This window comes from Akebia trifoliata, chromosome 11 (assembly GCF_017979445.1).
Source record: "Akebia trifoliata isolate Shusen 1 chromosome 11, ASM1797944v1, whole genome shotgun sequence".
NCBI lineage: Eukaryota > Viridiplantae > Streptophyta > Magnoliopsida > Ranunculales > Lardizabalaceae > Akebia > Akebia trifoliata.
The window spans coordinates 22522078-22594166 of NC_141385.1; the positions used below are offsets into that span (position 1 = coordinate 22522078).

The 72089-nt window shown below is 35.7% G+C and overlaps 2 protein-coding genes and 1 long non-coding RNA gene across 5 annotated transcripts in view; 2 read left to right on the forward strand and 1 right to left on the reverse strand.

Moving 5' to 3' along the window:
* Positions 1-13870: 13870 nt before the first annotated feature.
* LOC147391136 (translocon-associated protein subunit alpha-like) lies at positions 13871-41298 on the forward strand. Its single transcript, XM_086459013.1, has 4 exons — positions 13871-14003; positions 40084-40160; positions 40317-40523; positions 40698-41298. The coding sequence occupies exons 1-4, from the start codon at positions 13871-13873 to the stop codon at positions 40734-40736; spliced, it is 456 nt and encodes a 151-aa protein (XP_086315139.1). The 3' UTR covers positions 40737-41298.
* Positions 41299-41726: 428 nt separating this feature from the next.
* LOC147391137 (uncharacterized) lies at positions 41727-44756 on the reverse strand. Of its 2 annotated transcripts, XR_015183249.1 has the most exons (5): positions 44415-44756; positions 43401-43490; positions 42897-42978; positions 42558-42621; positions 41727-42258 (listed from the first exon to the last, which is right to left on the reverse strand). It is a non-coding gene; the product is annotated as an uncharacterized LOC147391137 (long non-coding RNA). The 2 variants fall into 2 exon arrangements; XR_015183248.1 differs by lacking the exon at positions 42558-42621.
* A 27297-nt stretch (positions 44757-72053) lies between these two features.
* Positions 72054-72089, forward strand: part of LOC147391138 (autophagy-related protein 8f-like) — a 5987-nt gene continuing 5951 nt past the window's right edge. The window contains exon 1 of one of the 2 annotated variants that reach the window (XM_086459321.1): positions 72054-72089. This exon is cut by the window's right edge and continues 132 nt beyond it. The gene's annotated coding sequence lies outside the window, so the exon portion shown is untranslated. The other variant, XM_086459320.1, reaches the window with a different exon arrangement.

The following is a 72089-nucleotide window of genomic DNA, read 5'->3' on the forward strand; positions in this document are numbered from 1 at the left end:
CTCACTTCCCAATCATTTTTTTTACACATGTCATCATCCCCTTAACCCTCCTAGAATTCAATCAACTAACTCATTACACAACTCATTCTCCTAATCTAAACACCACTCCCCTTTAACTTACCTAACACTTAATCAACAAACCACTCCCTTACACTCCCATTCTTTTAAACCAAACACCCATCATCTCACCTCACCAAACACTCCACCCAAATGGATTGGGTAGGATCCAAACCATTTGGGTCAAAAAACTATCCATTTACCCTCATTATACAACTACCCACATCCCAACTCCAAATTGAAATTACCAGCTTTGACACGATGGTGACCTAGAGGGGGGGTGAATAGGACTAATTTAAAATTCTACTGAATGTGAATGTTGGGATGTGAATAAATTTTAATGTCAGGGAGCATCCACTAAAACATTCATGTAACAAGATATTCATGCAAGATATGATCAGTCATGATATGCATCCAAATTGACATAAAGATAAGAGAATCTGAGACAAAATATGATACACACGATTTATAGTGGTTCAGCACCCGTGCCTACATCCACTCCCAAGAGAACCCAAATTGATGGTTCTTTGGTATCCACTAATACTGAGGTTTTTGGTTCACCTTAAACCGCACACAGAATTTTTCGGGTTAATTCCGCAACCCTACGATTGAATGGACCACATCTACTCAAAATCCTTGAGTTTTATACTTAGGAAACTCAGTAACCTTTGTCACTCAACTTGAGTCTGCAACTCAATCAAGTGCTTAATTTTGAAGAAGAAATCAAGTGAACTATTACAAGTGTATTTTCAGAATTTAAGATACGAACAATCAAACTCACAGTTATGACAATTGAAGTGAGTGTGTTGTTCTTCGGTTCTTCATTACTCCCTTCAACAATGGCTTCTTGCCTCGCTCGATGTTAGACTGCAACTCTCGAAGGGTGGAGTAAGTAGAGCTTGATCAACTAAGACGTGATGGTTTGGTATGCATGATTTTGATTACCCTTCACGACTCTTCTTCCTTCGTTAAGCCTTTTGAAGTATGCTTATTGGCTTGGGCTGAACTTCGAAGTTGTTGATCAAAAACAGAAGAGGCCTAGTGCTTTTCTTTTAAAGGAAGATCTCTTAACGGCTTTTTGTCGGTGGCACCTGAATTCCAACGGTGGCACCGACCAATCATAATGGTCGAAAATCTTACCGTTTCGCGTTTTCGGCAGCATTGACGGTGGAACCTCCAAGCTTAATCGGTGGGACCGATGAGTACTTTTTCGGTGGAACCGCCCAGAGTATGTTTCTGCCACAGAATGAAAACTCCTTCATTAGTTCTGGCGGTGGATGACGGTGGGACCGATAAAGTGTTATTCGGTGGGACCGATAAAGTGTTATTCGGTGGGACCGATAAAGTGTTATTCGGTGGAACCGTTGCCTAAAATATCGGTGGGACCGGCAGGATTGTTCTGCTGCCACCGATAGAAAGTATCCCATGTTACTTTTTCGGTGGATAATCGGTGGAACCGTCAAGATCTTCATCGGTGGGATCGATGAATATTCTATCGGTGGGACCGACATATTAGAGCTCCTGCCACCGATAGAAGATATCTCAAAATATTCGGTCGGTGGCTGGCGGTGGATCCTTTACTCCTGCCGACAGCCTCTGATCCCCTTGAGATATACCTGTTCTGATGCTCCACGGGAGATGATGTCCCTTGACCTTGATTGGTTTTGATATATTTTGGATTTGTCGTTGAGTTATGAATACACAACAATGTTTCTAGTAGTTACATCATGACATCACACGACTATCCTTGTAATTGACAACACATGGTACTAACACAAATTACATATCTCATGTCATTCTCTACTTTTCCAATACTTCACCACATTATATCCCTAAAGTAACCTCCAAAAATTCTCTACTTTCCTCATTTCATCTACTAAAAAAAATTACTATTCTCACAATTTTACTAAGGACTCAAGAAGAAGAAATGAAGGAACAAAGGAAGACAAAGAAGACCCAAGTCTCAAGGTAAAATTGAGGATATCATTGTACTCTCCCTTTTCTCCCCTCTCCATTTTCCTCTTCTACCTCCCCTCTCACTTCTTTAATTTTTCTTTTAGAAAACTTTTAAGATGTGATGCTCCCCCTCCCCTATCTCTAGTAGATCGAATTTTGGTTAGGTTGAAAGTATAGGAGTTGTAACCACTTTCAAAACAAAATCGATTTTAAACCTTTCAAATCGTTTTGAGACAATCGATATTCGGGTCCTTCTCAATTCATGAGAATGAACCCATAACCATAGCCAACACTTTTCAAAAATACTTATAGTTCTCAAGGCTAATTGTTTATAAGGATCATCTTCTTCAATAAGATGATCCTATAATCCAAGCCGAAAGCAAAACCCTTATTAGGATACAAGTCGTCAACATGTGACACTTTTATTTTATTTACATTTTCATCCAAAATGATCGAGTTACTTTTGAGGTTACCATCATTTGATAGAAAGAGAGGGGTGCCTAAGACCTTCCCCTTTCTCTAATCAAGTTGTTTACCTAGATCTTAGGTGAATCGGTGCTTTATCCGTACGAGAACCACTAAATGCCAAAATGACAAATTTTCTAAAAGTGTACATCAGGTGACCATTCACACACTTTAAAAAAATGAATGGTGATAACTCCAATCCTTTGTAAAAGTGATCTTTGAAAATCCAAAATCATGCGTCTACAGCTGGCGACTCCACTGAGAAACATGTGTTCAACCCTCGTGTCAACTTGGTCATTGTTAAAAATAATTATATATTTTTATTTAGTTTGTTAACATTGTTTGTATTTGTTGTTTATGTTCTTCTTTTTTTTATTTATGCACGGCATGTTGTAATATTTGCTTACATTCGTTCTTTCATTCATACTTGTAAGGTGGTCGATGAAAAGAAGAAAAAAATAAATGAAAAAAAATGCACAAACCACCCTACCCCCAATATATCTACTATTGATGCCTAGTAATTCTACGGCTTGAGACTTGAGATCGTCATTTCAAGTGTCGGGGATGAACACATCAAATTTGATCATCAACCAACAATGTGTGTACTTCGGTATGCATCGAGGTTTGAAGATCGGGTAACTATAAACCCACCTATTAGCTACATGCATGTGCCAAATTAGACAAATCTAGGACACGAGTTTCCAAGAATATATCGGCCCCTGGAACAAAGTTGTATTTGTTTAGCCACTTTTGGGCCTTGAAGCCAAATATGTAAGCCCACGAATGCAACCTTGTATAGACTAGGATTTCATTTCTTTGTTTTTCCTTTCTCCTTAGGTAAAAGGGGGAAGATGTACTTGATGCATCATGTAAAAAAAATAGTGAAGGACCTTCAAAACAAGGGCCAAGAAACCAATTTCTGTGAATTGTAGAAACTAGATTTCTTTCTGGTTCATGCTCATAACACGGATAAACAAAAATGTGCCATATCCGTGCTTGAAGCAGGGATAAAACAATGAATGTCTCATCCGTGCTTAAAGCACGGATAAGAAAATGATGGTTCTATCCGTGCTCCAAACACGGACTAATATGAATCTGGAACAACAAATAAGCACAAGCAAGATTTGCGAAACTCCCAATCATTGTTTAACATTGATGGCACCCTTAATGGGAATCCTAAATGTTGAAAAACTAGACAAAATGGATCCTTCTAACCAATGATTTAAAAAAACAGTATTTACTCGTTAATGAGTTAAATCGAAATAGTTTAAAACTTTGGGCTCAAACGGGCCCACTACGTTTCTTATAACCACGAGGGGTTATCTAACTAACCAAATTGACCCCGAGATCCGAGGATAAGTGGAATCTAATAACCTCAAGATTCCTATCAACCATTTAAAAAAAATAATAATAATAAAAGAAAAAAATGTGTGGATTTTCTCAAATCAAACTAGGTCCACAACCCGTATCAACTCCGAATCAGGTCCACGACCCGTATCTATCTCAAATCGGGTCCACAACCCGTATCCATCTAAATCGGGTCCATGACCCATATCCATCCAAACCAGGTCCGCAACCCATATCCATTTTGAATTGGGTCCACGACCTGTATCCATCCGAATCGGGTCCACGACCCATATCCATCCAAACTGGGTCGAGGACCCATATCTATCCAAATTAGGTCCATGACCCATATCCATTTTGAATCAGATCCACAATCCAATTGACCCAAACCGGGTCCACAATCCAACTTCGACCCAAACCAAGTCCAAGATCCATATGTGACCCAACAAGGTCAACAATAGGTCGCTCAAACCAAATGAACTCAATCATTTTCCAATAAAATATATTTAAAAAAAATATAAAAAAATTCAAAGGCGCCAATTGCAGTTCTTGATCAAAGTCGGTGCCTAAGAACGATCTTGCCGTGTTGATACGAGGAGAATAAACTACATCTATTCAAGAAAATGAGGTGATTTAAGAGTACCCTTGTTAAAGCATTGTGCGCAACTTCTTCCCTAGGGATCAGACTTGCCAACCTTGGTCTTAGAGAATTGAATTGGAGGTTAACAAAAAAGTGTGTGTTCTTCCAACTAGACTTCTCAAAAATTTTATTTTACAAAATGTCTTCCAACTTCGTGTTGATGCTAGCCATGTGCTGATGTTACCCCTTGTTTTCAAAATAATACCAACTCCGTGTTGATGCCAACTCCTTCATGATAAAATCCCTTTTTCAAAACTATGCCAACTAAGTATTGATGCTAGCTTCGTGGTGATGAAATCTATTTTTCAAAATGTTTTACCAACTCCGTGTTGATGCCAGCTCTGTGCTGATGTAATCCTTTGTCAAAATTTTACCAAATCCATGTTGATGCTAGCTCCATGCTGATCTAATTATTTTTAAAAATATGCAATTCAGCTTTTTGCTAATGCTAACTCCATGTTGATGTCAACTTTGCATTGATGCAATTATTTTCAAAAATACAAGATCTAACTCCGTGCTGATGCCAACTCCGTGTTAATTCCACCTCTGTGTTGAGAAAATTATTTAAAAAAAATGCAATCCAGCTCCTTATTGATGCCAACTCGGTGTTGATGCCAGCTTCATGCTGATTCTGACTCCATGCCGATACTAGCCCCGAGCTGATGTAACTCGCTTTCTCAAAAATACACAATCCAGCTTCGTGCTGATGCCAACTCCATGTTGATACTAGCTCCGTGCCGAAGAATCTTTTTTCTTTAAAACTTATTTATTTTATAATAAATAACTTGACCCGACCTAATAAAACATCATGCATTTTCCTTTTTTGCAAATAAGATAGTAATGCTTGGTCTTCTGTACACACATGTGGCCAAATGAAATAAATATAAAAAATCAGAGGAGCCTCCGTATTTTCTCAAATCCTTAACCACCACCATGAATACCTCTGAAGCACCACAGCCTGCAGTGACCAAAACATCAAATATTGATACAAGGATCACAACATTATTGAAAACTACTTAGCGGCAAGAAAAGATGTTAAGTGTTGTATTAGCTAATGCCAACTTCATACAAGCCCAAACGATATAGCACAAAACATCAGGATCAAATCAAGATCTTTTCGAACAACCTCCACAAGGGCCATAGACCACCCTGCCACCCATAGTTCCAGGATACCAAGGGCCCCCGTTCTACATTATGTGGAATTGACCACCCCCTGTGTTCATTCCTAATGACGAGTGTGAGTATAGGGTCACAGAAGCCAAGAGTATGACAGATGAAAAGATGGCCCAACAAATCGAATCTCTTCAAAAAGAAATGAGGAGAATCAAAGGACTCAACACCATGAGAGGAACTCAATTTAAGGACCTCTACTGTTTTCATAATGCACAACTGTCGACCAAGTTCAAGTGTCTAGAATTTGAGAAATATAATGGAGTAGGGTGTCCTCTATCGCATCTAAAGTTGTACTGCGGATCAATGTGCCAGTATGGTGAAGATGACAGACTACTGGTCCAACTATTTCAAGGAAGTCTAATGGGGCTAACCCTTAAATGGTTCTCAAAACTAGATCATACGCTCATCAAAAATTGGAAAGACCTAGCAGAAATGTTCTGGCACAATTACCAGTTTAATATAGATGTGGGGTTAGATAGGAATGACATGGCTAAGATGACATGAAAACAAAGGAAAACAGTGAAAGAGTACGCCCAGAGGTGGTGAGAGTCTACTTCACAAGTAAGGCCTGCAATTATTGAACAAAAGATGAACACCACGTTTATCTCAACATTAGGGTACGTTTTTTATACTCATCTGGTGGGACACACTATAGGCACCTTTCCAAATCTGGTATAAGTAGTAGATCGGGTCAAAGACGGGATTCGTACCGGTCTGATATTTGACTTTACAAGCCTAGGGGCAGCAGTAGGGATACCTCCATAGAGGAAGCCGGCACCTGCGGAAAAGAAAAGAGAAGAAACACATTAAAAATGTACAACTGAACCAACCATTCTTCATCCCGGTACCAACACCGAGACCACAAGCTTCGTCGATCTCACGGGCTCCGACGCCTCTACCAACCTAGACCCCTGCACTTCAGAACCCATTTCGAGCAAACCCTCCGCCAATTGCACAGCAAACACCACAATATGGGCAGAACCAACAAACACGGCCTAATAGAGTCAACAATGTGTTCATCAGATTGCTAATGATACTATCAGAATTACTCTCGATCTTGCTCAGGAGAGAATATCTCACGAAACAACCACCTAATCCATAAGCTACAAAAGGACCAGGGTACAACCCTAGCTTGTTTTGTGAATTCCATATGGGTGTACCGAGGCACTCTACAGATTAATGTTGGCAACTCAAACATCAGGTACAGAACTTGATAGATAAAAAGGATCTCATATTAGATGGACCAGTGAATCCCACTCAACAGTAGAACATCAATCAAAACCCCCTACCTACTCACAATGGAGGGGGAAGGGGGAAGCGGGAATGCAATAAATGTCATTCTCAGAGAACTAGACTTTAATCCATCAACTTTAATAGCTCCTATCGGGTCGAAGATCAGAATCCACCTAACGAAAGAACCAGAGACATCAACAGTTAATGTTATTACCCAATATATGACAACTCTTCGTCAAGATTCTTGATTGCCACTCAGAATAACTTATCTCACCATCCATCCTACTTATCAAATTCTCAATACTGCTACCCGTCCACCTCTCATTATACCTTATACATTGCCAAATCCCTAAAATACGACTCGACCCCCCTTCATATACCTTACACTTCATCCTCACAACCACCACTCATCATTCCTTATACTCCATCAATCCCCCAAGCAGCTCATCCCATCACCACAACATCCAAATCACAACTACCATGCCTTATCCCCAACGTAAAACCCGATCTACCCCCAATGACCATACTTTCACCAAAACCATTCTCATATAGCTCTAACCAAGCAGTGTTATAGAGCTACAAGACAACTATCATCACATCAATAGGGGTCCAGACAATGAAGAAGGCAATGGTGGCTGACATTGGCCACATGAAAAAATTAAGGAGATGACAAAGGGTGCTAGTTAAAGGGATAAGAATCGAAAAGAAAAAATAGCAAAGGGGTCAGTAGATGAAGAGAAAATGAAAGCAAAAGGAAATGGCAAAATGGATGAGGGTGACAAGAAAGAGGAAAAGGTGAAAGTGTCAGATAAGGAAGTGGCGAACTTCATTAAGCTTATTCACAAGAGTGAGCATAATATAGTGGACTAATTGAACAAACACCACCTCAGATCAACATTTTGAGTCTTCTATAAAAATCAGAGGAACACCAAAAAGTACTATTGAGAATTCTAGGAAAATCACATGTACCTATGATCACTTCGTTAGCACAGTTGGAATAGACAGTTGGTCAGATCATGGCTCCCAATCCTATTATTTTCACCAAAAATGAATTCATGCTAGAGGGGCGGGGGCACGTCGAAACGTTAAATATCATGGTCATGTGCAAGGGCATGATAGTTGTTAGAGTGTTAATTGACAATGGCTTAGCCCTCAATGTCTGTCCTTTCGAAACCTTTCGGTAACTCAACGTTGACTGGTTGCATGTCAAACCCAACAATAAGGTTGTCTGAAGTTTTGATAGTTCAAGAAGGGATTCCTTGGGAGAAGTGCACTTATCTATAACAATAGGCCCTTGCACATTTGAGGTAACATTCGAAATCATGGAAATCCCGACAACATTCAACCTACTGCTAAGAAGACCATGGATCCACATTGTAAGGGCAGTACCTTCCTCTTTGCACCAAAGAGTTAAATTTATCATAGGGCAGAGGATGATGTCTGTCTTAGTAGATAACCTAATCCTGATAGGAAGAGCTCTAGACGTTCATTTTATTGACATAGAACTGACGAAGGACAATGTATTGTACCATTCCTACCAATTCGCTATCGTTAATAACGTCGAGAAGGGAAAGAAGAAGGTAAAAATAGAACTATCAAGGGAAAATATGATGATTGGATGGGTATTGAAGAAAACAAGTTACCAACCTAGACAGGGGTTAGGGCTGGAAGGAAAAGGGAAAGCCACTTTGGTGGTAGCAAAGAAACACACCCTTTACTTCTACTTGGGGTTCAGACCTACAAAAAAGGATATATCGGATATGAACGACAAAAAGAGAAAACTCCGGTTAGTCAGAAAATAAAATTAGAAATCAAATGTCTAGGATTTGGGCAAAGTTTCTCATATCAACGTTAGCTTTTAAAAATGTCAAGCCAGACTCGACAGCTTATCAAAATCACTGCCACCAAGGTCAGTCAAAAAGTTGAGAACAGTAAGTTTCAAACCCAAGTGCATTCAAGAAGACACGGTTGTTGATTCCCGACTATCCCTCGTGGAAGGCATTGATGTCATGTTCAATGGGGATTCCAATGACAAAAGAGCCCGCAAAAGCAAAAGTTACTGCAAGCAAAGAGAATAAATCACATTTTTCCCATCACCATCGACTGGGCATCAGTCATCATCCCACCAAGCTTGGGAGCAACCATACCCTACCCTAATAGTAGTCAACCGGAGGTAATAATCATCTTCGAACTACCAAAGGAATCACCTTCCCATCTTATCTAACCCATCAAAGAAGGGGAAGTTTTGAACAACTGGGAAGAATTCCCTTTAACCCTAGAGGCTGTTGAGGTTTCCAAAAAAAACGTCGATAGAAAATCTAATTTGCTCGAGGAGCACAACAAGCCCTCGTCCTTGGGGAAAAATTGTTTTGAGGGCTCCCTATCCTTACTAATGAATTTGCATGATTCTTCTTCTTATTTCAGATATCCAGAAAACTACAAAAAAATAAATATTTCTCAAAAATTAAAAAAATTAAAAATATCTCAAAAAACAAAAAACTCAAAACCCTTTCAAAATCATAAAAAATAGATATTTTTCAAAAACCAAAAGAAGATTTTTTAAGGGATTTATCTCGATCAAATGAGTACTCAGATAAAATAGAGTTTATAAAGGATGAGTATGATTTTGATCTCGAACTTGACTTTGACCTCATGAGAATCGAAGAAAAGTCTGAGGATGAAATGGGATACCCGCTTAAAGAAATAAAAAACTAGGTAGAACGTCACAAGAAAGGTGTTTAGTCAAACATTGAGGATATAGACTGGATCAATCTTGGTACCAAAGATGATCCACGAATCGTCAAGATTGGAGCCTTACTAACATAACAGAAAAATTAAGAAATGATCGAACTCTTACAAAATTATCAAGATTTCTTTGCATGGTCATACAGAGATATTCTTGGGTTAGACATAGATCTTGTCATTCACAAACTACCAATCGCTCCCGAAATAAAGTCGATCAAGCAAAAACTGAGAAGATTAAAGTCAGAATGGACCCTCAAGATCAAGGATGAGGTCATGAAATAGTTCCAAGCCAGATTCCTTGTAGTTTTTACGTACCCCGAGTGGCTAGCTAACGTTGTCCCAATACCCAAGAAAGATGGGAAGGTATGCATGTGTGTTGACTATCAGAATTTGAACAAAACCCGTCTTAAGGATGACTTCCCACAACCACACATAGACACTCTAGTCGATAGCACAGCAGGACATGGCATGTTCTCGTTCATGGACGGCTTCTCAGGCTATAACCAGATAAAATGACAAAAGAAAACCAGAAAAAGACCGCATTCATTACACCCTAGGGCATTTTCCACTACAAAGTCATGTCATTCAGGTTAAAGAACGTAGGGGCGACATATCAACGTGCAATGATAGCATTATTCCATGATATGATCCATAAAGAAATTGAGGTTTATGTAGACGACATGATCACAAAGTCTGGTATAAAAGAAGACAACCCGATAAATCTTAAGAAGTTGTTTGACAGGTTAAGAAAGTAAAGTTTGAGGCTCAACCCAATAAAATGTGTATTCGGGACAACATCGGCTAAACTAATTGGATTTATAACCAATAGAAGAAGTATCGAGATATATTCGACAAAGACCAAATATATCCTCGAAATGAAGGTACCTATTTTAGAAAGGGATGTTCGAGCATTCTTGGGGAGAATACAGTATATCGATCGATTAATTGCTCAACTCACACCTATCTGTGAGCCAGTCTTCAAGTTGTTAAGAAAGGATACGCCAAATAAGTGGAACAATGACTGTGAGGAAGCTTTCGACAAGATCAAGTAATATCTACTCAATCCACCAGTCTTAATCCCTCTTACTCCAGGGCAACCTCTGCTAATGTATATCTCAGTGCAAGAAACGTCAATGGGGTGTGTACTAGGGCAATATGATGAATCGGGATGAAAAGTGAAAGCGTCATCGATTCGCAGGGTGTGCAGATCCGCTTTTGATTTTTGAGGTCTGGGAATTGTCACCTAGTTATTATGGTCTAGGAACCGAGCATCGACTCAAGAAGAATAAAAATAACTAATCTATTTAAAAAAAATACTGAGTCTGGGGATCACGTTATGGGATCGGAAAGTGTTAGGTACCAACCCCGACCAGCAAACGCCGATTTCTACTAATTCCCAAGAATATGACATTGCTAAAGACCTAAAATAAATAAAAAAGATAAAGAAATTATACCTGTGACAATCGCAACGACTTGTTCCCTCAGATATGGTAGAATAGCTTCTCGTATAAATTCTTCTCGTTTTGTTCTATTACCGGATCTGCTTCGGATCTCCAAAATAATGTATCTCCTCCTTTGATCTGAGTTTTTCCTAGTTTTGTGATGAGTTTCTAGGTGGTTTTTGGAGAGTTTTGAGAGTCTTTTTGATAAAAGTTAGAGTTTGGATGATAGATAAGGGGTTAGGGCTTCAAAATCAGGGTTTTAAGAAGGCTAGGGTGGCTTTTTGACCTACTTTTTCTACGATTTTCTTTGACCTACAAAATTATGTTGTGGAGGCATTCTATTTATAGAGTTTTTTGGGTAGAGTTTGTGTTTGATAAGGTTTCTTTTAGGATTTTAATTAGGGTTTTGACTTTAGTCTTATGAGATTGACTTAGTCTTTTTAAATTAGGGTTTTGACTTAAGTCTTATGAGATTGACTTGGTTTCTTTAGATTAGGGTTTTAATTAGGGTTTTGACTTAAGTCTTATGAGATTGACTTAGTTTCTTTAAATTAGATTAAATTAATTTTATTAAGATTTTACTTTACGTTAATTAATATTTTATTTATTAATTAAAAATTTTAAAATTTGAAAAATTATCGTTTTGCCCCCGAAGAGAACTTTTGCGTTTCAAGTCGGTTTTCGATGTTCCAGAATGTTTTGAAATCGATTTTTCTTATGGAATTCAATGGGATTATTGGTTTATATCACTTATGAGATTTTTTGGCATGAAATGATTGTCAACCCTTATGAGGGGCATTTTCATAATTTTGTCGAATTTGGTGAAAAATTGGCGAAATGGTTTATTTGATTTCACTTTGTTATTTTATGGTTCGAATGGATTTTTTAAGCGTAAGGGGGCTTTAAGGATGTTTTGATGTTAGGGTATTTTGGTAATTTGATCATTTTTAAGTGATTTTTATCGTAAAGCTTCTTTTTGTCTACAAGATGATAATTTCTATGTTTTTTGAGTTATATTTTCCTAGCGTAGCGTGGTTTCTACAATTTTGTTAGTTTGAGATACCTCATCTGAATTTGTGAAACATATCTAGTAACAAATAAAGCCTTAGGAAAATCATCCATCATTGGGAACCATCATCTATTACCTTAGCAAGAAGTTTACTGAGTACGAAACGAAATATTTGACACTTAAGAAGACTGGCTGTGCATTAATCTGGGCATTTCAACGACTACGCCCATTATTTGTTTAGTTACTCGACTATGCTTATTGCCATAATAGACCCCCTGAAGTATCTCTTCAAGAAATCAGCGTTAACAGGTCGTACAACGAAATGGTAATTATTGTTATCTGAGTTTGACATCACCTATGTCACTCAAAAGGCTATCAAGAGACAAGTCATCACAGATCACTTAGCCGAGCACCCATTGACTGATTTCGAACCATTGAAAACAAATTTTTCTGACGAAGCCATATTACTCATTGAAGTTGAGGACGATGACGAAAAACCAAGCTAGAAAATGTACTTCAACGGAGTAGTTACCTAGAAAGGGAACGGAATAGGAGCAGTCTTGATCTAGCCAAATGGGTCTCACGTACTAATCACTATCAGATTAAAGTTCCAATGTTCCAATAATGAGGTAGAGTACGAAGCATGCATAGTAGGGTTGAAAGCAACATTAGATATTGAGGTAAATAAAATTTATGTTTTTGGAGATTCAAGCCTAATAGTCTATAAGACTATTGGAGAATAGAAGACTCAAGAGCAAAAATTGATCCCTTACCATGAGTATCTCAAAGAATTAAGCTCAACCTTTAATAGGATTTCATTCACATACATGCCGAGAGCTAAAAATCAATTCGCATATGCACTAGCTACACTAGCTTTCAAAAGATCTAGTCGTCGACCCTAGTAAGATTGAAATTCAAGATAAGCAGGTTTATTGTCTACTTGTCGAAGTAGTAAAGCCCAAAGAAAAACCATGGTACTCAGACACCAAGGCATACCTAAAAAATCGAACCCTCCCATCGGACGCAACACCAAATGATTGAAGGACCATCGGACGCAACACCAAATGATTGAAGGACCATTCAAAAATTGGCAGGTCAATTATTCTTGAGCAATGGTATTCTGTACAAGAAATCTCATCGAGAAGTCCTACTTCGATGAATAGTAAAAACAGAAGTAAAATAACTGATCGAGACTGTGCATGATGAAGTTTGTGGACCCCACATGAATGGTCACATGCTAGCCAAGAAGATCATGAGGATGGGATATTATTGGACAATCATGGAAAATAACTGTTATCAACATGTTCGAAAATGCCATCTATGCCAGATTTATGCCAACAAGATCAATATTTCGCCTTCAGAATTATATAACATGACTATTCCTTGGCCTTTCTCACCTTGGGGTATGGACGTCATCTAGTCGCTATTGATTACTTCACCAAATGGGTATAAGTGGCATCCTATTCCAATGTCACGAAAAACAATGTCTTGAAGTTTGTCAAGAACAACATCATCTTTCAGTATGAGCTTCTCAACGGATTAGTAATTAACAACGCCAAAAACTTCAAGAACAAAGATATGATCAAGATGTGTGAAGACTTCCAGATCACTCATCACAACTCGATACCTTACAAACTCAAGATGAACAGAGTCGCTGAGGCAGCCAATAAGAATATTAAGAGAATTATCGAGAAAATGGCTATTACATACAAGGATTGACACGACATATTGCCTTTTGCACTTCACGCCTATTTAGCCTCGTTCAGGACTTCAACTGGGGCAATGCCTTATTCACTAGTATAAGGAATGGAAGCAGTTTTCCCTATAGTAGTCGAGATTCCCTCACTCCGGATCTTAAAAGAAGCAGAGGTTGATGAAATTGAATGGATTCAAGCTCGGTTCAATCAACTGAATCTGTTAGAGGAGAACCATCTTGCAGGTATTTGCCATAGATAAATTTATCAACAATGAATAGCTCGTGCCTACAATAAAAAATTCAAACCTAGAAATTTCTAGCCAAGAGACCTTGTCTTGAAAAAAATCTTGTAAAGCCAAAAAGACACCTAAGGAAAGTTTCGACCAAATTATGAATGACTATTTATCGTGAAGAATGTAATGATAGGAAGAGCTTTGATTCTTACAGAAATTGACGGACAAGTCTTCTCTCAATCGTTTAATGCTGACATGTCAAGAAATATTATGCCTGAAATCTAATCTTGAGATGACGAAAGGCCATCTTTACTATCCTAAAAATAACTATCCAACCCTAGTCAACCCTTTTTAGCCATTATGTTCATTTCTTAACCTAAGACTGGGGCAAGTCAATATCACAAAACGAAAACAAAAAAGTAAAAAAGTCAAAGCATCAAAGTACTCCTGGCCCTCATGAAGATAAATTGTGAATGATTAAAATACAATTTTTTTTTAAAAAAGTCAAAAAATCGAACATTTAATCTTGAGCTCGACCCAAATCTCCAGCTTAAACAAGTTCGAGAGACGTTGGAAGGAGACATAGATCACATTTTCAAAATAAAAATAGACAAACCTCATGTCTAGCCATTCCAAACGCACCTTAAATTTTTTATATCATTCCACTACTTTTAACTAAGCAAACGTTTCATCCCACTAAAAGTCCTTCCGGATCAAGGAATGTTCGAAGGCATCACGATGACGATGGTGTAGACACCCCATTTTTGCATCCGCCTGATTAATCAACTCGTCAACCTGATTGCAACGGTTCCCAATGATGGATGATTATTCTAATACTTTATTTTGTTACTAGATATGTTTCAAAAATTCAGATGAGGTATCTCGAACTGACAAAACTGTAGAAACCACACTACGCTAGGAAAATATGACCCTAGAAACATAGAAATCATCATCTTGCATACAAAAAGAAGTTTTACAATAAAAATCACTAAAAAATGGCCAAATTACCAAAATACCCCTAACCTTAAAACATCCCTAGAGCCTACATTACGCTTAATAAAACCCATTCAAATACATAAAATAACAAATCGAAACCAAATAAATCATTTCGCCAATTTTCACAAAATTTGACAAAATTATGAAAATACCCCTCATAAAGTTCACGACCATTTCGCACAAAAAAAACTTCATAAATGATAAAAACCAACATTCCTATTGAATTCCTTACGAAAAACAGATTTCAAAACATCTTGAAACATTGAAAAACGACTTCAAACGCAAAAAGTCCTCTCCGATGGCAAAACGATAATTTTACAATTTTAATAATTAAAAATTCTGAAATTAATAAATAAAACATTAAATAATGTAAAGTGAAACATTAATAAAATTAATTTAAAATTTTGAACTAAAAAATTGATCAATCAGGCTCTTAGGCAAAATTGTTGATGGTTGTCAAGATATTTATTCAAGGACCCCTCCATCTGGGGGCCCAAAGAATTAAAGATATAATAAAGAGGGTTCTCCAAAAAATTAAAGTCAATCACGTAAGACTAAAGTCAATCTTAAAGTCAATCAAGTAAGATTAAAGTAAAGATCTTAAAGTCACTCAAGTAAGACTAAAGTCAAGATATTAAAAGTCAACCAAGTAAGACTAAAGTCAATCAAATGAGACTAAAAGTCAAAATCCTAATAGAGTTCTAATTAAATAATAATTCTATTTAAAGCAATCATAATTAAATAATAATTCTATTTAATAGAATTCTAACTAAATAATAACTCTATTTCATAGAATTCTAATTAAATAATAACTCTATTTAATAGAATTCTAACTAAATAATAACTCTTTCTAAAAAAATTATAATTAAACATTAACTCTATCTAAAAGGCACTTAAAAAAATTTATAAATAGGAGCTTCCACACCCTATTTTCATATCAAAGAATAAACCCTAAGAGAAGTAAGTCAAAAAGCTTCCCTAGCCTCCCATAAACCCTAATTTTGAAGTCCCAACTCCCTACCTAACACCCCTACTTCGATTTTAGCTTGAAAAACACCTATAAATCCATAAAAAATCCGAAGAATCCAGATCTAAGAAAGAGATACCTTACCTCGAAGATCAGAAATAAGATCCGGAGACAGAACGAAGCGAGGAGTACAGTACAAGGAGCGATTTTATTAGATCTGAGGAAAAAGAATCATTGCGTTTGAAGGTAAAATTCTTTTATTTTTTTTATCTAAGTCTTTTTATTAGCAATGTAGTTTTATTTGGGATAAGTAAAGACCGGCATTGGCCGAGCGGGTTGGTGCCTAACACCTTCCAACCCCTTAACGTGATCCCCGGACCCATATTTTTGTAGTAGATTAGTTGATTTATCCATTTAGAGTCCAAATTCGGTTCCTAGACCGTAATAACTAGGTGGCGACTCCCAAACCTCAAAGGTTAAAAGCGGATCTGCGTACCCCGCGGATCGAGGACGCTTTCCGTGAGACTCCACTGGGGATTTTTGAGGATCAGACTTGAAAAACCCAAGTATGAGAGCATTGCTAAAATGACCTGGACTGTTTTTATTTCTAGTTATTAGTTTGCTTGTTTATTTTGTTTTGTTTTTATCCTTCTTTTTTTTCATTCAATTATTGATTGTGTTTTTGGATTATGGATATTTTGTTTTTGCATATTATCATTTTTTTTATGGTTTAATCGAAAGTCATTTAGAATGACCCTAAATAATGCGAGATTTCAAAGGAATAGTCTTATTGAGGATGGGATAATGGTTTTTGGTCTATGATTTTTTTTACACATGTAAGTATATTTCGATTCAAAATTTAGGTATGTGCTTAAAAATTTCATAAAATAATTGTTGTTAGGAACAGCAACGTTTTTTTATTTGATGGGCGGTGTGCGATGTATTCCTCGACAACATTTTTTATTTATTTTTTATTTGTTTTTTTTTAATTTTTAATTTTTAATTTTTATCTTTAAAAAAAAAAAAATTGCTGTTAACAACAACAATAGGTTGTTGGGGTGTAACACATAAAAACCGAGCCTTTAAAAATCTAACATTTAAAAAAAAAAAATTATGGGTTCTGTTTACAGCAACATTGGACTGGTGTGTAACAAGCAAAAATCATTTTTTTTAATCCCACATCATCTTCTTAAATGGTTCCACAATTAGTTTCAGCGTTTTTCAATAGAGATCGAATTAATTTCTCAATTCGATCGGTTGAAATCTCGGCCTGATCAGTGTAGAACTCCTAACGAAATCGTCAATTTCTCCTGATTAGAGCTTAGAACCGTTAGCTCCTTTTGAAATCGACCCAAGGTTAAGCTATATCACCAGAGAAAATCGGTTTTTCTTGTTTCCTGTCGAAGAAAAGGCAGAGTTTTAATGGTTCAAATAGGTAGGGAACTGTTAGTTCGAATTAAATGGTTCCACACTTAGTTTCAGCATTTTTCAACAGAGATTGAATTAATCTCTCAGTGTAGAACTCCACATAAAATCGTCAATTTCTCATGATTTAGAGATTAGAGCCGTTCGTTCCTCTCGAAATCGATTTGGGTTTAAACGATCTCATTAAGAAAAAATCGATCTCTCTTCCTCCTGTCGAAGAGAAATTCAAAGTTTGCTGGTTCGGTTTTTTAAATCTCAAAGATTCCAAAATAAGCTAAAAAAAAAAACTGCATGCAAATCAGATCCAATTCATACCTTAGAGAAGCTCGAAAATCATTATTCATGGCGATCCGTTCAGCATCTGTGTTCGACACATTTATTACATTTTCTCTTATTCGATTGAAGCTAAGAAATCTAATGGGTTTCTAATTTAAAATTTGTGATCGGTGTGTTGATTTCTAGTTTTTTTCGAATTATTCTTCCTTGATCTAAAATCATTGGATTGTGTCTACGCGTTTAGAATGGTCATTGATATCTAAATTTTAGCAATCTTGGTTTTGAAACTCAGAGAGATCTCAGTTCTTATCACAGGATTGGTTCAAGAACAACGACTATACTAACCCAATTTTGGAGATTTGTTTCTGAGTCAATAAATAAATAAAAAATTTATTGACACACCAATTTTTTTTTATCCATAGCCTTGCTTTGATTCCAAAATATAGTTGGTGAAGCAATAGAATATTTATTTATTTAATTTTTTTTATAGTATTTTTAGTTTTTTTTTAATAGTTTGTTTAAAAAAAAAAAAACAGTATTTATTGTGATTCTCGCAATTCTAACGTGGACGTGCATATCTAACCATGAATGATTTTACATGTATCACGAGAAAACAAAATCCATGATTATATACGCGTCCCACATTAGATTTGTGAGAATCGCAGCAAATACTCTTTGGTCATATCAGCATTTTTTGTTTTTTTTTCTTTCTTTCTAAAAAAAAATGTAGGTTTTTCTCTTTTTCTCATAGCTGTGGGCAATTAAATATGGTTTTTTTTCTTTCGTGTTGGCACACCAGTTTCTACGTGTAGCACCTCATTAGAATGATGGTTAATTTCTTTTTCCTTCTCAAACATGTAAAAATTGGTGTGGCAACATAAGTGGACAATTTTTTTTTTGTTTTGTCCTTTAATAGTTAGTAATATTTGTTTTTTTTTTAAATACTGAAATAAAATCAATTTGTTTAGTGAATTGTTAATAACATGTTCTATTTTTTGGTCTCTCTTCTATTATAGAATTTTTCTTATATAGAGAAGAGGGGATTCATCACTTCAAATCTCAACAAAGATCATCTTATCTTCAATCTGATACTCATTGAAATCTTAATTTATTTAGGATCACCCAAAATAATCCCTGATTGGACCATAAAACAAAAAAATCTTTTGGATCAAATAATGTGCTTGACTCTTATTATTAATCTATGTGGTGTACCCATTGATTGTCGTAATCTTGATTGATACATATGTGATAATTGCTTATTTTGATCCTAATGTTGATGTGATTGGCTTGATTAAAATTTATATGGTATCAATGTATGATGATATGATCAGGCCCATAGGCCCATGTGTTTGAAAAAGGCCCCAAGCACACCCCACCCTATTTTGCACACACCACATGCACGTTTACTGTTTTGCACGCTTGCACGTTCCATATAGCCAACGTGGCACTAGTGCGTGGCCCGGTCTCTTTGGAGATGCGGCATCATTCATGAAAACCACAACTCCAGTCACGTACCTTAGGGTATATCAAACTGGGGCATCAGTACCGTTTGATCAGGTGACTCTAAAAGGTATATCGATGCACCCAGGCTGGAGCGACCTGAGCCTTTGACCTATTGTAAGCCGCACAGTTACATGTCCTGTTTACCAACGTATTACTAGTACGTGGTCGGTCCCCTTGTGCGATGCCAAACCATTTATGAAAGCTAGAACTCTTGACTCGTACCCATAGGTATATCAAAGATAATCCAAGTACATTAATTGCACTTTTTGGTCAAAACCGGTGCCTAAGCGAGATCCTGCCCCGCTGTACCCTACTGTACGAGGGGGATAGACTACGTCTATTCTAGATGAAAGGTATTTAAGAGGGCCCTTGCTCAGCATCGTGCGCCACCTCTCAACTGGGGATCAAACTGACTGTTTTTTACTTCAGAGAAGTGCGTTGGAGTTTTAGATTATCACCTATACGGTATTTCAAACCAAGTCACCACGTACCATCTGATTAAGTATGCTCAAGAGTATATATGTGTACTTGGGCAAAGGTGGCCAGATAAAAATGCATTGCATATAGTAAGCTTAGAGTCTAGAAACCTCCTCTGTAGGCCACAACTCGAACTTATCGTGGGTATTCCAGGGTTGCTTTATTTAATCCAACCCAATAAACTTAATTGATGAGACATACTGGTCAATATCAAGTTAAACCAATTAGGCCAATTGGTAAATGGATCTTATGGATCAATATATGGATCGGTTGAACTAATTGGCTTAAAAACATTGGATGAAATGATGCAAGTGAAATATTCAAATCCATTGGGTCGAACCGGCCCAAACTCAAATGGGTACATAGTTCCAATCACCTTGCATCTGCCAGTTTAATTCAATGGACTGAATATTTCATACTTAACAAGATCAGTAAATCATTTTTATGTAATATTTCTTAATCAAATATTTCATTGGTTAGAGATTTTGAATCTAGGGGTTAACTTAACCCATGCTATCAAGAGGAAACCTCTATTTATTAAAAGTCTACTCTAGGATCCGTAACTAGTAATCCACCTTTGATGGGATTTTCAGGGTTATCATTGCACTCAAACTCAAGCGTCCACCTCTTAATTGGAGTCGTAAGTCCAGTCAGTTAGAACAAACGTTGGTACCAAGTCAACAGGCAGAAATGGTTTCAGAGTCTGAGCTTACAGAAATTCGTAAGATTTTGGCAGCCTTAGCCAATGATATCAACAGTATAAAGGGCAAAGTAGAAGTCTTAGAACAAATTTCAGAATCGACTAGCAATCCCCTTGACGATCCTAAAGGAAAAAGGGTAAAAGAAAATACAGCGAGACGTGCCCATGAGATCTTCGAACTCGATGGAGACGAAGAGTATGTTGATGAGAATCCAGTGTTAGCCAACAGAATGTCTCAACTGGAGTCAGCTATGAAGAGTATAAAAGGTATCAATAAAATTGCAACAGGCATTGAAGCCCTTAAACCATAATCCTAGAATTCATCTGCTAGAGAAGTTTGTGATGCCTGAAATGGACAAGTTCAGTGGGGTAAGTTGTGCAAAAATTGTATGTTACTAACATGCGCACTATGGGGCTCAGCGATGAACAAATGACATTGTTATTTCAGCGAACTCTATCCGAGTCAGCTCTACGATGGTTGATGTCTCAAGACCCAACTATAGTAGGTACATGAGAGAATATGTCAAAGATTTTCTGGCATCAGTATAAATACAGTACTGAGATTGAGACTTCAAGAAGGGATTTGGAAGCAACTAAACAGAAAAATGGGGAGACATTCATTGACTTCATCAGTCGTTGGAGGGCCAAAGCTGCACAAATGTGGGATAGACCTTCAGAGAAAGAACAAGTGGCTATTATCTTAAAAAACCTCTCGCAAGGGTATGCCCAACATCTAGTCTCCTAATACCTTCCTACATTCGAGTATCTATTGCAAGCTGGTAGCCAATTGGAAGATGCTTTCGCTTCCGGAATCCTTTCTAATCCGTCTGACAACAAGTTCAAAAAACCTTTCACCAATTCCAAGTCTAACGTTGATCACGCCTATGTAGCCAATACGTCTACTACACCCGTCCAATCTACTATCCTGTCCAGTAACCAAGTTAACCCTAATCAACCTCGACCACGTAGAAAATTCACCAATCTTGGTATGCCTTTGAGCATTGTCTTTCAGAAACTATTAAGTAAAGGGCTCATTACACCTCTCCAACCTTGACCTTTACCAAATCCACTCCCCACTTCTCACAATCCCAACTTATTTTGTGAGTTTTACCAAAATCCCGATCATCTTACTGATCGTTGCGTCGCTCTTCGTCATACAGTTCAAGACCTTATTGACGTCAAAAAAGTTATTGTCCCTTCCCCTGAGCAGGCAAATGTTATTACCAACCCTCTACCCATTTACCTACCTCCTCAGACTTTGAACATGGTATCCAATACTCAACTCTTATTTGATTCAATCCTTCTCATCCGATTAATCAATCACAAACCTCCTAGCCCCCCTCTTACCAGAGTAACGGTCCCTAATGAGGTTTTCACCACCAAATGCAGTCTTGGCCAAGAGAGAAGAAGTAAGTATGAAGAATGCAAAGAATCTGAAGAAGAAGACTCATTCCAACCGCTTGGAAATAGTTTCTCGAGTTATCAGTTTGTAATCAAGTCCATTGTTGTTTATGAGTCTTGAGTCCAGTTCTTTCTATCAATTCAGTAATCAAGTCTGTCTTTTTATTTCTTATTTTATTTTAGTCAAGTTAGTTTGTCGAGTCTGCAATGGTGTTAGTTACCCCATCTAATGTAATTGAATAAAGAAAATTTTTGAATACCTTGAGCGCATGAACGAATTAACTAATAACTGGCTTCAAGGAAAAACTCCTCTAATAAGGAATCCCCTCTTGAATGAGAAGATAAATGTTTTGTTCAAGGAAGTAAAGGTTATTGACCTCGAAAAAAAAATAATTCCCAAGAAATTCAGATTGGAACTAACTTATCCCCAGAGGAGCACAAAGAGATGATGAATTTATTCAGAAAATTCAAAAGACTTGCTTACATGGTCCTATGAGGATATGTCGGTTAAATTTGTGGTGTTGTTCAATATGAAATATATACCCATCCTATGAGAACACCACATGTACAAACCAGAATAGAGTCACATAGTGAGAGGGGAGATTACAAATTGTATTAGTACTGGACTTTTAAAAAAAAAGTTTACTATTTTCAGATCGATGGAATAATTGAAGCAGCTGAAATCGCCTCGACCCCCGGTCGTCCGCTAAATAGCGGATTAAGGGTCCGTACTACGTATCTCGGGGATTTTTTAAAGAATAGGGAGTCGCCACCTAATTTTGGTCTAGGAACCAAAATTAACTCCAAATGGATATGGGTCGGTCCGTGGATTAGAGAGATGGGTAAGGGGTCAGGTTACGGATTTAGAAAGGTGTTAGGCACCGAACCCGCCTGATCAAGATGATCAGCCTCTACTGCGATCCAAAAATATCCTACAGTCAACATTCAAAGACTAAAAGTCAAACTAGGGTCCAATCATCATCAAATTGCATCGGATTTACTAAACAAATCCTACGGTTAAAATAATTACATGATTTAATGAGGCATACATGACACCAAAAATTAATGGATCAATTCGATCATATTTTGAACAATACGAAATCGATTTTCAATGCCGCGTATATAAGATTAGTGAATTGGCTCATTGACGATATTTTATCAAAGAGATTCGATTTTTGAATCATTTCGTGCATTAAATTTAGTGGGTTAACTCACAAATTTTGAGTTGCCACGTGTATTAAATCGGTGACTTAACCACGCCTAATTTTTAAAATAAAATCGATTCAAACTTTCAATGTCTCAAAAATCAGCGAGTCGACTCGCAATTTGTTAACCAAACGAATCCTAATTTTTTGGAATCGCCACGTGTATTAAATCGATGATTTAACCCACGTGCCTAATTTTTTTTAAAAATTCGATTCAAATTCTCAATGTCCCCAAAATCAGCGAGTCGACTCGTAATTTTTACATCATAAGAATCATAATTTTTTTGGAATCGCCACGTGTATTAAATCGGTGATTTAACCCACGTGTCTAATTTTAAAAATTCGATTCAAATTCTCAATGTCCCCAAAATCAGCGAGTCGACTCGCAATTTGTTAATCAAAAGAATCCTAATTTCTTTTGGAATCGCCACATGTATTAAATCGGTGATTTAATCCACATGCCTAATTTTTAAAAAATTCGATTCGAATTCTCAATGTCTCCAAAATCAGCGAGTCGACTTACAATTTTTATATCATAAGAATCATATTTTTTTTTCGAAATCGCCACGTGTATTAAATCGGTGATTTAACCCACGTGCCTAATTTTTAAAAATTCGATTCAAATTCTCAATGTCCCCAAAATCAACGAGTCGACTCGTAATATATTAACCAAAATAATCCTAATTTTTTGGAATCGTCACGTGTATTAAATCGGTGATTTAACCCACGTGCCTAATTTTTTAAAAATTCGATTCAAATTTTTAATGTCCCCAAAATCAACGAGTCGACTCGCAATTTTTATTGTGAAAATCAATTTTTTATTTTTATCTTTCGTGTACACCAATAATTTTTATTGAGTAGATCAACATTAATGAGTTAACCCACTAACATCAAAAGTCGACGAATCGACTCGATAGGCATCAACAATCAATGAACCGGTCCACTAAATTGAAAATAACGAGTTGGCCCAATCAATCTATCAACAAAAATGGTCGAATTGATCCACTAATTTTTTGAAAAATTATAGATTGTCATTAATACCACATATGCTCCCAAAATCAACGGATTAATTCGAATGCATAAAAATGTGAAATCAAAAATCAATAATAATAAAAATAAACGAAAAATAAAAAAATAAAAAAATAAACAAATGAATAAATAAAATAACTTACCTTCACCAAATAATTTTGGATGCGTGGATTCCTTCAAAAAGAAATTGAAAAGCTTGTGACGCCTAATGATGTTGGAATAGGAGGAGATGATGACCATTGTGGGGTGTCCAATAAATCAAAGAAGGAACGTTGCCAAAGAGAGAGAGAAATTGCTATTATTATTTTTATGGAGCGAAGAGTATTGGAGAGAAGTTATTGGATTAATGGAGATACAAAAATGGACAGCAAGATAGATGAAATTGGAGCTTTAATGGGTGGAATATGATGAAGGTGTGGCTGATAATGAAGATGATAGAAACTTACAGAATTTGTAATGGGGAGGTTGCTGAATTTTTAATGGGGAGGAAGAAGATGGAAAGTTGCAGGTTTTTTTGTTATGGAGGGTAGTAAAAAAAAACGTCGACTCGAGTCCCTTTCAATGGTCCTTTGCCTTTTTCTTTTATAGTGGTTCTCCCCAAAAATCATGAGAGAGGGAGAGATGGGAGAGTGAGAGGAGAACATGGGTGGTTATGAGGAGGAGTTAGAGATCTTGGAGAAGAAGATGATGGAGTTGGAGAGTGCCCACGTTTTATTCTCTCTCTTTTTTTTTAATTTTTTTTAATTTTGGAGAATGAGAGGTAGTGATCCCACGCTACTCGTACTACGGTAATTTCTCGCTAATGAGTTGTGATTGGTTGAATTTTATTATTATTATTTAGTTGAATTTTGGATTCGTTGACATTTTGATTTAACTTTTATGTTTTAAATTAAATTTGAATTTGTGTTTGGTTTTAAATTTTGGATTAAAATTGTTAGATTAAAATTTAATTTGAATTTTGATTGTAATATTGGTTATTGGTCGATTTTATTTTGTTTTGATTGGTTGATCGTTCGATTTTAATTTTATTTTTATATTTTAATTGGTTGAGTGATTTTCAATTTGATTTTAATTGTTTAATTTGAATTTAATTTTTAATTTAAATTTTGAACGGGTTGATTAATTTGCATTTTAATTTGAAATTTAAATTGATTTTAATTTTTAATTGGTCAGTTGATTGGATTTCGATTGGTTAAGTTTTGAGTTTTAATTTGATTTTAGATTGGGTTCGATTTTAAATTTTAAATTTATTGATAGAATTTGAGTTTAATTTTGGGTTCAATCAAAATAAAGATTACTTGAAATTTTTTATTTTGGTTGATCGAATTTTTATTATTATTATTTTTAATTTGAAAAATATTTTTGATTGGATTTAATTGTTCGATTTTAATTTTAATTGTTTGGATTTTTTAATTTGAATTGTTTAATTTTAATTTGAATTTTATTTTTAGTTTAGATTGGATTTCGATTTACATTGTCCTAGGGATCGGGATCTCTAAATTGTAGAGTTGGATATTGAGGGGTATTTTGGACTTTTGGTGATTTTTATAGATTTTTCTCGAACTTCTCTATTTTCATCGATTTGGGTCTCGTTAAACTCAAAATCACATTCTGAGTGCAATGGAAGTACATTCGAGATTTTTCGGAGGTCCAAGGTATATGAGGGGTATTTTCGTCATTTTGAAGATTTTTTTACAAATTTTTATAAATTTCTCTGTTTTCATCGATTTGGGTCTCGTTAGACTCGAAATCACGTTCTGAATGCAATGGAGGTACTTTCAAGACTTTTTAGACATTCAAAATTTATTAAGGGTATTTTCGTCATGAAAGTATTTTCGTCAATGTTATCATATCTAAAGTTATATTTTTCTAGCGTAACGAGGTCTCTAAGTTATCGAATTGTGTAATGAACCTATGCGTACGTGCTTGCTAGGTCAGGTGTAAGATGTAGCGATCCTAAGCGTGCGTAAACTTCTATGTCGAGTTGTGACGAGTAGGGGGATGAAAAGAAATTAGAAACAGAAGGAATCAAACAGTACTCACAAGCCTTCGAGTTCTTTTATATTCTTCATTAGGAATCCACCAAAACTGGGTGACGAATTGTCGAATTAGGCAGATGAAAAAATGGGGTGTCTACAGCAGCTAGTAAAAATCTCAAGACAATCATCGTGAAAATGTGTCAATCACACATCACACCGGGATTGGCCAGGGAAGTTACTATTCGCGTTATGGACATATTACACTTCAATACAGTCTTCCACTAGAGTCACTCTAGTGTATGATATAGAAGCAATCTTACCGGTTAAAAGGGAAAATCCTGTATATCAAGGTCTTGATGGAAGTCAATTGTTAGAAACAGATTGAGTCTGTCAATGGAGAGGAATCACTCGCATGTTTGACAAGAAAATCAAAGTTCACCACTTACGAGTCAAGGATTTAACCATCAGACTTCAAAGAAAATTGCCTACCCCTCCTCAGCCATAGGAAGAAGTTTGAACTTAATTGGAGAGATTCATCAATTAGCAAGGAAACATTACTTTGAAAGACCATCAGATTTCAAAGAGAATCGAGTACTTATTTTTAACCCTAGAGGAAAGTTCAAACCAAATTGGGGAGGCCCGTTCATCATCAAAGAAATATTACCGGGAAAAACCGACAGACTTCAAGATCATGATGGAATCGAATTACCAGAATCAACCAACCTTGACCAGATCAAGCGGTACTACATTTAAAGAGGTCATCTTTGGCCGAATCAATTTTCCTGCTACCCAATTCAATATCTCCTTTCTCAGTCCTTTGCAGCCTTTTCAAAAAAATGATGCATTTTTCTTTCTCAGCCCGATCACCTAATCTAGGGGAGGGAAAAATTCGAACTACGTCTTGGTCTGATCCCAAAATTCTGAGGTACATAGACAACCTGAGAAGTTACTTCAGGCCCGACCACATAAAAAAAAAGATTCCCTGACAAAGAAAAAAATCTAAAAAGAAAAAAAATTCAAAAGAAAAAGAAATATCATCTAAAAAGAAAAAATTCCAAAGAAAAAAAAATATCATCCAAAATGGGGAAGAAAATTAAAGGAAAAAAAAAACAATTTAAAAGGAAGGGGCATTTGGGTTTTTGAGCCTCAAAATTCCTTTTTTCTTATGCCCAGTCCTAAGACTACCCATAAAAGTCTTCCTAAGTACTGTGCGAAAAAGTTTAGGAAGGTAGTAAAGCATGATCAAATAGTAACTCCAAAAGTTCAGAAGGGAAAAAAAAGAAAAAAATAAGATAAAAAGCCTGCTAAGTTGGAAACCCAAAAGGACAACTTAGGTAAAAATTAGGGCAAGCTCGCAAGGTTGAAAATCTAAAAGGACGACCTTGGCAACAATCATAGCAAAGAAAAAAGAAAAACGGTCACTAAATCGAAAACCTAAAAAGACGATCTAGGCAAAAGCTAGAGCATGCTTGCTAGATTGAAAACCTGAAAATGCAATCTAGACAAAACTTAGAGCAACCAATAAAAGAAAATCTCCGTTGAGTTGAGAAGCTGAAAAGACGATCCGAGCCAAAACCTCAGAAGTCCGAATGAGCAAGTTTCAATACCCAGTTTGAACCAAATATAGACTCAGTGGATACAAGTATCTCGTCTATGACTGATCTGAAGAGTTTCATGTCCCTAAGCGAACCCACAGGGAGAAAGAACAAATTCTATGATGAATTTCATAAAGAAATATTTTGTTCCAATTTCTTTGAACCTGACTCAAAATCTTCAATATAAAAAGTTAAACCTTTATGGCGCTTGCGGTAATCAAGGATTTCAAACTTTCATAGCAAGGGTACTTCTTTTTTCTAAAGAGTACAGTTTCCCCCCTTACACTAGAAGCTTTCGTTTGCAAATTATGTTCAATTATTCCAAGTGCAATGTTCCCCGTCAAACTAGGGGCATTTTGGTTCTGAAGCCTAGTCAATTTCAACCCCAAAGGATAAGGTTAACTTTGAATTAAAGGTTACTCTCTTGATAGTAATTTTGAAAACTCCTAAGATTCAAAGAGAGTTAAAATGTTTACCAAACCTTCATAAAATCCACTTTTTTATTTTTAAAAAAATCAAATGCAGTATAAGTCCCCCATTTATTCCCAAAAAATTAGTTCATTACTCTTTCACCCTAGGCAGGTAGAGTAGGACTCCCAAAAAGCTTAGTTCATACTCTTTCTCTCCGAGTAAGTAGAGTAGAACTTCCCAAAAAAATTAGTTCATTACTCTTTCACTCCGAGTAGGTAGAGTACAACCTCCAAAAAAATTAGTTCATTACTCTTTCACCCTGGGTAGGTAGAGTAGGACTCCCAAAAAGCTTAGTTCATTACTCTTTCACTCCGAGTAGGTAGAGTAGAATTTTTCAAAAAAAAAATTAGTTCATTACTCTTTTACTCCGAGTAGGTAGAGTAGAACTTCCGAAAAAAATTAGTTCATTACTCGTTCACCCTGGGCAGGTAGAGTAGGACTCCCAAAAATCTTAGTTCATTACTCTTTCACTCCGAGTAGGTAAAGTAAAACTTCCCAAAAAAATTAGTTCATTACTCATTTACCCTGGGTAGGTAGAGTAGGACTCTCAAAAAAATTAGTTCATTACTCTTTCACTCCGAGTAGGTAGAGTAGAACTTCCCAAAAAAATTAGTTTATTACTCTTTCACCCTAGGCAGGTAGAGTAGGATTCCCAAAAAGCTTAGTTCATTACTCTTTCACTCTGAGTAGGTAGAGTAGAACTTCCCAAAAAATTAGTTCATTACTCTTTCACTCCGAGTAGGTAGAGTAGAACTTCCCAAAAAATTAGTTCATTACTCTTTTACTCCGAGTAGGTAGAGTAGAACTTCCCAAAAAAATTAGTTCATTACTCTTTCACTCCGAGTAGGTAGAGTAGAACTTCCCAAAAAATTAGTTCATTACTCTTTCAGTCCGAGTAGGTAGAGTAGAACTTCCCAAAAAAAAATTAGTTCATTACTCTTTCACCTTGGGTAGGTAGAGTAGGACTCCCAAAAAAATTAGTTTATTACTCTTTCATTCCGAGTAGGTAGAGTAGAACTTCCCAAAAAATTAGTTCATTATTCTTTCACCCTGAGCAGGTAGAGTAGGACTCTCAAAAAGCTTAGCTCATTACTCTTTCACCTTGGGTAGATAGAGTAGGACGTCCAAAAAATTAGTTTATTACTCTTTCACCCTGGGTAGGTAGAGTAGGACTCCCAAAAAGCTTAGTTCATTACTCTTTCACTCCGAGTAGGTAGAGTAGAATTTCTCAAAAAAAATTAGTTCATTACTCTTTTACTCCGAGTAGGTAGAGTAGAACTTCCCAAAAAAATTAGTTCATTACTCATTCACCCTGGGCAGGTAGAGTAGGACTCCCAAAAATCTTAATTTATTACTCTTTCACTCCAAGTAGGTAAAGTAAAACTTCCCAAAAAAATTAGTTCATTACTCATTCACCCTGGGTAGGTAGAGTAGGACTCTCAAAAAAATTAGTTCATTACTCTTTCACTCCGAGTAGGTAGAGTAGAACTTCCCAAAAAAATTAGTTCATTACTCTTTCACCCTAGGCAGGTAGAGTCGGACTCCCAAAAAGCTTAGTTCATTACTCTTTCACTCTGAGTAGGTAAAGTAGAACTTCCCAAAAAATTAGTTCATTACTCTTTCACTCTTAGTAGGTAGAGTAGAACTTCCTAAAAAATTAGTTCAATACTCTTTTACTCCGAGTAGGTAGAGTAGAACTTCCCAAACAATTAGTTCATTGCTCTTTCACCCTGGGCAGGTAGAGTAGAACTCTTAAAAAGCTTAGTTCATTACTCTTTCACTCCGAGTAGGTAGAGTAGAACTTCCCAAAAAAATTAGTTAATTACTCTTTCACTCCGAGTAGGTAGAGTAGAACTTCCCAAAAAAATTAGTTCATTAGTCTTTCACTCCGAGTAGGTAGAGTAGAACTTCCCAAAAAAATTAGTTCATTACTCTTTCACCCTTGGCAGGTAGAGTAGGACTCCCAAAAAATTAGTTCATTACTCTTTTAGTCTGAGTAGGTAGAGTAGAACTTCCCAAAAAAAAATTAGTTCATTACTCTTTCACCTTGGGTAGGTAGAGTAGGACTCCCAAAAAAATTAGTTCATTACTCTTTCATTCCGAGTAGGTAGAGTAGAACTTCCCAAAAAATTAGTTCATTACTCTTTCACCCTGAGCAGGTAGAGTAGGACTCTCAAAAAACTTAGTTCATTACTCTTTCACCTTGGGCAGGTAGAGTAGGACTTCCAAAAAATTAGTTTATTACTCTTTCACCTAGGGTAGGTAGAGTAAGATATTCAAATTTTGCTCAGATTATGCTCACTTTTGCTCAAATTATGATCAGTTTATGCTCAGTTTTTTTCTCAATTTTTACTCAGTTTCATACAGTACACACACTCACACTTGTACTTTTTAGTCAAGGAGAATTTTTTAAAATTCAAGGATCTAACACTGTCAGTGAGAGCTCTAGCTCAAGGACTTGACAACTTTTTAGTTCGGGGAGAGTTTTACCCTGAAGGATCTGAACGTCCCGACGAATTGTTAAATCAGGCTGCAAAATGAACTGTCATTAGCTTTGGCATTCGGATATCGCACTATCTACCAAAATAGATTTTCTATCTAGTTTGTTTCAACCCTCTGTCAAAGAGGGGTATCTGTAGACACCCAATTTTTGCATCCGCTTGATTAATCAACTTGTCAACCCGATTGCAACGGTTCCCAATGATGGATGATTATTCCAATGCTTTATTTTGTTACTAGATATGTTTTAGAAATTCAGATGAGGTATCTCGAACTAACAAAACTGTAGAAACCACACTACGCTAGGAAAATATGACCCCAAAAACATAGAAATCATTATCTTGCATACAAAAAGAAGTTTTGCGATAAAAATCACTAAAAAATGACCAAATTATCAAAATAACCCTAACCTTAAAACATTCCTAGAGCCTTCATTATGCTTAATAAAATCCATTCAAATACATAAAACAACAAATCGAAACCAAATAAATCATTTCGTCAATTTTCACAAAATTTGACAAAATAATGAAAATGCCCCTCATAAAGTTCACGACCATTTCACACTAAAAAAACTTCATAAATGATAAAAACCAACATTCCTATTGAATTCCTTACGAAAAACAGATTCCAAAACATCTTGAAACATTGTAAAACAACTTCAAACGCAAAAAGTCCTCTCCGAAAATGAAATGGTAATTTTACAATTTTAATAATTAAAAATTCTGAAATTAATAAATAAAATATTAAATAATGTAAAGTGAAACATTAATAAAATTAATTTAAAATTTTGAACCAAAAAATCGATCAATCAGGCTCTCAGGCAAAATTGTTGATGGTTGCTAAGATATATATTCAAGGACCCCTCTATCTGGGGGCCCAAAGAATTAAAAATATAATAAAGGGGGTTCTCCAAAAAATTAAAGTCAATCTTAAAGTCAATCAAGTAAAACTAAAGTCAAGATCTTAAAGTCACTAAAGTAAGGTTAAAGTCAAGATATTAAAAGTCAACCAAGTAAGACTAAAGTCAAAATCTTAAAGTCAATCAAATGAGACTAAAAGTAAAAATCCTAATAGAGTTCTAATTAAATAATAATTCTATTTAAAGCAATCCTAATTAAATAATAACTCTATTTAATAGAATTCTAATTAAATAATAACTCTATTTAATAGAATTCTAACTAAATAATAACTCTTTCTAAAAGAATTATAATTAAACCTTAACTCTATCTAAAAGGCACTTAAAAAAGTTTATAAATAAGAGCCTCCACACCCTATTTTCGTATCAAAGAATAAACCCTAAGAGAAGTAGGTCAAAAAGCTTCCCTAGCCTCCCATAAACCCTAATTTTGAAGTCCTAACTCCCTACCTAACACCCATACTTCGATTTTAGCTTGAAAAACACCTAGAAACCCTTCAAAAACACCTAGAAATCCATAAACAAATCCGAAGAATCCAGATCTAAGAAAGAGATACCTTGCCTCAGAGATCAAAAATCAGATCTGGAGATAGAACGAAGCGAGGAGTACAGTACAAGGAGCGGTTTTATCAGATCTGAAGGAATAGAATCGTTGCGTTCGAAGGTAAAATTCTTTTATTTTTTTTATCTAGGTCTTTTTGTTAGCAATGTAGTTATTTGGGATAAGTAAAGACCGGCATTGGCCGGGCAGGTTGGTGCCTAACACCTTCTAACCCCATAACGTGATCCCCGAACTTATATTTTTGTAGTAGATTAGTTGATTTATCCGTTTAGAGTCCAAATTTGATTCCTAGACCGTAATAACTAGGTGGCGACTCCCAAACCTCAAAGGTCAAAAGCGGATCCGTGCACCCCGCGGATCGAGGGCGCTTTCAGATGGCAGCACCAATGATCTGGCAACTTGATCCAAACCTTAAGTCTTATTAGTCGTTGGAAGAATCAAAAGGGGAATCCAGATCGGATATTTGAGAAAAAAAAAGAACACTTGAAGCATAGAGTAGTCGATCTCGCGACTCCACTTGAGTTGCCAAAACACGAATAGTTGTCAACAAATTCGATAGGAGAATCTAGATCGATCACTCAAGAAAGAGCACCGTTACAAGAGTAAAATCACCAATCTCACAGCTCAACTTGAGTCATCAAGCCACAAAAACACAAAGGCTCCAAGTAGGAATTGTAATGTAAAAATCCAAAAAATACAAACATAGCTTGAAAAAGCATAGTGAAAATTCGAAATGACGCTATGAGTAAAAAAATCAGACTATAGCAAGATTAAAACCATCGGCACGATGAAAATCCAAAATGACATCGATGCCTAAAATGTGGAGACCGGGTCTGGTGAAAATCGTAATTGGTGCTAGGGGAAATAAGGACAAATAAAAAAACCCAAAAAAAAAACTCCTAGTCCGCAAAAGTATAAACTATGAAAAGCAAAATCTTCTCAAAAAACTTATGGCCCGAACAGATAACACTCTTCCAATACCAAGGCACTGGAGATGACTCTAAAGGAACCCAAATAACAATTGATGTTTGTATCCTCTATGGTTGGCAAAAACACCAAGACCATCACAACCAAAAATTTTACAAACTCTGAATTTATCATACTCATGTGATAAAACATTTCATAAAATTTAAAAGGAAAACTACTATTTTGGCCAATGACGACAAATCTAGGACTTATCCAACAAAACTTCATGTTTTTAAGAACAATTGATATACCTGAGGCCAAGTAAGTACAAAACCTATTTTCTTTGCATTAAATCTTTCAATATTTTGCATACATTCAGATAATGACAAGAAAATACAAAAAACGAAAATACAACACACAACCTGTCAAAAATCATGATAAGAAATAAAAAAGGAGTCAAGGCAATCCTCCAACTTCCAAAGCAAGGATTCGGGCAGCCTGGCTACATCCTCTTTTAGCATCTGAAGCGTCACGACTCACCAAATATGCTGTAAAATTGTCAAAATGAGGACTCTAGGCAAGCCTGTTCCTCAACTCAGCAACTTCCGCTCGAAGCCTAACCACTTTACCTATTATTAGTCCCATCCAACCTCTATGCATCCCAACCTCGGTCCAAGCACCTAGGAAATAGCCCAACCCAAATGACAAGCTCACCAACCCTATCACCCAGTCTCGAATACACCCAACAAGCTATCATCTCCCATTGTCAACCAACCACCAAAGTTTACTAAGCTAAGCCTCACCAAAACATCCCTATTCATCCCTCCACTCACCTTAACACTATTCAAATACAAGTGAAACTACTCGGATAACTCCTAAACCATTGTCAAGCAACCCAAACTTCATAGTCCCATTCCCCCCAAAACCACCCTTGGTCCCCAACCAACATCCAACGACCCCCCTAACACCATAGGGATTTCTCACCCAAAATAAACACCACCCTAAGTCCATATCACAATCACAACACCAATGTCTAGCCAAATAACAAAATAAAAGCAACAAATAAATAAAGGGGGAGAACAATTCAAGGTTGTTTTCCAATCACGACAGCATTTCAAAACAAAACAAAACAAAATAAATAAATAAAATAATAATAACAAAAAATCATTCCCATGACAGTATCATAAAAAGGAAAAAGGTAGAACAATTCATAGTATTTTCGAGTGTGCTCATAACAGCATTACAACAAAAATCAAAACAAACAAAAAATAGCGGGGCAAGGTGAAAAAGGGACTTACCTCGATCATTCAAGAAATACAAAATATCTTCTGAATACCGTGCGTTGCTCCAAGCCAATCGAAATACTCGGTCCACCTAAGAAGGTAGTTCTAGGTTAAAGAAGGCTTTCAAAGTCTTAAAGAAAAAAAACCAAAGAGAAAACACCACAAAATGATGACCGGAAACATACCTCGAAGCGCTCTAAATTGTTCCAATGATCACACCAAGGCCCTAAATCGATGAAATCAAGGAGAACGGAAGAAAAAAAAAAGAAAAAGAGAAATTGCCAGAAATTGGGAGAGAGAACAAGAGAAATCAAAGGAAAAATGATAAAATCAAGAAAGAAAAATACAAAAAACAAAATCAAAAATCAAACAAAAAAATCATAAAAAATTAAGAAATCAATCAAAAATCAAAAGAATTTCAAAAAATCTTTCGAGTCGCACTCAATTCCGATTTGTCAAAACACGACGAAGAAATATTCAAATTTTAAAACTCATCAAATTTTCATTAAATCTGAGATCTCAAACGAGCTCCGTGTCATCGAGATCAAATAATTAATAAGACAAAACTCTGTCATACCCTATGCTTGAATAACCATTTTCTACAAAAGTCATTAATTTAATCGGTAATTCGAAATTGTGTTTTTACAAAATTCTCTAGCCTGTACAAATAGGGGTTTAGTTTATTCTTTGCAGTTCTTTGATGCAATTCCTGCAAAGAAAGACAGTTGTAGACACCCCAATTTGAATGGGCCCCCACTCGAAAGGGCCCAAAAACATTTGATTTTCTAAATAACTTGCCAACATGCCTAAAAAGCTCAATTCATCTAAAAGCAACATTTTGATCGAATCGAACGTCCCTTAGACCCCCCTAAAGGTCTAATGGGTATACCAAATAAGACTTGATATGCCCTCACCTTCCTTACCTTTCATCACTCCACCCTCAACTCACAAAAAAATTCATTTCTCACCATATCCAACCTAATTCCATATTACCCAAACTATAAAAACCACCAACCCATTAAGCCCCATCCTAAAATACACCCTACCCAATCCCAAGCAACTTAAAATCTTTCCTAAAATCCAAGCCCAACACACTAAAAACCACAACAATTCAAACTCACATCTATAACCCACAAACCATTACCCACAATTCATTATCCACATTAACTAATCACCCAAGATGATCAAAATGGGACACATGTCATCACCCCAACTCACCTACCTCATCCAACTACCAACCCTCATCACTTTTCTCTAACAAGTTATCTACCCACATTACCTCTCTCTAAAAATCATCTCAACCCATACTCTTTCCTAATCTACCCACATCACATCTCTCTAAAAAATCATCTACCCCCATCTTAACCCATACCCTTCTCTAACCTACCCTCACTATTTCTTAGAAACCCACATTCACAAACCAAACCCACTCCCCTCATCTCCAATCAAACACTATTTCCCTCTAATCAACTCATATAATCACCTCACTTTCCCATTCCTTTTTGACACATGTCATCATCCCCTTAACCATCTTAAAATTCAATCAATTAACCCCTTACACAACCCATTCTCCTAATATAAACACCACTCCCCTTTAACCTACCTAACACTTAATGAACAAACCACTCTCTTACACTCCTATTCTCTTAAATCAAATACCCATCATCTTACCTCACCAAACACTTCACCCAAATGGATTGGGTAGGATCCAAATCATTTGGGTAAAAAAAAACTATCCATTTACCCTCATTAAACAACTACCCTCATTACACAACTACCCTCATCCTAACTCTAAATTTCATATCCCCACCTTCAAATCCCATGCCATTCTCTACTCTTCCATTACTTCACCCCATTATATCCCTAAAGTAACCTCCAAACACCTATAAATAACCCCCCTTCCTTCCAAAATGGGTACCAAGTACCAAGTCTAAGTCTAAATTTTTTCTTAAAAACTCTATACTATCTTCACTTCATCTACTCTAAAAAAGTTGCTATTCTCACAACTCTACTAAGGACTCAAGAAGAAGAAAAGAATGAACAAAGGAAAACAAAGAAGACTCAAGTCTCAAGGTAGGATTGAGGATAGCATTGTACTCTCCTATCTTTCTCATCTCCATTTTTCTCTTCTACCTCCCTTCTCACTTATTTAATTTTTCTTTTAGAAAACTTTTAAGATATGATGCTTCCCCTCTCCTATCTTCGATAGATCGAACTTTGGTTCGATTGAAAGTATAGGGATTGTAACCACTTTCAAAATAAAATCGATTTTAAATCTTTTCAAATTGTTTTGAAGCAATCGGTAATCGAGTCCTTCTCAACTCATGCAAATGGACCCATAACCATAGCCAACACTTTTCAATAACACATATAGTTTCCAAGGCTAATTGTTTATAGGGATCATCTCCTTCAATGAGATGATCCTATAATCCGAGCCGAAAGCAAACCCCTTCTTAGGGTATAAGTCGTCAACACATGGCACTTTTATTTTATTTATGTTTTCATCCAAAATGATGAAGTTACTTTTGAGGTTACCATCATTTGATGGAAAAAGAGGGGTACCTAACACCTTCTCCTCTCTATAATCAAGCCGCTTACTTAGATCTTAGGTGGATCGGTATTTTATCCGTACGAGAGACACTAAATGCCAAAACGATAATTTTTTCTAAATATGTACATCAGGTGACAATTCACACCCATTTATAAAAATGAATGGTTGTGACTCCAATCCTTCGTAGAAGTGATCTTTGGAAATCAAAAATCATGCGTCTACAATAGTGTTGTATACTAAGTAAAAGTTCGATGATAGTACTTGATATACAACTTTCGAGGTTCAACATTGCCTATAATTTTTTCTTACAGAAAGTTTATTATAATACAATCTAGTATTGACATTAAGTTAATTTTAGGTTAACCCTCAACGCTACCATTGGTTTGATGACAACTAATGTTGAGCCTTGACACTATAATACAATCCAGTATTGAACCTCGACATTGGGTTTATTTTAGAAACTAAACTTTAAAAATTCTACGAAATCATTAAGTCTTTGGCTACCATTTTCCATGTTAATAACATTAGAGAAGAAATATATCAAGGTTTATAAAACTATATAAAGAATTTGAAAACATAAAGAAAAAAAGGAAATGATAATCGTTAGTAGTAAGCTCCAATAGATTGCAGATCAAACACAAGAATGAACAAATCTGCATGTTTCATTATCGTTACTAAAAGGTAGAGGTTGATTGATAAACTTCAATAGCTATTTTGTGGGTTTTGGTAGAGGGAATGAAGAACTCCCACTCTTTTTGGATCATATAAAGGGTTGGGAGGAAGGAAGTTGGAATTTTGATGAATATTTCATATGGATTTATTCAAAAGATAAGTTATTGTAGTAAATTGCCCTATTTTAAGTATTAGAAAAAAATGGTCATTTTTTCCATTGTGTCAAACTTATGTAATTGCTTTGCTAAAAATCCTTTCCTTTTTACATACCTCAAGAAATTTACTATTCATTTGAATAGTTATTGCTTTGTAGGTATTTTATAACTATTAAATTCTTCAATATAAGGGAATTTTACCGCAAATTTGCCAAAAAGTAGTAAAAAATATGAATAATTATATTTTTTGAATGAAGTTTTAGAAACTTATTTTAAGTTTAAAAAAAGGTTGTGTAATTTGTTTGAAAGATATCTAAGTATGTAATTTACCAATAAATTTAAAAAAAAAAAATTATTTTACCGATTTTAAAACTCGCATTACTATAACATTTTCTTTCTTATACAATCTCACTGACAAAACGAAAACATTAAAACATGCATATCTTTTCATATATCAAAATAAGACAATAGATACATAATACACAATGGTGAAATAGTGGAATTAGAGAGTTGGGATTCACAACTAGATCATTCTCAGTCGAAACATGATGTTTCAATACTGACTTTGTGACAGATCGCTACAACTTACCACACGGTTGACCATTTATATAGCTTAGGCTAGTTTTTTGACGTAACTATAAGTAATGGGTCTATTTTCGATGTGTTAGAACGTTTGACTACTCTAGATTTTTAGTAATCACTGACCAATCTCGACAGACACCCTTCTCTCAAACCCTCTCACGATCAATAGAACCCCTCTCTCTCACTCTCGTTCACTCTATCTCACTCTCTCAAACCTTCTCTCTCACTCTCTTTCACTCTTGATCAATATCCGACAGCTCCATCGATCTAAAACCCTCTCGCCCTCGCTCTCACTATTTAAGTTACATCTCTCTCGCACGAACGACGAAGACTCCATCTCTCTCATAGACAGGTACTCTCTCTCTCTCTCTCATTGTTTAATATTTCACATAAAAAATCAATTTGATTGGTGATTGTTAGATTTATGGCCATTTGATATATGCTTCCAATTATATAATAACAGTCACAATCATAAATGCAACATACCACCTTATTCACCTTGGGATTCACTACTTTTTGTGATGAACAAGCTTTTAGATTACTGTTTTATTTGAAGCAATCCATATTTTTCTCCATCTGAATGTGTTTAAGTTTGACTACGACCACCCAAAGAATTGAACAAAGATTCCAATTAAGTTTGGTAGGGAAGCTTATAATTTTTTTTTCTTTATTGTTTTAGGAAATTTCCATTTTGGGATTTTTTTTAGGGCTTCCACAATGTGTGCCTAAAAAATATATTAGAAGGAAAAGAAGAAGAAGAAAAATGTTAAATTGACTTCCTAAAAAATAGAACCATAGAATCTTTCATTTTCAATCTGTGTTTATGAGAAAACTTATAATAATAAAAAATTGAATTAGAACTAAACTTCTTTGAACACACCCGTCTCTCGTTTTCATAGTAATTAATGCTTCCTCCCTGTTCTCTTTAAATCCGATCGAACGAAATAAATCTTTATTATTTCTATCGAACCCTCTTTCTAGTTCTCCATCGTCTCTCTTGTGTTCAAACCCTCACTCTCTCTCCATCTCTCATGAACTCTCTCATTCTCTCTCGATCTCGCTCTCACTCTCTCATTCTCTCTCGCACGAACGACGAAGACTCCATCTCCCTCGCAGACAGGTATTCTCTCTCTCTCTCACTGTATTAATTTGAGTTTCGATTTGACGAAGACAAAAAATCCAAAATTATTTAGGATTTTTTTATTCTAATTTGAGAATATTTCATCTGTGAAATATTTCACATAAAAAATTCTGATTAGTTGTTGTGTTTCTTAATTTATCTCGTGAGCAGGGCTAGTATGGTTAAAAGTCCAAAAGTATTAGTAAGAAGTTAAGGTATATCGGTAGTTTGGCAATATAGATGGTAATAAAAGACCATGTTAAGAAGTGAAACAATGTATAAATATTATTGATTTAATCCATCATCTTCCTTTCTCTTTGTGGAGTTCTTTTCTCTTTTATATATTTTTTGGGGGTAAGTAAAATGTTTGTTATGGCCACACTAGGTAAGCTTCAATTTGATGAGGGTTCGAATGAGTTTTGAACCTGAGCCTCATATCTCCACAATACAAATCCTTGCCAACTTATAGATGGCTAGGCATTTTTGCTTTTTAAATTCCTTGTCAAATCCGTTCAACTAAAGTGATGGATTTCTTATCTGTTGTACGAGTTATTTGTATCAAGGGTTCGAATCCTTCTTTTTTTATTTCATCTGATTACTTTGAGATTTTTCTCAAGGATTTTTATAGGATTTTTATAGGCATCAAATAGGCCAGATTGTGAAGGCTTAGAAATGAAAGAATGGCAAATCGATCTTGGCCTCTTTGACATGAGATTAGGCATTTTAACATAGTCAAGGCATAAACACACAATTAGTTCCTGCTTGTTTTGCACCAGCAAATATGAGTTCAATTTTAACACATCTACATTGTAATTACAAGAGTTTTACAATGCATCAGTGCCACTTTCAGCTCAGGCAACCTTCCCATACCTTTTCACTGTTAACAAGTACCTACAGGTATATAATTTGCATACCCCCACCCACTTTTACTTTCTATAATAATAGTGGTTGGAAAGTAATTGTTTGATTAGCACATTTGTGGGTTTAGGTTCACAATAGACATTTGTAAGAAATATGTGATTATTAACATTTACTTCTCCACTTTGGTTGCAGCCTGGATCATTTGTTTTTGTGGGAACTATTGTTTATGAGATAGACCAGCATCCATACCAGAGCACCTTCTTCTACAACGGTACCGTTGAAGTTGTAAAGGCTAGCAGTTTTTTCAGCATGGAGTCTATTTTACTAGTTACCTTTGGGTTAGCTCTTCTTACCCTTTTTGGGTTGTGGATACAAGGTCAAATACAAAACCTTTCCAAGGTAAGCAAATTATTTTATAATATATTTTGTTAATTAATTTCTTGTTATAAAATATTTGGATATGGGGAATAAGTTTTTCTTGAACCTGGGGAGTTTCTCCTTTCTTTCCCGTATTCTACAGCTTCTCCAAGGTATGCTTTTCTTTTTGAAATAATTAAATACTATGGTTTGTAGGGAAGAGTGGGGGATCAGTTGAATGAATCCATACTATGATGTGCAAATTTGTTGTTCGAGCTTCAGATACATCAATCATAAAGGAGATAGAATCAGATTTACAAGGGTGGTCTGACGACATTACAGATGGGTGTGTGGAATACATGCCAGAAGATGAAGTAAAGTTGGTGGCAGCTGAGAGGCTAAGGACCTCAATGGAGCGTGTTGCATTGCTTAAGGCGGCCCAACCCCCACCCCAATCTCCTAAACTTGATGAAGAATCAAAAGAAGACGTGGATGAAGATAAAATGGAAGAAGAGGAAGGTGGCGATGGAAAGAAGAAAAATAAAGAAAATGGTAAAGATGATGGAAAGCCCAAGGGGCCTTCAACCCTATCGAAGCTGACTGCAGAGGAAGCTGAGCACCGTGCACTTCAGGTTGCAGTGTTGCAGGAGTGGCATATGCTGTGCAAAGAGAGAGGAACAAAAGTTCATTAATTTTATGATTTTCTTATGTAAGATTTGATATTGTATTCTTTGTAGTCTCTCATTTGGCATTAGGTAGTTGAGGAACCTCTCTGATTGGAGAGGACGCTAATTGTATCCTTTTATTCTTCTTTTTTTTGTTTTTTTGTTTTTTTTTTTTTTGTTTTTTTTTTGTTTTTTTTTTGTTTCTTTATTGTACATCATGTACTAGGTCTGTGTTTGTTTTTTTTTTTTTTCTTTTTCAATTTGATGATGATGATTTTGTTGTGAAGGACATGAACAAAAGTGCTTTGTTTGATAAATATTAAAATTAGTTCCTACAAAAGTGAGAAGTCCAAAACAGATCCGATTTTAGTTTCTAGATTATGTGGATATTCTTTTGGAAGATAATGTCCTCACATTTTTTATTCAAGGAGTAAAACAGCTTTAGTGTTTGTTTCTAAAGTGTTACTTTAATGATCAATCACAACAACATTTACATCATAACTCAAACTGTCACACTTGGTGAAACAACCTTTCAAATACATACAAATGCAATAAGCGTTGATATCAAACAATGATCCTTTATAACATAATATCTCAATGAAATTGAGGATAATTATTTGACATCATAGAGTGATAGAGATACCACACAACATCAAGAAATCTGAAATTCCAAAACACCTGGTTGAGAATGGTTACTAGCTTGAAATTTACTTCCCAGAAAGCCAGGTTGAAAATAACTAACCAACAATCCTTCCTTGGTGCATCTAATAATATAAGCTTATACAAAAGTCCATAATGAAAAGCTGACACTACAACTTAAAAACTGATGGACTAAATCCACACCTAATACAAAATTACGAGGGAACAATTTATTTCCACGGCATGTTAGCCATGCCTTGTTGGTTGTTGTTGTTATTGCAAGCTCCCATGCTCTAGTTGAGGGGGCTGCCAAGACCACCAGATGACTCACTCATGGTCCCTCATGATGGTGGACAACCAGACCCTACCATTCCACCACCACCCGATCCATGCTTTGGAACTGCAGAAGAATGTTCTGATTGGTTTAACTTTGACTCTTTGTGCCCATCAGCAATAAAACTACCCACAACCACCTGAAATGAACCAAGCAGATCAAGTAAGCAAACATATACATGATTTTCTCCAGCACATTTAAGCAAAACATATACACAAAGATAAGGAGAGAGGAAGTAAAAAAGAATAATGCTGAAGTCACCTCAAGATTGTACCTCAAATATCATGTTCAATATTTTTTATTAGTAAAGCAAAATAGACAAAATAGATTAGATTTCTATGTTCCATGAAACTATTTTCAGGTTTGTATACAATATAGTTTGGTTCCCAAATTGATTGAAACTTATACATAACAGAAATTTAAAACCTTAATCCTTACTTGCAACTTGGACTTCAAAAATTGTTGTCATAACCATCAAAAAATTTCAGCTCACATTCAAAATCTGGTAACCAAATGAAGGTATCAGCTTTTGAAATAGTGCAAGCCTTCAATGATATCAGATGTATTCAATAAATCAATTCCCTTTTGAAATAGTAAAAGAGAAAATAAAAATGTGCTAATAAAATCATGTGTGTATATCCATATTTGGGATTTGGGACAAGCTGAAGAATGCACATATTAGCACGTACACCAGACAAGCTTTTCCAACTGGATTCATTAATGTTCCTTAATAAGAATGGACTGAAAATGTCTACATTCTACAGTATCAAGACTTACCTTTGATTCTAAGCTAAACAATCTTCCATCCAACACTGCAAATCTATATAAAATCACCACCAGCCCCATCTGTTGAAGTAATCTGTTGCACCAATATGTCCAAATCAGACCAATAAAAAAAAAATCCAAATTAGAAGACCATGATGCAATACTTATATCATACGAGAAAGATCATGATGCAATACTTATATCATACGTGAAAGACCATGATGCAATACTTATTAAGATGCCGACAAAACAATCTAGAATACCTGCAGAAACATTAATTTTAAAATACAAAAACAATCTAGAACCACAAAACAGGATCACTAAGCCCATAATGGAAAATCTCTATTTTAGCCAGCACAAGGAGTCCAAGCGGAAGCAAGGATCAAGGGCTCCTCCCATAAATCTTTGGGCTCATGATTTCCCTCTCCCTGATTGTCAACACTTCACAAAGAAATATTCAATCGTATTCGATGCATATTGAAACTTATGAGATTGAGCTTCATATCCAAAGCCTACCTCTACTAACGCATGGGCAGCCAAAGCCAACATTCTAGCAAATATAACTCTTTGGGGCCTTTTCCCTCTAGCAAACTTCCTCCATTCTCTCTGAAATATAACGAAAATAAGAAGTAAATAATCACCTTATTAGTGCCCTCTCTAGTATGCAGCAATGCTCAAATTAATTGATAACATATGCAAATACAAAAGAAGCATCACTTCTATCAAACCCGTTGAGTAAAAGAATTGCTTCTATGTTTTTCTTTTAAAGATGAGTACAATTTATGGCAAGGTGAGATGTAATTATGAAAATGGTTTTCCATTCTACTACAATGAATCTAAATGGATCATTCTGCCACTCTGTAATCTATGATATAAAAAGGGTATCCTTAAATGTTTCCAGCAATTTTACATCTATCCATTCGAGCTGAAATCTTTCTTCTGTTTCTGCCATCCAATTCAATCACAGATTCACAGTAGAGACTCTTAAAGTTTATATTCATATTGTCAATAATGCTTACTAGCTTACATAAATAGTAGGAACAATTCATTGTAAGTAATTTTAAATCTTTAATTATAATTCCTAAGTCATTTACTTGATGTGCCAAGAATTGTAGTCTTATATTGTTCTTCTTCTTCTTTTCCTTCTACTATATTTTTTAGGCACACATTGTGGAAGCCCTAAAAAAATCCCAAAATGGAAATTTCCTAAAACAATAAAGAAAAAAAAAATTACAAGCTTCCCTACCAAACTTAATTGGAATCTTTGTTCAATTCTTTGGGTGGTCTTAGTCAAACTTAAACACATTCAGATGGAGAAAAATATGGATTGCTTCAAATAAAATAGTAATCTAAAAGCTTGTTCATCACAAAAAGTAGTAAATCCCAAGGTGAATAAGGTGGTATGTTGCATTTAAGATTGCGACTGTTATTATAGAATTGGAAGCATATATCAATGGCCATAAATCTAACAATCACCAATCAAACTGATTTTTATGTGAAATATTAAACAATGAGAGAGAGAGAGAGTACCTATCTGCGAGGGAGATGGAGTCTTCGTCGTTCGTGCGAGAGAGATGTAACTTAAACAATGAGAAGGAAGGCGAGAGGGTTTCAAATTGATGGAGCCGTCGGATATTGATCGAGAGTGAAAGAGAGTGAGAGAGAAGGTTTGAGAGAGTGAAAGAGAGTGAACGAGAGTGAGAGAGAGGGTTCTATTGATCGTGAGAGGGTTTGAGAGAAGGGCGTCTGTCGAGAGAGTTCAGTTCGATGGAGCCGTCGGATATTGATCAAGAGTGAAAGAGAGTGAGAGAGAGGGGTTATGTCGAACGCGAGAGGGTTTGAGAAAGTGAGAGAGAAATGCGTCTGTCGAGAGAGAGAATGAGAGAGTTCTCACTCTCTGTAAAAATATGTTGGTTTTAAAGAAGAGGGATGAGGCACTAAATACAGGAAAGAATAAGGGTGGCATTGTAAATATTATATAACTTATGATTTATACATTAAATTGAATCTGATCCGTCCAATTATCCTATATCCAACGGTCCCTAAATGTTTGCCAAAATGTTTGTTATCCGTTTGGGCGCCGAACACCTCCCTATATATATAGAAATTAATATTACAAGATTGCGAATGGATATCCAATTTCCTACCATGCAACAGTAGCCTCACGATCTAAAATAACTAGCAGTGTGAAAATTAAACTACGCCTCGTGCTACAGAAAATAAATAAACATGTAACCAAAATTATTATCCCTGGATATCCGTTCATCAACCTACACACAACACCACAATGTAAAATGCAGACATCACCTCTCAGGCGTGATTTTTTACATTTTACCATTTTATCCCCTTTTTCCCTTTTTCCCTTTTTCTAATATTTTCACTATTTAATTTTTCAAACACAGCATTCATTTTTTAAATCTTCAAATTTATTTTGATCATTTAACTGAAAAACTATCGAAATTTAATCAAAACAAGGTCTCAATAAATGCACGACATCAAACTACCAAAACTAGAAAAGCTGGTGGAAATTTGGCTAAGTGTCGGAAACTCAATTTTTCAAAGTTCTTTAAATTAAAAACGGGTTTTTGTTTGTGACGCCCCGCCAAACGCTAACACAAATCCCAAGGTACTAGGTGACACCTCGAAATTTCGGCATGGTCTTCTCTGTTTATGTTAGCGTTTTACGGAACTCAAATCTGATAAACCAATTTATAACAACACCTGTATATAAAAATGTAGATACAGGAAAAATACCAGCGGAAGACTAATTACATCTAACATGTAAGTAGATCAGAGTGCGGAAGATTTATCAATATACAGGCTTACCAAAACATTCTCACTCTAACATAGGCCTAAACTCTCAATCCAAAAACTACATACATCTTGGATGAAACTGACAACACTAAGGGATGTGGCCCTAGTGCTCATCAGGCAATAAACTCTGATCGTCGATCTGATCGACCAGATACTCCTCAATTATTGACTCTACGCCTGCCTCGGTAGCTGCAAGTGCTGAAACTAAAAAAAAATAGGAAGGAAAGGGTGAGTAACAATAGTTACCCAGTAAGTCCACAGCCAATTCCTACTAATAACCCTTCCTAAGCATGATTGAATAAAGCATACTGAACATTTTAATACATGCAAGGTTTTACAAGATAAAATACGATCAACTGGTACATATAGCCAGGGATGACCAACTAAAAAGTTTAAAAATTACGCATAACGTCAATCATACATACTCATTATACATTTTCCATTTTATGCAAATAATGTTGACAACATTGAAATAATAGACATGCTTCTCAGTTTGTAATTCGAAATATAACAACATATACATAATACAAATGGTGGAGTATTGGAATTAAAGAGTTGGGATTCACGACTGGATCGCTCCCAGTCAGGACATGATATTCCCCAATAACATCGTAGTTCCTGATTTTGTGGCTGGTCGTGTCTACCACGCTTACGGGACCATTTATCCGGCTCAGGCTGGCCGTTTGACGTGACCATAAGCAATGGGTCTCTTTTCGATGTGTTAGAACGTTCGACTACTACTAGATTGTTAGTGATCACTGACTAATCATCTTCGTCTATGCCTATCAGGCGTGCATGTGATTCCCAAAAGACACTCCATTGGTATACGACCACCTTTACAATACACGTTCACTGGTAAAGATAAGAAAGGAATGGACCCGGATTCCAGTTGTGACTCCACTTTCATACGCGTCCCATACCACGTATGAGTTTGGTGGTCCCTACCGTACGTCCCAAGATAGTGCACCCCTCCGGATGATGTGACGCACTATCCCTTCAGGCATTCACAAATCCTTTAATAGCTCACAAAATAGCCACGTATATATATATGCTTTTTTTTAAAACAAAAGAGAATTAACAGAATAAGGTTGAGAATGGATATCCAGTTCCTACCATGCAACCGTGGCCACCCGGCCTAAAATAAAAACAGTACTCAGCGCACGCGCTAACATAATCGAAAATAAACATGCAACCCTTTCATTAATAACCTGGATATCCTTTCACCAACCTACACACAACATACAATGTAAAATGCAGACATCACCCCTCGGGTGTGATTCTAACATTTTACCGTTCATTCCATTTTCCCACTCTTTCGACATTCTCACTTTTCATCTTTTCAAATCAACAATCCATGTCCAATCTTTCAAAGTCATTCTTTTGGTCTTTCCATTGAAAATCACCAAATTTTATTCAAAAACAAGGTCCCAGTGATGCTCGGGACCAAAGCTGTTAAAAATAGAGAAAGCTGGTGAAAATTTGGCTAAGTGTCGGAAACTCAATTTTTCAAAGTTCTCGAAATTAAAAATGGGTTTTTCGAAATGAAAGTCTCGATCATGAGATTCGACACCATATAGTTTTTGAAATCTAATTCAAAGTTACGCGAAAGTTATTACGCTTTGAAAACTTGTCGAAAACGTCGAAAAATACGTTTTGTTCTTGAAACCAAAATTCGGATTTTGATCCTTTGAGATTTGGATCTTGAAACCACTTCCATTGTTCCGAAATGGGGGGTAAAACCTTAATTTCATTATAGAAATTAAAGTAAATGGAAAGTAAAAATTAAAGAGGACATTTACTTAAATGTTTTTAATGAAATGAAGGGTGGGAAATCCAGTATATGCAATGGGGAGGTCAAGGCAAGAATCAGAACACTGTTCTGATCAAAACTATGTCTGTCGGTGGCTATCGGTGGCAGAAATAATATGCTATAGGTGGGACCGACAGAATACACATTGGCAGGTGTCGGTGGGACCGACGGTTCTGCCGACAGTATAAAATTTTCGACGGTTCTTGATTTCATCGGTGGCAGAGGTGCCGGTGGCACCGACCCTACCCGCCTACAGCCTGAACCTCACTCGAACTTTCGAGTTTTCGATCCCCTTTTTCGATTTCTTCTCCCATTCTTCTCACCATTCGACCCACCCACGAATTCGTAGTTAAAACTCGATAAACCATCATCAAAGCATCTACTTCTACCATGATTTTGAAATCAAACAACAACTTTCTACGATTTAAATGCAAACAATAAGTTTTGTTTCAAAACCCTAAATGCACATTTGAGAAATCTAAAGTTACCAATAGGAATTGAAAGTCCCTTACTTGGTTGTGGACGCCAAGGATACAAGCTAGCACTACAAATCAGGGTTGGATAGCTCGAGAGTCGAGGTTGGGCTGACTTGGATGCGAAACGAGTGAGGGTTTGCAAGGTATCCGACAATGACGTTCTCCTTCTCCTCTATAATGAAGTATAGACCTAGCTCCTAACTCGATGAAGCCCTCGGATGGAAGATGTTGAGGTTTACTCGAGCTACCCGACTAGTTTTGATGGAGGATGGGGAAAACGAACAAGAATGGGTAAGTAAAGATAGTGAAGTTGTAGCTCTCGACGTGACCGACAACTTTGTCTTCTTCGTCGAGGTTCAACTCGGCTTCGTTTGCGCACAAACTTGATGGCAATGGGTCGAAACCCTTGAATTGAAAGTGGCTGTAGTTTGAGGTTTCTTAGAGAATGAGAGAAAAATGAAATAAAAGAAAATCAGACTTTTCTTTTATAACACAGCTAAGGGCATACTTGTAATTTTCCCTCATTTCTAGTTTCGATCATAACTTAACTATTCGGACTCGAAAATCGACAAACGAATATACCATTTCAAATAATTTTTCGCTACGGACCTAATGGTGTCATCAAATCTTTTAGATTCTCACTCTAACAAAATTATACTATTTTGGGTCCCACTTAACGCGAAATTCGAGGATTTGTTAACTTTCTCCCTCGAACTCGAATTCAAATTTGCTTACAGGCTAATGTATATATTCCGATCCTTTTGAATCTAATGGTGAAGTCGATTTTCCTTGAAATTAATCATAGCAATATTTGAGTATTTTACTCTAAGTCTCTCCTTCGATACTTTTCTCCAAATCTCACCATTTAATTTTCTCGAGATATGAATTGAAAATTCGGGGTGTTACATTGTTAATGAAAGCCTTGAACAAAAGATTTGACATCATAAAATTTTTATAGCACAATTCAAAGTAACATAAAAAATATTCACTTTTGAAAATCTAACGAAAACGACAAAATTTACGTTTTATTCTCGAACAAAAAATTGGATTTTGATCCTTTGAATTTGGATTTTGAAACCATTCTCATTGTTTCGAAATGGGAGTAAAACCTTAATTTCATTGTAAAATTTAAAGTAAATAATATTTACTTAAATATTTTGAATGAAATAAAGGGTGCAAAAATACATACAAGTGGTGGGGAGAGCAAAACAAAAGCAAAAGTTAGTTTCTATCAAAAAAAAATTTCTGATGACAGAGCCGTTAGCAACTCACAGGTTGCACAAAAAATTTAGTTTTACAATCAAATTTTTGAGTTTCTTAGACAATACTTCGATCCATTATCCCATCCATGATTTGATTGTTAAATTACGATAAAAACACAACAAATAAATAGTTCTTACATGAATTTAAAAATAACAACAAAGAATTTCTATGATTTATAAATACAACACATTCAATAAAAGCCTTAGATGCAATTTTCAAAAACTACGATTACCAATAAAAATTGAGAGTCCCCTACCAAAGATTATGGTTGTCAGAGGTGATGAGTTAGTATGGGAGTCAAGGGTTGATAGCATAGAACTCGAGGTTGAGTGTGTTTGGTTGAGAACTAACGGTGGTTTGCAAAGCTCTCGATGATGGCATTATCATTTTCTTCTACGATAGAAAATGAGTCTTCTTCTAATTAGATAAAGCTCCAAATAGGTGGTATCTAGACCTTCTCATTATTTTTGGTGAGTAGCGGAGAAAAAAAAAGAAAAATGAAGATAAAAAATGGTGAGGTTGTAGAGTTTGTTGATGCTGACAACTTTCCCTTTTTCGTCAATGATCAACATTGGTTCGTTGGCGACGGATCTAAGTGAGAAAGAATGAAAACCCTTGGTTCAATCAGTTGGGATATTATTCTTTAGAAAAGAAGATAATGAAATAAAAGAAAGTAAAGTTTCTCTTATTGTAGACACCTCATTTTTGCATCTGCCTAATTCGACAATTCGTCATCTAATTATCGTGAATTCCGAATGATGATCACAAAGAACTCGAAAGCTTGTGAGTACTATCCCTGATTCCCTCCATTTTCAATCCTTTCACCTCCCCTACTCATTACCACTCGACATAGAAATTTAGGCACGCTTAGGATCGCTACACGTTACACCCGATTTAGCAAGCACATACGCTTAGGTTCGCTACACCGTTCTACAATCTAGAGACCTCGCTACGCTAGAAAAATACGACTTTGAAATGTAGAAATAATCACGTTGGAACTGAAAGAAACCTCACGCTAAAATTCATAAAAATTTACAAAAATCGACAAAATGACGAAAATACCCCTCATAAATTTCGGACCTCCGAAAGACCTCAAAAGTACCTCCATTGCACTCAGAACATGATTTCGAGTCTAACGGGACCCAAACCAACGAAAATAGAGAAATTTAGAAAAAAATCATAAAAATGACCGAAATGCCCCTTAACCTTCAAATTCAACTTAGATTTGGTTGGAAAACCCAACATAAATTGATGATGATGATTGGACTGTGACCTTGACTGTAATCTTTATATGTTGACCATAGGATGTTCTTAGATTGTAGTAGAGACCGATCGTATTGATCAGGTGGGTTCGGTGCCTAATACCTTCTGAAACCCGTAATCTGACCCCTTACCCATCTCTTTGATCCGTGGATCGACCCATTATCCATTTGGAGTTATTTATGGTTCCTAGACCTAAACTAGGTGGCGACTCTCTTCTTTTAAAGTCCCCCATTTAATAAATCGAACCCCTATCCACTATTTAGAGAAAAAGGGTCGAGGCGATTTCACTTATAAAAGGGGTCGAGGGCATTTTGGTATTTTTTTTTAATTTGTTTCGATGGTTGACGATATCTCGATTTCCCAGACTCAAAAATTAATGAATGAATACTCTCTTTTTAATAATTTTTCATTACGGATCTAATGGTGCAATCAGATTTTATTGATTCTCGTTCTAATAAAAATTCACTTTTTAAAGTCTGTCTAACACAAAATTCAAGATTTTTATAACTTTTTCATCTGAACTCAAATTTGAGAGTACTTTAGGATAAAGTATGTTTTCAGTTATTTTGAATCTAATAGTGGAGTCAATTTTGTTAAAAATGAACATAACCAAATCCAAGTATTTTACCATTTGATTTCTTCGAGATACGAGTTAAAAATTCGAGGTATTACATTCTCCCACCCTTAATAAAAATTTTGTTCTTGAAATTAAAATCATACCTTAGTCTCGGAATAGTTCTAGATACTTAGCCTACATCTCTATTTCTTTCTTCCAGGTGACTTCTTCAATGTTGTGATGTCTCTACAATACCTTAACTAGAAGAATAAATTTGGATCTGAGTTGCTTTACTCTCTTATCAAGTATCTGTATCGCACCTGCCTCATAGGATACGTGTCTTCATCTACCTCTAAATCCCGTAAATCAACCACGTGTGAAGGATGTGGCAAATATCTCTTCAACATGGACACGTGGAACACATTGTGAACTTGCTCAAGCTGTGATGGTAAAATCAATCTATAAGCCACTGGCCTTATCCGTTCCACTATTTCAAACAGTTCCACAAATCGTGACTTTAATTTACCCTTCACACCAAACCTGAAAATTCCTCTTCGACACGATACTTTGAGGAACATTCTATCCCCAACTTGAAATTGCAAAAGTCTGCGTCACTTGTCTATATAGATCTTTTCTCTATGCTAAGCAGTTTTTAGTCTGTCCCGTATAATGCGTACTGTCTCAGTAGTTTCATCAACAATTTCAGGTCCCAACACAGTGGTATTTTCTATCTCTGCCGAACATACCGATGATCGGCACAGCCTGTCGTATAGAGCCTCGAATGGTGCCATGCCAATACTAACTTGAAAATTATTGTTGTAAGAAAACTCTACCAATGGCAATTAACACTTACAACCTCCTCCAAAATCTAAAACATATGCCCGCAACATGTCTTCTAAAATCTGAATCACTCGCTCTGACTGTAGATGAAAAGTTGTACTAAAGTTCAACTAAGTACCCATGACTTTGTATAGACTCTCCTAGAATCAGAAAGTAAATCTAAGATCCCTGTCTGACACGATAGAAACTAACACTCTATGCAGTCGAACTATCTCAACTATGTATATCTGGCTCAGTCTATCGACGCCAAATGAAACTCGAATTGGAATGAAATGTGTCGACTTCGTCAGTCGATCCGCAATCACCCATATTGCGTCTAAGCCATCACTGACTCTTGGTAACCCAACTACAAAGTCTATGGTCACATGTTTCCACTTCCATTCCACTATGAGTAATGGTTGAAGTAAGTCTGCTAGGTTATTGTGTTCTACCTTGATTTGTTAACACATCAAACATCTACTCACATACTTTGCGATAACCTTCTTCATACTCGAAAATCAAAAATTTATGAATAGGTATTTATACATCTTCGTACCTCCTAGGTGGATAGAATATCATGAATGGTGTGCTTCACCCAATATATCGGACCTTAACTGCGAGTCCTATGGTACCCACATCTTGTTCCTAAATTTGATAACTTCATCTGATCCCTTCGACCAATCTAAGTCTGTCAGGTTCCTAGTTCTCGATTCATATTCTTCCACATCTTCATCTACTTTCTAGGCTTCTCTAATTGTGTTATCAACTCATTTACGATCCTTAATATTCCCAAATACATGTACAGTCTATACATTTTCTTTAGAGTTTCAAACATTGTTTATGTGACTTGTTCAAGCAATTATCATTATTTTACTATCATATGAGCTACACTATTCTTGCTCAAATCATTAGCAATTACATTCACTTTTCCCGGGTGATACTCAAGGGTAAAGTCATAATCCTTTAGGTACTCCATCCAACATCATTGTTTCATATTTAATTCTCGCTACGAGAATATGTAATTGAGGTTCTTATGATCAGAGAATACTTCAAACTTCTCTCCGTATAGGTAATCTTTCCAAATACGTAGTGCAAACATTATAGTAGCCAACTCAAGATCATGAACAGGGTAGTTCTTTTCATGATTCTTCAACTTCCTGGATGCGTATGCCACTACCTTCTCAAACTGCATCAATATAGCTCTCAAACCAATCTCGAATGCATTAATAAATATTGTCAAACCTTCACCCAAAATCAAAAATACTAGAATCGGAGCGGTCGTCAATCTCTTCTTTAACTCCTGAAATGTTGTCTTGCAATTGTCATCCCATTCAAATCGAATTTTTTTTGTGCCAGTCTCGTTAATGGTACTGTAAAAGTGGAGAATCCCTCAACAAATCTTTTATAATAATCAACCATCTCAAAGAAACTTATGATATTTGTCATTGTCTTTGGTTGTTTCCACGTCAACACGACTTCATCCTTGAATGGGTCTACTGCTATCCCTTCACTAAACACCACGTGCCCAAAGAATTTCACCTTCTAAAGCTAGAACTCACACTTGCTGAACTTGGCATATAGCTTATGCTCTCACAAAATCTATAGTGTGATTCTAAGGTGTTTCTTGTGATCCTCTCTCGACTTAGACTATATTAGGATGTCATATATGAATACAATGACAAATTTGTCGAGGTGTTCCCAAAATACCTAGTGCATCAAATCCATAAATGTTGTCGATACGTTCGTCAGACCGAAAGGCATCACTAGAAACTCGAAGTGTCCTAGCCTGGTCTGAAATACAGTCTTCGAAATATCTGTCTCCCAAATTCTCAACTGGTGGTACCCAGATCATAAATCAATCTTAAAGAAGTACTGGGCAACCTGCAGTTGGTCAAACAGGTCATCGATGTGCTGATGGTGGTACTTATTCTTGATGGTTACTTGATTTAACTTCTGGTAGTATATGCATAATCGATGCGACCCATCATTCTTCTTGACGAACAAAATATGTGCTCCTTAGGGTGAAGAACTAGGTCAAATAAACCCCAAGCTTGTAAGTTCATCAATATGTGCTTTCAACTCTCGGATTTCTACCGGGGCCATTCGGCATGGTGTAACAGAAATAGACCATATGCCTGTTATCAAGTCAATCAAGAATTCTATCTCACGACATGGCGGCAAACCCGGTAGTTCTTCTAGAAAGATGTCCTCAAATTTTTTATCTACATCTACCCTATCCATCGAATCTCTATCTTTGATACTCTCAAAGTTCCCAACTGGTTGTACAAAGGGTCGTCTCTTCTATATCTAGATCCTTGAACCTTGACTTTCGGATATCTCAGAATTCTAAAGATAACTGATCTTGTGAAGCAGTTGACATGGGTATGGTTTGTATTAGTTAATCCATCCCCAAGATGACGTCAAAATCGCAATCATTTAATGTTATGAGATTAGTGATCATCTCTTGGTCCTATATCCTAATTACACAATTTTGACATAGTCTCTGGGCTATCTGTTAGTCTCCCAATGGTGTGGATAGTTTAATTACTCGGCCCATGTCAGTAATTTTTAACTCTAGTAACCATGCAATCTCAGTAAAAATGTATGATCTAAAGGAACCAGTATCGAATTAAACTCAAATCTTAACATTAGAAAATAAGATTGTACCTTCCAATACCTCATCCAAAATGAGTATCTCCTCCTGGGTTAGATGATAAACCCTACCCTATGGTTTAGGAATAACCCATGTCTACGACTATGATAAATGACAGTCTCTCCTAAAATGTCTTCTATGGCCGCACGTGAAACATATCGACGATCCACCTGTATAGGCATCTATGGAGTGGGCGATCGATAAATTGGAGTCAGTGGTCTCGAAATCTGCCTGATTGGTCTCCTTGGCCTTGATGACCTTACTAGAGCTCCCAACTACTCCATAACTCAATGAGGTAGGAGCTCGGTATTGCAAATAGGCAAGTCTAGAGGCACTCGACCTCAAATACATCGGTCGAATCGAATTTAGGAAAAAAGAAGCCTAGGGGTTTATTGGTCTGCCCCCTCAAAGTATGTAATTCCATCTCTTCTCACTCAACCCTCTGAGCTCAACTCACCATGTCTCTGTAACTGGTGGTCTCAATCATTGACATCCTAGCCCTTAGGTAGGGTCGTAGTCATTTGAAAAATTTATGGGCTTTTTGTAGATTGGTCGAATCGAGTTTGAGCACGTATCGTGACAATCTGGTGAATTTTAACTCGTCGTCTGTAACGAATAGATTACCTTGCACCAACCCCAAAAATTCCTAGTGCTTGATTTCTCGAGCTGGCTTGGATATAAATATGTCTAGGAACATCTTTTCAAAATTGGCCCAATCAAATAGTTCATCTCTCAAAACATTCATCTTCGAATGCCACCAGTGACTAGCATCCCCGTCTAACTAAAATGTTGCCACCGTCACCCACTGATCCCACGGGCACTGCATGGCACTCAAAATCTCTCGGGTCTTCAAAACCCACTTCTCAACCTTAATTGGGTCGGAAGAAATTCCAAATGTCGGTAGATGTAATCATTGGAAGTTCTGTAGCCACATTCCTGGATCTATTTGTGCCTGGGGTGGAGGAGTTCTAAGCTCCCTCAATGGAACAACCTATGGTCGTGGTCCTCGTGGTGGAACCTAGGGTGGATTAGGGTCGGTCCCATATAAAGAAGCCTAACACTTCCTTAATTCAGCCACCTCCCCAGCTAGTCTAGCATGTGACTCGAACATTTCCTCCCTGAATTTATTTTGAGACTCAACTATCTATCCCATAAACAACATTAACTGTACTATCGGATTGAGGGTCTGATCTAAGCCTGTCCCACATCTATTGTATTCTGACTTTTACCTCATTCGCTCATCTTGTTTCTATTTACCAGCAACAAGACATTTATCAGCATAAGGACAAAATCATTCTTATGAAAGCATCAATTAATATCTTAACGAGGAATTTAGTAATGACCAAAATTTTCATTATTAACATAACGAACTTAAAATCTTATCCTAGGTTTACTAGGCTCTATGGACTTTTAGACACAAAAAATCTCGTAATCCCAATACGGAACTACTAATGAGCTTTGATACCATCTGTAGTACCCCTGAAACACTAATAGAAATCCCAATGTTAAACCTTGAAGTACTAGGTGGTGCCTCAAATTTCGACATGGTTTCTTCTATTTATGTTAGCATTCCAAGGCACTCGAAAATCTGATAAAAATAAATACAATATCCTGTATATATAAAAATAAAAAATATAGTAGCAGAAACCAAAATACCTCAAACAACGTAGATAGATCAGAGTGTAGAAGGATAATAATATACAAGATTACAAAAATATACCCTCACTTTAACATGAACCTGATACTCGACCCCAAAATTTATGTACATCATGGACGAAACTGACTCCTAGTGGATGTAGCCCCAATGCTCACCCAGTAACTAACTCTGGTCGTCGATTTAACCAACCAAATTCTTTTCGTTTGTTAGATCTATACCTACCTCACCAATTGTAGGCTCTAGAATTAAAAAAATTAAAAGGAAAGGGTGAGTAACAATGGTTACCTAGTAGGTCTACAAACAATTCCTACTAATAACCTCTCTTAACATAAACAAATAAGCATACTAAATCATTTTAATACATGAAAAGTTTTATAGAATAAACTATGATTAACTGATACATATAGCCAGGGATGAACAACTAAATATTTTAAAACTCGCATTACATCAATTAATAGTACTCATTATAACATTTTCTTTCTTATACCAATCTAACTGACAGAATGAAAACATTAAAATATGTATATATTTTCATATATCAAAATAAGACAACAAATACATAATACATAATGGTAAAGTAGTGAAATTAAAGAGTTGGGATTCACAACTGGATCACTCCCAGTCGGGATATGATGTTTAAATATTTTACTGACCTTTAATTCTTGATTTTGTGGTCGATCACTACAATTTACCATACTAGTTAATCATTTATCCGGCTTAGACTAGCTGTTTGACGTAACTGTAAGCAATGTGTCCCTTTTCGATGTGTTAGAACGTTAGATTACTCTAGATTATTAGTGATCACTTACCAATCATCTTCATCTATGCTTATCAAGTATGCATGTGATTTCCAAAATATACAACTCTATTCATGTATGACCATCTTTACATTAAAAGTTTATTAATAAAGATAAAAATGAATGAACTCAGATTCCAGTTGTGACTTCACTTTTATACACGTTCCATACCATGTATTAACTTGGTTATCCTTACCATACATCCCAGGATAATACATCACTACGAATGATATAACGTATTATCCATTCAGGCATTCACAAGCTCTTTAACAGCTCACAAAATAACTACATATATATCATTTTTCTTTTAAAATAAAAAAAAAAACTAACATTACAAGATTGCGAATGGATATCCAATTTCCTACCATGCAACAGTAACCCCACGACCTAAAATAAATAATAGTGTAGAAATTAGATTGTGCCTCGTGCTACAGAAAGTAAATAAACATGCAACCAAAATTATTATCTCTGGATATCCGTTCATCAACTTATATACAACACCACAATGTAAAATGTAAACATCACATTTCGGGCATGATTTTTACATTTTACCATTTCATTTTCTTTTTCCCTTTTTTCTAATATTTTCACTATTCGATTTTTCAAACACAACATTTCTTTTTGCAAACTTTCAAATTTATTTTGATCATTCAATAAAAAAACTATTGAAATTTAATCAAAATGGGATCCCAATAAATGCGCGAAATTAAACTGTCAAAACTAGAAAAGCTAGTGGAAATTTGGCTAACTGTCAGAAACGTGAGCTTTCAAAGTTCTTTAAATTGAAAACGGGTTTTTTGAAAATGAAAGCCTTGAACATAAAATTCGACATCATAAAATTTTTATAACTCAATTCAAAGTAACATAAAAAATATTTACTTTTGAAAATATGACGAAAAGATCAAAATTTACATTTTGTTCATGGAACCAAAAATTGGATTTTGATCCTTTGAGATTTAGATTTTAAAACCATTCCTATTATTTCGAAATGGGGGTTAAAATCTTAATTTCATTAAAGAACTTAAATTAAATGACATTTACTTAAATGTTTTTAATGAAATAAAGGTTGAAAAAATACATACAAGTGGTGGGGAGAGCAAAACAAAAGTAAAATTTAGTTTCTGTAAAAAAAAAATTGTTTTGACGGCGACGCCGTCATCAACTCACAGGTTGCGTGAAAATCTTTTTTCCGACCAAATTTTTACATTTCTTCAATAATACTTCGATCCATTATCTCACCCATGATTTGATTATTAAATTATGATGAAAACACATCAAATAAATAGTTCTAACATGAATTTAAAAATAACAACAAAGAATTTCTACGATTTATAAATACAACACATTCGATAAATGTCCTAGATGCAATTTTCAAAAAACTACGATTACCAATAGGAATTGAGAGTCTCCTACCAAAGATGGTGTCTATCAGAGGTGATGAGACAACATGGGAGTCGAGGGTTGACGGTATGGAACTCGATGTTGAGTGTGTTTGGTTGCCAACTAACGGTAGTTTGTGAAGTTCTCGATGATGGCACGTTCATTTTCTTTTTTGATGGGAGACGAGTCTTCGTCAATGATCAATGTTGGTTCGTTTGTGATGGATCTAGGTGAGAAAGAGTGAAAACCCTTGGTTCAATCAATTGGTGTTTTGTTCTTTAAAGAAGAAGAAAATGAAATAAAAGAAACTCAACTTTTTTTTTCATTTGTTTTGATGGTTGATGATATTTCGATTTCTCGGACTCGAAAATCGATGAGTGAATACTCTATTTGTAATAATTTTTCTTTGCGGACCTAATGCTACGATCGAATTTTATTAATTATCGCTCTAATCAAAATTCACCTTTTTAAGTCTAGTCCGACACGAAATTCAAGGTTTTTATAATTTTTTCGTCCGAACTCAAATTTGAGTATGCTTACAAGCTAAAATATGTTTTTCAACCATTTTGAATCCAATGACGGAGTTAATTTTCGTTAAAAATGAACAAAACCAAATTCAAGTGTTTTACCCTATTTCCTTCTTTAGAATTTTTTTCAAAATTTTACCATTTGATTTCCTTGAAATACGAGTTAAAAACTCGAGGTATCACACAAGGTGTGCTCGACGACCCTTAGTAAGATTTTGAAATCTTACTAAGGTTTGACTTACTCATTTTTCAATTGCTTAGATGTTTATTATTGTCAATAACCTTTTGACAAAATTATATGGTTATGAATTTTATTAGAAGATTGTAAATTATGTTATAGTGATACTTGTTTAAAGGTTGTCACATTGAGTCTTCATCGTGGTTCATTATGTGGGATGACTAATTAATTATTATTATTTTTATCAATTTTAGATGAGTCCAACTATTAGGCTTCATTTGTTGTTGCTGGTGTTCAATTTTTCTCAAAGCAAAGAAATACGAAGCTACCTCGTGAATGTGGTGATTATTGAATTTATAATATTATATATACATATTGTGCTTATTTTAAGATATTTTAGCTTATCGTATTTTTCTTAGGATCATGTATAGTCAACCATTAATAAAGACTACTTGAGAACAATGATACATAAAATTTGGGTGGACTATTACAGGAAATAGTTCAAAAATATGTTTTGTATATTGTCACTAGTAGAGAAGAATATTATGCTCTAGCCATGCGTTGATATGGCCGAAAAAGAAAGGATTTGTATTTCATTTTCTATACTTGTTTTTAATGCTAAATCTTTTTCTTATGCACATTAATAAAATCTTACGAGTTATATAATAAATAATCTAATTAATTTTTATAAAAATATTATTTTTAAATTCATTTAACAAATTCTTGATAACAGGTTACCAAACAGTTCAACATTCAGACAAACACACTTAGGTAGTGTTTGTTTGCGCTATTTGTCAACACTTATTGCTGAAAAAAAATAAATTCAACACTTTTTATCAAAATAACATATTTGTTTACTCTATATTTTCAGCGTTTATTGCTGAAAATAAGTGAAAAAAATTCAAGACTATTTTGATGCTGAAAAAAAGTGTTGAAGCGGTAAGCACTTCGCTTTTTTCAACATAGACAAGTATGCGCTTTGTTTCTTTTAGCACGGACAAGTATGCCCTTATACTTAAAAGGATATTACCTCTTATATCTCATGGATAAGTATATAAGCACCCCACAAATTAATAAACCCACACCATGACTAAATTATTTTGTCTTATATGGGTTAAAAGTTTTTGGAATGAGTTGATTTTTGGTAAGGATGATCTCCTCATTAGTATATAAGCACCCCATAAATTAATAAACCCACACCATGGCTAAATTATTTTGTCTTATATGGGTTAAAAGTTTTTGGAATGAGTTGATTTTTGGTAAGGATGATCTCCTCATTAGTATATAAGCACCTAAATTAATAAACCCACACCATGGCTAAATTATTTTGTCTTATATGGGTTAAAAGTTTTGGAATAAGTAGATTTTTGGTGAGGATGATCTCTACAATGAGGAGATCATCCTCACCAAAAATCAGCCCATCATGAAACTTCTAACCCTATCAAAACAAGTTCCAGAACTGTAAATCGTCCCTTTTAAAAAAAAAAAACTATTTTTGATAGGTTAGAAGTTTCAAAATGGACTGATTTTTTGTGAGGATGATCTCTAGACCATATTGTAGACACCCCATTTTTGCACTCGCCTGATTAATCAACTCGTCAATCCGATCGCAACGGTTCCCAATGATGGATGTCTATTCCAATGCTTTATTTTGTTACCAGATATGTTTCAGAAATCCCGATGAGGTATCTCGAACTGACAAAACTTTAGAAACCACGCTACGCTAGGAAAATACGACCCCAAAAACATAGAAATCATCATCTCGCAAATCAAAAAGAAGCTTCACAATAAAAATCACTAAAAATGACAAAATTACCAAAATACCCCTAACATCAAAACAACCCTAGAACCTACGTTACGCTTAGGAAAATCCATTCAAAACACATAAAACAACAAATCAAAATCAAATAAACCACTTCGCCAATTTTCACAAAATTTGATAAAATTACGAAAATACCCCTCATAAAATTCACGACCATTTGACACAAAAAATTTCATAAATGACAAAAACCAACATTTCCATTGAATTCCTTACGAAAAACTGATTCCAAAACATCCTGAAACATTGAAAAACGACTTAAAACGTAAAAAATCCTCTCCGAGGGAAAAATGGTAATTTTACAACTTTAATAATTAAAAATTTTGAAATTAATAAACAAATCATTAAATAATGTAAAGTGAACATTAAAGTCAATCAAGTAAGACTAAAGTCAATCTTAAAGTCAATCAAGTAAGACTAAAGTCAAGATATTAAAAGTCAACCAAGAAAGACTAAAGTTAAAGTATTAAAGTCAATCTCATAAGACTAAAGTCAAAACCCTAAATCAAAACCCTAACCTAAACTAATCAAGTCAATCTCATAAGACTAAATTCAAAACCCTAAATCAAAACCCTAATCTAAACTAATCAAGTCAATCTCATAAGACTAAAGTCAAAACCCTAAATTAAAATCCTAAAGACTAAGTCCATCTCATAAAACCAAAGTCAAAACCCTAATTAAAACTCTAAAAGAAACCCTAATCAAACCCTAATGCTTCTAAAAAACTTTCTAAAAAGGAGCCTCTACACCCTATTTTCGTATCAAAGAAAAAACCTTAGAAAAAGTAGGTGAAGAAACCTCCACAACCTCTCCAAAACCCTATTTTTGGAGCCCCAACTCCTTACCTAACACCCGTACTTCGATTTTAGCCTAAAAAATAACCAGAAACCTTTCAAAAATACCCCCAAAATTCACAACAAATTCGAAGCACCCAGATCCAAGAAGAAGATACCTTGCCTCGGAGATCAGAAATCAGATCCGGAGACAGAACGAAGTAAGGAGTACGGTACAAAGAGCAATTTCACCAGATCTGAGGGAACAGAACCTTTGCAGATCGAAGGTAAGATTTTTGTTATTTTTTTATCTAAATTTTGTCATTAGCGATGTAGTCTTATTTGGGATAAGTAGAGACCGGCATTGGCCAAGTGGGGTTGGTGCCTAACACCTTCCAACCCCGTAATATGATCCCCGAATTCAGTTTTTCTGTAGTAGATTAGTTTTTTTTATCCGTTTTAGAGTCAGTTTGGTTCCTAGACCATAATAACTAGGTGGCGACTCCCAAACCTCAAGGGTCAAAAGCAGATCCGCGGATCGGGGGCGCTTTCAGTGGCGACTCCGCTGGGGACTATTGAGGATCAAACTTGAAAAACCCCAAGTATGGGAGCATTGCCAAGATGACCTAGTTTTTTTTTTATTATTTAGTTCGATTTATTTTATTTATTTTTCCTATTTATTTATTTTTGTGACTTGATTGTAAATGATTTTGGGCAATGCATTTTTTTTTTCCAATTAAGGATCACTTTTTAATGACCCCTAAATAATGAAAGATTCAAATTGACATATGAAAATGATGGAATGATGAAGGTTGGGACAGTAATGTTAAAAAGTTTTTACAAAATATTCTAGTGAGAATTAAATCTGGGAATCTTTAATAAAACGTAGATCTCATCGAGTAGATTAATTTAGACTCTGAGTTCACTTAATTTCGTTATCGGAAGTCTTAGATATCATCGATGCAAGTTCAATCTGTAAATGTGGAATTATTGCTGAATAAAGGTTGGGACAGTAATGTTAAAACATTTTAGTGAGAACTAAGTCTGAGAACCTCTTAATAAAACGTAGATCTCATTGAGTAGATTAATTTAGAATCTGATTTCACTCAATTTCGTTATCGAAAGCCTTAGATATCATCGATGCAAGTTCAATCTGTAAATCTGAAATTGTTTCTGAATGAAGTTGAGACAGCAATGTTAAAACGTTTTTACAGAATTTTCTAGTGAGAACTAAGTCTGGGCACCTTTAATAAAATGTAGATCTCATCAAGTAGATTAATTTAGAGCTTGAGTTCACTTGATTTCGTTATCGGGAGCCTTAGATATCATCGATGCAAGTTCGGATTGTATTTTCCTAATTCACAGAAAATCCGAATTTATCTAATGTTGGCACAATTAATGTTCCTGAGAGTGAGCTCATCTCAACCATTGTCATTCTATCATCAATGTAACATCTATTGGAATCTCGATTTATTTTGGATCACCCAAAAGTGATCATTAATTGGACCTTAAAAATTATAAAAATTATACCTATTGCAATGTTTGTTTGATCAATTATTATATGCCATTCTCATTAATTGATTTGCCATAATCTTGACAGATATATTTGTGATGTGTTTGCTTTCATCTTAATTTCGATGTGATGGGTTTTGTATTATTTTCTTGATCAATATTCATTTGATATCCATATGTGATGACATAATCTGGATTATGGGCCCATGTGTTTGAAAAAGGCCCCGGGCACACCCCACCCTGTTTTGCACACACCACATGCACATTTACTGTTTTGCACACTTACACGTCCTATATAGCCAACGTGGTACTAGTGCGTGGCCCAATCTCTTCAGAGATGCGACGTCATTCATGAAAACCACAACTCCAATCACGTACCTTAGGGTATATCAAACTAGGGCATCAATACCGTCTGATCAGGTGATTCTGAGAGATGTATTGATGCACCCAGGCTGGAGCGACCTGAGCCTTTTACCTATTGTGAGCCACACAGTCACATGTCCCGATTGCCAACGTAGTACTAGTACGTGGTCGGTCCCCTCGTGGGATGTCAAATCATTTATGAAAGCTACAACTCTTGACTCGTACCCATAGGTATGTAAAAGATAATCTAAGTATATCAATTGCACTTCTTGGTCAAAACCAGTGCCTAAGCGAGATCTTGCCCCGATGTACCCTACTGTACGAGGGGGATAGACTACGTCTATTCTAGACGAGAGGTATTTAAGTGGGCCCTTGCTAAGCATCGTGCGCCACCTCTCAACTCCAGATCAAACTGGCTGTTTTTGGCTTCAGAGAAGTGGGTTGAGGTTTTAGATTATCACCTATACGGTATATCAAACCAAGTCACCACGTATCGAAAGGTATATAGGTGTGCTTGGGCAAGGGTGGCCAGATAAAAATGCATTGCACGTAGTAAGCTTAGAGTCTAGAAACCTTTCCTGTAGGTCACGACTCGAACTTGTCGTGGGTGTTCCCGGGTTGTTTATTGAATGGAACCTTTGGATTGATTAATGTATAGATCAGAGTATATGATTGTCCCCAATGATCAAAAATGTTGTTTTTGGAAATTAAAATGGGTGCACCAACCCAATAAAAAATCCATTTTAAACTTGACCCAGTCCATCTCGATCCAACGATCATTATGGGTCAAGCCATTTGAATCAAAATGAAATTCAAACTTTTTTCTGATTCGGATTTTAAACCCATTTTAAAAGAAGAAAAATGTTTTCCAGAAGAAAAATGCTTTTCAAAAGTAAAATATTTTCCGGAAGAATAAGATTTTCCAAAAGGAAATGCTTTTCCAAAAAATTTTCTAAAAAAAAATGTTTTCTAAAAAAAAGAAAAGGAAGAAAAATATTTTTCAGAAAAAAATGGTTTACAAAAAATCTATTTTTGCATGAAAAATTATTGAAATATGTTTGTGGAAGTTGTTATTCAATGAAAACATTATTTGTCAATATTTTTCAAGAGTGCAAGAAAACTATTTTTCTGAATAATCATTACATTAATGAATTGTTTAATGGATTGGTGCACAAAATTCAATAAAATCTCAAGCTTCATTTAAAATGTTATCAAGGGGGTGACACTGAAATTGGTTGCATTCACCTTCAAAGAGGTTTAAGGGTTATCATTGTGTCTAAGCTCAATCATCCATCGTCTAGCTAGGGATGTAAATTCGGTCAGTTAGAGTAAACGTCAATATCAAATCAACAGTCATAAATGACCTCAAAATTTCTCAACATCGTCCAGTTGTTCTTTGAAAATCATAGTGCTTCAATCCTATCGGTTATAAGCAATATCTCAGTCCTCAGTCCTAATCAAACTCGTGTGGGTACTTGTCTTGAGTTTTCATGAGTCATTTGGGTTAGCTCGAGTCCTTTTTTCCAGCAAGGTCATGTCTTCCTTAGATTGAGTCTATTCTTTCCTATTGAGTCAAGTTAGTTTATCGAGTCTATAGAGGTGTCTGCTGCCCCATCTGAAATTGATCGGATAAAGGAAACTTTTGAATACCTCAAGCGCATTAACGAATTAACTAATAATTTGATAGATTTCGTTTCTGAACAAGAAGATAAGAGTCGGGCTCAACCTTTAATCGAGAAAGGAAAGGTCTTTGATCTCGAAACAAAAAATAATTCCTAAAGAGATTCAAATAGAAACCATCTTATCCCTAAAGGAACACGAGGGGATAATGAATTTACTCAGAAATTTCAAAAGACTTGTTCGTGTGATCATATGAGGGTATGTTAGGTACAAGCTTGGGTGTTGTTCAACACGGAATAGATACTCGTCTATATTGATGGAATCAAAGAAGATGTTATAAAATGTATCAGCACTATCCTTACTACATCTTGAGTTTCAAATCACATATTATCAGTCGATATGGGGGTACCTTTTGAACTGATCTCTGATAATGGGTCGTACTTCAAAGCATAAATCATTACTCTATGTTTAAAGTTGAAGATCCGGAAGCACAAATCATCCCCCTACCGTCCTCAGATCAATGGAACGATTGAAGCAGTTAGTAAGAGTCTCAAGACTATCATCAGGAAAATGTGTCAATTACATCAAGATTGGTCCGAAAAATTATCATTCACACTATGGACATATCGAACTTCAATTCGATCCTCTACTGGAGCTACTCCCTACTCCTTAATGTATGGCATGGAAGCAGTCTTGCCAGTTGAAATGGAAATTTCGTCTCTCAGGGTCTTGTTAGAAAATCATTTGTTAGAAACAGATTGGGTTCGTCAGCAGTATGAAGAATTAAACTTGATCGAAGAAAACGAGTTAAAGCCCTGTACCATGTGCAAGCTTATCTAAGAAGAGTCACCCGTGCATTTGACAAAAATGTCAAAGCTCATCATTTACAAGTCAAGGATTTAAGTATCAGACTTCAAAGAAAATTGAACACTCCTCCTCGACTATAGGAGAAAGTCTGAACCCAATTGGAGAAATTCATTCATTAAGGAAATACAGTCTGGAAAAGTCGTCAGACTTCAAGATCATGATGGAAGTGAACTACTAGAGTCAACCAACTTTGACCGGATCAAATGGTACTACATTTAAGGAGGCCATCTTTGGCCGAATCAATTTTCCTGCTACCCAGTTCATTATCTCCTTTCTCAACCCTTTGCAACCTTTTCAAAAAAAAATGATGCCTTTTTCTTTCTCAGCCCGATCACCTAACCTAGGGGAGGGAAAATCCGAACTACATTTTGGTCTGATCCCAAAAATTTGGGGTACGTAGGCAACCTGAGAAGTTACTTCAGGCCCGACCACATAAAAAAAAAAAAAAATAGATTCTCTGACAAAGAAAAAAATCTAAAAAGAAAAAAATTCAAAAGAAAAAATTGTCAAAGTGGGGAAGAAAATTCAAGGAAAAAGAAAATAATTCAAGATGAAATGCCACACAAGGGGCATTCGGGTTTTTGAGCCTCAAAATTTCTTTCTTTTTATGCCTAGTCCTAAGCCTACCTATAAAAGTCCTCCTAAGTATCGTGTGGAAAAGTCAAGGAGGGCAGTAAAGCATGATCAGACAGTAATTCTAGAAGTTCAGAGGAGAAGAAAAAGATAAAAAAATGATAAAGCCTGCTAAGTTGAAAATCCGAAAAGGGCGACTTAGGCAAAAATTAAGGCAAGCTCACAAGGTTGAAAATCTAAAAGGACAACTTTGGCAACAATCAGAGCCAAGAAAAAAGAAAGAGCTCGCTAGATTGAAAACCTGAAAAGGCGATCTAGGCAAAAGTTAGAATGACAAAGAAAAATAAAAGAAAATCCCAAACTGAGAGCGGTCCGAGCTGAAACATCAGAAGTCCGAATAATCAAGGTCAATACTTAGCTTAAACCAGGCATAGATTCGGAAGCCACAAGTATCTTGTCTACGATTGATCTGAAAATTCTTACTTCCCCAAGTAAACCAAGGGAGAGAAGGATGAATTCTATGATGAGTCTCAAAAGAAAATATTTTGTTCTCTTGAGCCTGACTCAAAATCTTCAATAAAATTAATCAAAATAAAAAAGTTGGATCTTTATTGCGTTTGTGATAATCAAATATTTTAAACCTTCATACAAGGGGCTTTTTCTTTTTCTTCTAAATATGTAATTTCCCCCCTTATGCTAGGGGCATTTTTTAATGTTGCGTTCAATTATTTTCAATGCCATGCTTTTATTGTCAAACCAGGGGCATTTTGTTTTTGAGCAATGTTAATCCTAAAAGATAATGGGAACCCCAAACTTAAGGTTACCCTCTTGATAACAGTTTTTCGAAGAACCCTTGAGGTTCAAAAGAAATAAAAACTCAGGTTTTACATTCACAAAATTTTTGGATAAAACTTTGAGGTTCAAACAAATGCATTTTGGATCTCACATAGGATAGGGCATTCATTCTGTCCCAGATCTATTCATTCCCAGATTCAACCCCTTTTCCAAATTTCATTTTCAATCGTTCTTTCCCAGATTTATTCCTTCATTCTCAGTTTTACTCAGCCAGATGCCGCCGAGGGCTTTCTCGGAATTATGCTCAGTTGCCACCGAGGGCTTTCTCGGAACTATGTTCAGTTGTCGCTGAGGGTTTTCTTGGAACTATGCTCAGATACCGCCAAGGGTTTTCTTGGAATTATGCTCAGATGTCGCTGAGGTTTTCTTGGAATTATGCTCAGATGCCGCCAAGGGTTTTCTTGGAACTATGCTCAGATGCCGCCGAGGGTTTTGTCGGAATTATGCTCAGATGCCGCCGAGGGTTTTCTCGGAATTATGTTCAGATGCCGTCGAGGGTTTACTCGGAACTATGCTCAGATGCCGCCGAGGGTTTTCTCAGAATTATGCTCAGATGCCGCCAAGGGTTTTCTTGGAATTATGCTCAGATGCCGCCGAGGGTTTTCTCGGAACTATGCTCAGTTACCGCCGAGGGTTTTTCTCGGAATTATGCTCAGATGCCGCCAAGGGTTTTCTTGGAATTATGCTCAGTTGCCGCCAAGGGTTTTCTTGGAACTATGCTCAGATACCACTGAGGGTTTTCTTGGAATTATGCTCAGATGTCGTCGAGGGTTTTCTCGGAATTATGCTCAGATGCCGCCAAGGGTTTTCTTGGAATTATGCTCAGATACCGCCGAGAGTTTTCTCGGAATTATGCTCAAATACCGCCAAGGGTTTTCTTGGAATTATGCTCAGATGCCGTCGAGGGTTTTCTCGAAATTATGCTCAGTTACCGCCAAGGGTTTTCTTGGAATTATGCTCAGATGCCGCCGAGGGTTTTCTAGGAATTATGCTCAGTTACCGCCGAGGTTTTCTCGGAATTATGCTCAGATGCCACCAAGGGTTTTCTCGGAATTATGCTCAGATGTCGTCGAGGGTTTTTTAGGAACTATGCTCAGATACCGCCGAGGGTTTCTCGGAATTATACTCGGTTTATGCTAAGCTTAACTCAATTTATATTCATTTTGTGCTCAGATTTTACTCAAATTCTTTGAAATCTATCTCAGATTTTAAGTCCACACACTTGCACAGTTGTTACATCAGTCAAGGAGAATTTTCTAAAATTCAAGGATCTGACACTGCCAGTGAGAGCTCGCGCTCAAGGACCTGACATTTCTTTTTTTTAGTTCGGGGAGAGTTTTACCTTCAAGGATCCGAACACCCCGACGAATTGCTAAATCAGGCTGCAAAATGAACTGTCATTAGCTTTGACATTCGGATATCGCACTATCTACCAAAATAGATTTGCTATCTAGTTTGTTTCAACCTTCTGCCAAAGAGGGGCATCTGTAGACACCCCATTTTTGCACTCGCCTGATTAATCAACTCGTCAATCCGATCGCAACGGTTCCCAATGATGGATGTCTATTCCAATGCTTTATTTTGTTACCAGATATGTTTCAGAAATCCGGATGAGGTATCTCGAACTGACAAAACTTTAGAAACCACACTACCCTAGGAAAATACGACCCCAGAAACATAGAAATCATTATCTCGCAAACCAAAAAGAAGCTTCACAATAAAAACCACTAAAAATGATCAAATTATCAAAATACCCCTAACATCAAAACAACCCTAGAACCTACGTTACGCTTAGAAAAACCCATTCAAAACACATAAAACAACAAATCGAAACCAAATAAACCACTTAGCCAATTTTCACAAAATTCGACAAAATTACGAAAATACCCCTCATAAAATTCACGACCATTTGACACAAAATTTTTTATAAATGACAAAAACCAACATTCCCATTGAATTCCTTACGAAAAACTGATTCCAAAACATCCTGAAACATTGAAAAACGACTTAAAACGTAAAAAATCCTCTCCAAGGGCAAAACGGTAATTTTACAACTTTAATAATTAAAAATTTCAAAATTAATAAACAAATCATTAAATAATGTAAAGTGAACATTAAAGTCAATCAAGTAAGACTAAAGTCAATCTTAAAGTCAATCAAGTAAGACTAAAGTCAAGATATTAAAAGCCAACCAAGAAAGACTAAAGTCAAAGTATTAAAGTCAATCTCATAAGACTAAAGTCAAAACCCTAACCTAAACTAATCAAGTCAATCTCATAAGACTAAATTCAAAACCCTAAATCAAAACCCTAATCTAAACTAATCAAGTCAATCTCATAAGACTAAAGTCAAAACCCTAAATTAAAATCCTAAAGACTAAGTCCATCTCATAAAACCAAAGTCAAAACCCTAATTAAAACTCTAAAAGAAACCCTAATGCTTCTAAAAAACTTTATAAAAAGGAGCCTCTACACCCTATTTTCGTATCAAAGAAAAAACCCTAGAAAAAGTAGGTGAAGAAGCCTCCACAACCTCTCCAAAACCCTATTTTTGGAGCCCCAACTCCTTACCTAACACCCGTACTTCGATTTTAGCCTAAAAAATACCAAAAACCTTTCAAAAATACCCCCAAAATCCACAACAAATTCGAAGCACCCAGATCCAAGAAGGAGATACCTTGCCTCGGAGATCAGAAATCAGATCCGGAGACAGAACGAAGTAAGGAGTACGGTACAAAGAGCATTTTCACCAGATCTGAGGGAACAGAACCTTTGCAGATCGAAGGTAAGATTTTTGTTATTTTTTTATCTAGGTTTTGTCATTAGCGATGTAATCTTATTTGGGATAAGTAGAGACCGGCATTGGCCAAGTGGGGTTGGTGCCTAACACCTTCCAACCCCGTAATATGATCCCCGGATTCAGTTTTTCTGTAGTAGATTAGTTTTTTTTATCCGTTTTAGAGTCAGTTTGGTTCCTAGACCATAATAACTAGGTGGCGACTCCCAAACCTCAAGGGTCAAAAACGGATCCGCGCACCCCGCGGATCGAGGGTGCTTTCACATATAGACCATCCTCACTAAAAATTTGTTCATTCCAAAAACTTTAACCCATATAAAACAAAAAAAATTGACTATGGTATGGGTTGCCCTTATTAATTCATAAGGTGCTTTTATAATTACATATCCTTAATTTTCATAAAAATTATTCATCCAAAATTAAGTTATTTTAATGTTGATTTCAAATTTTGGTGACTTGTATGACATTATTATTTTTAATTTAAAATTTGTGGGCTTTTATAAATAGAAATTATTATTTTAAATTGAAGATTTGAGTATTATTTATTATTTAAAAATGAATTGTATTTTAATTTTATAGAAATAATATATTTTATTGTGTTTGATAAGAAATAGGCATTTGAAACATGCAAACAATGTATAATATGATTGTAAGGGTAACAAAGACAATTTACCAACTTCAGCAATGTGTAACAAACATGATTCATCATCTAAACAAATATTTTTTTCAGCATTTAAATTCAGCACTTATAAGTTTTAGCGCTTAATGCTATTCAACAATTATTTTTTTCAGTTTAACAAACATCACCTTAGACAACAAGTTACTAAACAATACATTCAATTCAACAGGTTGGTTAGCTAACACCAACTTCTTCTCAAGTTCAGCAAGTTGAATCAATAACAACTTTAAATACAGCTTTTCCAAACATACCATTAGAAAGAAACCCCTCCCACAAGGTTTATTAAGTAATTTTCCTATTGTTATCGGTTACGCAATTTGTTTACACAAACACCATAAATACCATTTCAACTAGTATTCTAAAAATCGACACGGACTAGTTGGGTTGGACTAGACCTGATGGTTTCTACAAGTCGAGTCGACAAAAAAACCCAATTATAGAAAGAAAAAAAAATTGGCTTGCTTGGTTCTACCAGTTGAACTAGTTTAACCAATAACTTGGGTGGGTCTGTGAAAGGATTGGTCTAATTTTAGATGATTTTTGACATGCCCTTTAACAATTTGGTGAATATTTGAGATGTCATGTGTTTTGAAATTTATAATATGCCCCTTTGACTTTAGGTCTTCTATTGTAAATTAATGGAAAATGATCGAACATAGTAAAATTTTTATTAATGGGTCCAAATGGATTGTCACATTGGAAAAATAACATTACAACCCTCTAAAATTCATTCTTCGACCAAATTTAAAATAAAAAAAATAAATTTATTTTTGGTTTGATGCGTGCTTTGAAAATGGACGACTACTAAAATCTTAAATTTCAAATTTAAATCCAATGGTGAATTTGTATTTTATTTTTTTGGTAAAAGTTTATCATTTGGCATTGGATCCTATTTTGAAGTTTAAGTTACTTGATTTTGGGATGAAATCAAAATATACTTTCTTAATATTTCATTTGGGTCCGATCAGTAGGACCCACCGGTCGGATCGTTTTAGACCGACCAATCAATCGTACGGATCAATGATCGATCCGGTTTTTAAAACATTGCTTTCAGCTATTGACAATTTGGCATAAAACCAAACCACTAAGGGTAAATAGGTCAAGATAGAGAAATGGATTAGGAAGGACTGAGGACTCAGGAGGAGACTTTATATA

What these genes read in the sequence shown, in the direction of transcription:
- LOC147391136 (XM_086459013.1), top strand. Translation starts at nt 13,871, where the DNA reads ATGGAAGCAGTTTTCCCTATAGTAGTCGAGATTCCCTCACTCCGGATC. An exon ending in AGAGGAGAACCATCTTGCAG is followed by an intron (nt 14,004 to 40,083) that starts GTATTTGCCATA and finishes TGTAATTACAAG; the next exon opens with AGTTTTACAATGCATCAGTG. An exon ending in CTGTTAACAAGTACCTACAG is followed by an intron (nt 40,161 to 40,316) that starts GTATATAATTTG and finishes CTTTGGTTGCAG; the next exon opens with CCTGGATCATTTGTTTTTGT.